The following is a 71212-nucleotide window of genomic DNA, read 5'->3' as shown; positions in this document are numbered from 1 at the left end:
CCATCTGAAACAACCATTCAACCTGAACTGTTGTAGTAGTCTAATATGCCAATTGTTATGGATGAATAACCATTTTTTCCCTTGATAAAATATGCATGTTATTAATCATGTATTGTTGTATTTTTTATAATGTATCAGTGTAATTTCAGGTTTGTGGGTCACTCAAGATAATACTCCGTAATCAATTTTGGCAAAAACCCCAATCAGACTCAAGGGAGTGTAAAATAATAATAATAATAATAATACTTCTATTCTTGATGCAAAAATTAATCTTTATATAGTGCTACTACATTTTTGCAACAAGTTCAACACAAAAATGGACTAAAAGTCTAGAACAATGTTTGACAGAACAAAGAAAAGGACATTCAAATTCTTAGTAAACAAAGGCTTACCACAAACTGAAACTTGAAATGTTTTTATTGTATCTTAATTATCTGTCTACCTTATTTGAGGCTTCTGCTAATAAAACCAGCCTCTCAGTTTGTTGCTGGAACTGGACAAGTCCCTGGAGACTTCACCGACAAGCTCTTCGTGCCTGTTCCGGCAGCACCGTAATCCCCAGATTGACAATCACCATTAGGTGAAGCACTAATCACCCTGCTATGATCATTTTGCAATATTTGACACGAAAATTGCAGATTATGAACATTGAACTAAGCAGAAGAATGCGTTTTATGTCCAGTATGGAGTGGATGTTTTGCAGTTAAATTTCAAAGGCATATGCACAAAGAATGCGCATCTCGTATCATGAAAACGGACTAGTAGAGTTGGACGCTGATAAAGATTTCAAAGAAAACGCGGGTTTTGAATAATGATCTATGCAGAAGTGTGCTTTATGTCGAGTATGGAATAGAGATGCGAAAGGAATGGAAGTTCTGTAGTTAATATAAAAGGCGTATGCACAAAGTAAGCGCGTCTCCTATCATGAAAACGGACTAGTAGACTTAGACACTAATACAGATTTCAAAGGAAAAATGTGAATTTAGAACATTGAGCTAAGCGGAAGAGTGCTTTTATGTTGAGTACGTAATGAAGATGGGAAAGGAATGGAAGTTCTGTACTTTACTCTATATTAGCGTTAAGTGACTGTGTAAACAATCACATAAGTTAGTTATGAGATGAAATAAAGAAATTCAAAGATTGGATTTGTGGAAATGATTTGGGGGGTTTTGTATATTTTGTTTTGTTGTTAAGTGAGCGTAATATGTGGGCTTGATCATTGATCACATGTAGTGCTTGATGAATGGTTGTGGTGTTGGTCTACTCGTAAAGAAAAGAAATGGTTGCATTATTATCTGATGCTCATGCTTTATAGGAGTGTGTGTTTGGTCAGCCAATGATATGTCACCACAATTATCCGCACAAAACGGACTAAAATGAATCCGATATGATTAGATGTGATCGTGCTCGGGATTTGGGCCATCCAAAGTGTGATGAAATTTGGATTGATATTGATGGTCAATCAAAATTAGTTAAGTCATGATTCATTGATAAGGGAATTCACTCAATAATAATTTCAATATTTTACAAAAAAGTAGAATTTTTAAAAAATTGTAGTACACCATTTTTAGAATAATCAACAAAGAGAATTAGTTTTAACCCAAATATTCCTAAATATTGTGTAATTTTTTAGAATTATAATTATTTTTTACTATAACATTAATCATAATGTATAGTGCAATAAAAAAAATTATTTCAAAATAAATGTTATTAAAATAGATAAATTATTTGTGGGACATTGTGAGACACAAAATTATGAGATAGAGGATCTCATGGGAGGGCCGACTATCGTCACACTTTTATTTTTATTGAAGTTATTTATAATTTAAATCATAATTGTTGGAAAGAAATCAATTAGTGGAGTAGCAATCAAGAAAGAATCTCGTGATTAAGGAATTAGCGTGTAATTAAGAAAATAATTGGAGGAGAATCCTTACCATGTTTAGCCATTGTTTAGCCTATAAAAGAGGCGTGTAACCTAGACTGTAATATACACTTTTGAATGAAATAGAAATCTCTTCCTTTTATCATGGCATCGGAGCAAAGGCTCAGAAACGAATTCATCATAGCCTGAAAAACACCAATATCTCGGCCAAAAGGCTTCAATCTGCCTGCATCACAAAATGTCAGATGACGAAGAAAAGCCAAACCTCGGCGATACGAGGTTAAAGATGAGTAAAAACGTTACTCTAGCAGTCAGACTCAACGGGACAAATTACCCACTTTGGAAGAAACTAATGAAGATTGCGATTGTCGGCAGACGGGCAAACCGACATATCACGGGTGTACCAAGACCACCGGAACCAGGGAGAAGGGCTACACCTAGTGGGAAGAATCCAACATGATTGTTTTTTCATGGATACTCGACAATATCAATACAAAAATTGTCATAGATTTTGCTCACCACCACACTGCACAGGCTCTATGGGAGAGCCTATCCGTCACGTTCGAAAACGTCTCGGATCCGTACCTGCTCTACGATCTAGAAGAGAAGGCTGGGAAAATGGTCCAAGGTGAACAAGAGCTCGAGACTTACTGGCGCCATCTACATGGGCTCTGGATCGAGATTGATCGATGCCACCAATGCCCAATCGACTGTTGCGATAAAGGCGTCGGTCAGTTCAGGACGTATATAGGAACGAAGCGCTTGTTCAAGTTCCTAACGGGATTGAATGATGGGATTCGACGAGATATTCTAAAAGAATCCCCACTGCCCTCAGCCGAGACCGCATACGGATGGGTGAAACAAGAAGCTACCCGACTGAAGATCAATGCGCCGGCAGCAAACTCAGATCACCCAACCGGCGCAACCAACGATGGCTCATCACCGGGCGGGATAGGGCTGGGATTCGCAGCCCGAAATCAAACACCACAACATCAAACCCAACCACCGCGAGCCGCCGCGCCACCACCAAACCGCCGAGGAGGGCTCAAACCTGACAAATCCAAATTATGGTGCTCCAACTGTCAAAAACCGAGACACACAAAGGAAAATTGCTTCCTCCTCGTAGGGTGACTGGTGGGATGAAGGCCAAAAGGCGAGAGCACGACTCGCAGTTGGAATCGGAGAAGGAGGTGGCCTATTCCATGAAACCGCCGGAAACCGAGAGGCGGTGAATGCCCGAGGGAGAGCGGGCGACGCCACCCAACAGCAGGGCGGTGGCGGCAGCGGCGGACCAGCGAATCGGAGAGGCCGCATTCGCCGAACGGAGGGGGAGTTCTATCGGAGGTAACGGCGGATTGGGGTGTGGCGACCCTAATCCCCAATTTAAAATGTTGAATTTGCTGCATTGCCCCCTCAGTTTTGCCAATGTTAAGTAAAAGACCTCATGATATGAATATTTATGAGCCAGTCCTTGTGTTATTGGTTCTATGCATAATAGTCCTAGTAAATTGCAAATAGGTCCCCAGCCTCATAAAATCCGAAAAACTGCCCCTATATTGCATGAAAAGTCCTTTTTAAGCCCAAATCGTTTTGCACCTCTAGAAAAAATTTCTATAGCATGTATGGCCCAAAGTAAAAATGACCCTAAGGAGAGTGGATGGATATTTGATTGTGAAGCCACAGATACAATGTCGTACGATAAAAATGATTTCTCTGCATTTACTGAGGCTTCAAAGAGTTTGATACAAACTGCAGATGGGGAATTGACTGTTGTTAGTGGGAGTGGGACCATTGAGATTTCTCCCACCTTAAAACTCACTAATTGCCTTTATGTGCCCAAATTATCTCATAAGCTCATGTCCATTAGCCATGTTACGAAAGAGTTAAATTGTACTCTATTGATGCATCCAAATTTTTGTGTATTACAGGATATCAGGACGAGGAGGATAATTGGGCGTGGCACTAAGCGTCAAGACCTCTACTATGTGGATGAGATTACTCAACAAGGTGGCACCGCGATGCTTGCTCACGGATCTGCTGATAGAGAAGCTTGGTTGTGGCACCGCAGAATGGGGCATCCATCTTCGGGTTATTTAAAACTTTTGTTTTCTAAGTTTTCTAAGTTTAAAGATATTACTTGTGAGTCATGTGTTTTGGCCAAAAACCATAGACAATCCTTTAAATCTAGTGATACTCGGGTTAAGGACATTTTTTCCTTAGTGCATGCTGATGTGTGGGGCCCTGCGCCCATTACTGGTGATCATGGTTTAAAGTATTTCTTTATTTTTGTGGATGATTGCACTAGATTAACATGGGTGTATTTTTGAGAAATAAATCTGAGATTTTTGAAAAATTTACTCTCTTTTTTACTATGATTCAGACTCAGTTTCAAACCTCTATTAAAATCCTTAGGTCTGATAATGGTAGGGATTTGTTAATAAGGAAAATAATTATAAAAATAATTATATCTTGTCCCCTCTTACCCTCTCCGGGTATGTCTCAGTCATCACTTGAGAGGGGTCGATACTCTATTGTCGGTCTACGATCAATACTGAAACTTCATAAATCAACCTCTCACTCTAAAGTTGCTACCTCCATCCCAACTCTTCTCTTTCTGTAGTGCGGTTTTTGAAGTTTCATTATGGTGTATGAACTAAACATATTTTTAAAAAGCCCATAAAAGGACTTTTCTTTTTTTTCTAAGTTTAAAGATATTACTTGTGAGTCATGTGTTTTGGCCAAAAACCATAGACAATCCTTTAAATCTAGTGATACTCGGGTTAAGGACATTTTTTCCTTAGTGCATGCTGATGTGTGGGGCCCTGCGCCCATTACTGGTGATCATGGTTTAAAGTATTTCTTTATTTTTGTGGATGATTGCACTAGATTAACATGGGTGTATTTTTGAGAAATAAATCTGAGATTTTCGAAAAATTTACTCTCTTTTTTACTATGATTCAGACTCAGTTTCAAACCTCTATTAAAATCCTTAGGTCTGATAATGGTAGGGATTTGTTAATAAGGAAAATAATTATAAAAATAATTATATCTTGTCCCCTCTTACCCTCTCCGGGTATGTCTCAGTCATCACTTGAGAGGGGTCGATACTCTATTGTCGGTCTACGATCAATACTGAAACTTCATAAATCAACCTCTCACTCTAAAGTTGCTACCTCCATCCCAACTCTTCTCTTTCTGTAGTGCGGTTTTTGAAGTTTCATTATGGTGTATGAACTAAACATATTTTTAAAAAGCCCATAAAAGGACTTTTCTTTTTTTCCTCTAAATATTACTCTTTCCGTACACGAAAAATAGACCACATTTGTCATTGTTGGTTGTCCACGAAAAATAGACCAAGTTTAAAAAAGAACCTCACATTTGCTACCTAATACAATTAAACACTACTAATAATATAGACCCCACGTTGCACTAACACTACTCTCTTACTTTACTAATTCTATATTAAAACCCGTGTCATTCACAATGTGGTCTATTTTTCGTGGACGGATGGAGTATTCGGTAATATATTAGGTGTAAGAAACGCAAACGTCACATTATAATGAACGATCTGCTTATTTTCCTTGTCGACAACTAAGGTTGCTTCCACAAATATGATTGTTGGTGATGTTTGTATTTAAAATCAATAAGAGGAAGAAGAGAACATATGGAAAAGACAAGAAAACTGTAATGGTTTATTTTCAGGTTGCATGTTGGAGTTGTTACATCAGACCCATGGTCCCATACATTGTATCTCACTTTGTTTCACGCTTAACATTTATTGCATGTCCCAAACATTCCAAAACACAAACATATTAGAATTAGACCTCTGCATTATTACTTCTTTACTATCTACACTTGAGAAAATATATGCATAATTCAATACTAAATCTCAATTTTTGAATCTTGTTACAAATTTAACCCTCCGGCAGCGATACTATCGTCGTCTCCTCCTCCGTTGAACAATAGCCAAACAACATCAGAATGTGAACTCAAGAGAGAATAAAAAAGAGTTCATTACATAAAGAAATTTGGAATAAGCAATGTATCATATCCTGCCTGCTTTTCAAGGGTGAAATTATGATGCAACAATAAAACATGATTCTAACTTCAAAAACTATCACAACATAATCCCCAATTTGATACACTGCTGAGGCTTTGAAAGACTGTTAGCTGCGAGTGAAACTAAGATTCTATAACAGTTTAACCTTCGAATCCGACAACCTAAACTAGTAGAAGAAGCTGTTAGATATAATCAAAGAATGAGGTTTCCCGGCTATATACACAACTGGTGTAATTTACGTTGCTACAATCAAATAAACGAAACTTTCGCAAGTAATAGACCCATGGCCATGTCCACTGCCATCCGAGCTTTCCATGATCACTTCTAAGTAATGCTGCCTAATATATGAACAAAGAGAGCACAGAGAAAATCCCACCAAAGCTGAATATTTAGAGATCATTTAGACGACCGGTGATTTTCTTCTATCAGCGTTAAGTTTTCACTTTTATGGGGTCAAAAAATACATTCGTTATATGAATATATACATGTCGGACTCGGGTTATCTTTCACATAATAAACCTGCAGGAACACCAAAGAGATCCATTCAGATTAGCCACACTTTTAACCAGAGGCTTCTAGGGCTATTATTATTTCTAGGCCATGCATGAAATGAGGAATTAATTATATGGAGACAAAAACACAATGAAAAGAAGCATTATAACATCTCATTCGGACCATCATTTTGTGTATAAAATAGTTACAGATCTTTAACATAATTCTAACAGATTGTGACTCCAGGTAAGCATCTGGCAGCCTAAATTTTAGTTTTTAGCAAACCAATGGACTAGCTAAACATTCACAGCAAGGCGATGAATTTATCAATCCTCTTTCTGATGAAAAACAGTAGGCATACTTATTATATTACCATTAAGAGCGGCATGATAGACTCGTTTCTCTGCTAATCCAATATCTGAAAGAATCAGATTGCCCTGCAAGATAAGAGTAACAGGAAATTCCTTTCAGATAAATGTAGTAAACAGAAATTCCATTCACAAAAACTGGGCCTCAATATTCAGTTTCTATAAGCTTCTGCCTATTAAGTACTAGTAACATATGATATAATGTAGTCAATTGCTAGACATCTTGTTATTTGGTCAGGTAATAGTGGAAGCCCGACTCGTCATTGCAAGACAAATGACAGATTGGACTCCAGAAAAAGGAATTTTATGTGATTCCACAAAAGCAACAAACTGATGCTAATTTTGACACTTAATAATTGTAGCTTGTTGTTAAGAAAATAGGTACCTCTCGAGCCATCAGCTGTCTCACATTTTCAGCATAAAATTTGGGATCTTCCTTTTCTTGTTCTGAGGAGTGATAAACTGGTAACTTCTTCACTTCAATGTAATTCACAAACTGGCATAGAAGAAGGATCACATGACGCACCTGTGAAAGATATAAACTTCATGAGCAAAGTAATGAGACTATTTGGACCACGGCTGCACACAAGCAAGAGTATTTCCTTGGTCATTAGTGATTTCTTCTATCGGTGTTAGGTTTTCACTTTTATGGGGTCAAAAGAAAAAATAAGTCCCATACAGATTGAGAGTATCAAAATAGTTTAAAATAACCAATTAAACCCAAATTAAGCAGAGAAAATTTCACCAACAAATTTAACTTTCTACCAGTGCAAATTCTAGAGCATATGTAGAGATGAAAATCTCTCCAAGAGAACTAAATAATGAACTCTAACAGAGCACGATAGAACAACTTACCCCAGATATTGAGTCCCATGCAGGACTAAATCTCTGGTAAGGATATCTTAAAATGATAGGAACTACTGGAGCCTTTGCCAAAAATGCACGTAGTCACCATTTGTGGTAGTGCCTTCTGTTAAAAGACAAAAGACTAGTTAGACAAACTAGAGCCTCTCTTGTACCTAGAACATCTAAGATAGTAAATCCATCCAATAAGGGGATAAGCAACTTTTACAAACTACTCTAAAATGGCAGGTTAAGAAGCAATTTTCAATGCTACCTTTTGATTCATTTGCCAGTATACCACAGAAGAAAATACTGCCATTGATATGCATTGTATTTTCATAAAATCATGCAGAACTGATTATTCAGAAAATGTATCTCTATTTCTCACTACAACCTCATTCTTTGAAGGCATGGATCAGAGTGACTAAATAAGTCAACAGATAATAGTCTGGAAAGGGTGCAAAAACCAGAAGATATAAATGTCATCACAAAGATGACCTGGGAAAAGCAGCATCTTTGGAGCAAAGTTATCTTGAAAAGCTTCTTGAACTCGTTCAGTGATAACACCTGCAAAACAACAAAGACACCTTGAGTATAAAATAATTGGATCCAATCTAGTACAGTCAGAAAGCATGCCCTGTGCACACCAGATTTTCGCATGTTCACATAAATACCTAGTTAACTTTCTGATTTGAAGTAACTATCTTCTTTAGGAATAAGATTAGGCTTTACTCTTAAGGGTTGAGTATAATGGTAATGAATTTCGTGTGGTTCACGTAGGTTTCTTTTTATTTTGTCAGTCACACTAAGGTGACAAACTAAAATAGCATTTCATCACAAAAATAGATTTATTATTCCTGTTTTCATCGTCCCAAGATTACTTCCTTTCGTTTATAATCTACAGCCAAATTATTCACTTGGTGCAGTGAAAGAAGATTTACCTGAAACCCTTTTGAAATCTGATGACTTTGATTCACGCTGCACATAGATACAACCGAGACACTTGCTGTAATGAGAAAATGATAAGGTAAATAGTTACACCGGTGGCATGCATCTTGGAATAATATACAGGTTCATATATGAGAAAAGAAAGTGGGTGAGCAAGATCTATGCTTGAACTTGAATAAATAAACTTATCCTTTTCCATTAAGATATCAAAGTAGAAAAAAAAAATGTACTGTACCTTTTACAAAGGGAGCATATTAGATTGCGAAAATAATGTAAAGTGGGATACAAAGGCAGTTACCAGTTCCTAGTGGGTTCGCAAAAAAGGATTATTCATGCAAAAATTCAAAAGACCCTAAATTCCTAAATCTTAAACCCCATAATAACGGAACTCCATAATTTGATGCGATCACATTTACAAATGTGAACTGAAATGTGATGTATAAACAGCACAGCACATGGAGCATGTAGGAATTTGATTTCACTTGTATTTTTCTAACAAATACATATTGGAGAAGCAAACAACAGGTTTTTTGTTACGTATTGAAATATAAGAACCCACCTTACAAGACCAATAAGAGGAAGTTTAGCCACAGATCTCTACAGCAGCATATCAACAAAAAAGATAATAGGCATGTCAGCATTGCATTGAGTTAATATGCATCTGAAAGACATATACATATTACTATAACAGGAAGTATTAACTCACCTTGGCAACAAAGCTTGGGAAAGTGGAAGACATATGATATAATATTCATTACTATCTGCAGACTGAAAACATTGAAAAAACTTATTAGGCAAATTAAGAATATCACTTAGCCAGACATATACTTTGAATCTTCAGGAAGCAAATCTTATCAAAAAAATAATTATGATGCAAGCAGCCCAATCAGTAAAAAATTTGATCTACTAATCAAATGATTATATGATAATTGTAATATCATCTTTATAAACTCATCATAAAGAAAAGACTGAGTATTGAAAATCTCAAACAAACAGCCTTTTAAGAGTGTATTACCAACTTAAGACACCTCATCACCACATCTGCCAGTGAAATGTTAAATCTTACTCCCCTGGCCCTAAAAAAATTGCCCATTTTGCAATTTAAGCCCATCTCCTAAAACACTGCCCATTCAATTTTTGGTAACTACCGTAATTATCAGTCAGACCACAAAGACAACTAGAGAAAAAACTTTCTCTTCCCTGGAACACTATCAGCATGCCCTGTAAGCAAGGCAGGAAATGATCTCTTTGTTTATTTTGAAGCAAACTGATTCCCATCTCAGATAATGTCTCGGCTTGTTTAGTACTTCTGGAATGCTGAAACATAATTTAGACATCCTCTTTAGCTTTTCTAGTACAGTATCAAATTTCATCCAATGCCATTCCACTCTTCTCATTCACCAATTCATTACACGCACAATGTTGTTTACACAATCACATAAAGCGTATGCAAACTGATTCCATATTATAAGCGTATGCGCAAAGAAAGTGTGTATTCTATGTTACATCAGAATAGTAGACTTAATCATGGAATACCAAAATCATGGTGTTTTCAATTATGATTAAGGTAACCTTTCTTGAAGAAGAAATGAAATCTCATTTCAAATGAGGTATGTGTAAAGAAAGTCACAAGAGCTAGAAATTTACCTCTCCTTGCACTTCTCCAGGAACCGGGCTAGAGATTTTCTGCGAAACTGAAGAACAGTGTCTGAAAACAACATACCAAGGAAGAAGATATTAATGTCTATGAGGATGTAAAAGTAAGAAAATACAAAAGCAGAAGCAAAAGAGAAGTACCTGGTGATAGAAAGCTTGCAGATTTCAGATGGCTTAGCAGCACTCATCTCAGTCCTAATACCAGCCCGGCCAGCAGACTGGGAGACGCTAATAGGGGTCGTTGGTACTGCGTAAGGCTGGCTTATGGTTAGCCTGTCGGGAGCTGAAGGTCTAGGCACGGCCATCTGAACCGGAGCTGCAGGAGGCATCGCCTTAGGAGTCACCAAAGGTGCATTTCCGGCTAATAGCAATATCATTTTGATGAACGGAGTTGCAGCAAATGGACTGACACACACTAAGCCTCAATATAAAGAAAACACGTATATAGTGTACCTTCTCGGGAGTAATGTTGTCGTAGGCACAGACTGAGCTGTTGAAGAAGATAGTTAGCTGAGCGGGCGCGATGGAGATCTTGGGTGAGCTCCTGCACGACAAGAGTTGATTTTAGCCTCATAGTTAAAACCATCACTTTTCTTGGGAGGTTTTGAATGACTAATTTTCACAGTATAAAGACCTAAAATCAGTTCTGCCCAACGACTGCGGTGTTAGAGGGATTGGCCATTGGGCCTCCGACTATGGGAGCAGCATAGGTGAGCCACAGCAGGTGAAGGGGTGGTGAGTGCACGACGGATGTTGTGTGCATCCATGCGGATTCGAGTATGTTGTCATCGTATAATGGACCCCGCCTTGCTTCTCGGCAGCATTGCTTTTCTGCACAACTAAAGAGACAGCCTAACACTAAAGAGGCACTCAAATCAATCTATTGCTATCAATCCATCTATTAAATTCTATTACAGCAAATCAATACACTTATCACATTCAACTAACCAATTTAAGAAGCAATACAGTTAAATAAATGTCTTTTAATTCTTGCAAAGCAACAAAAAGGATTCAAACCAATCAATCAAAACTTATCACAACAATCAACATACTAAGCAATACAGTTAAATAACTGTCCTCTAGTTCGTGAAAAGCAACAGAAGGGATCATCAAATCTATTACAACAAATAATTCAAAACTTACCATAACAAACTACCTGTCATCTCAATCTTACCACAACAAACTAACCAATTAAAGAAACAATACTGTACCTGTCATCTCAATCTTCAACATATAAAGCAACAAAAGGGATCCAAAAATGGGGCTACAAACAACCTGTGAGCCAGGAAACTGGCTGAGATTAGAGTTGAAAACGTTGGTATATAAGTTAACCAGACCAGATGATGCAAGTTAGTGGAAACCAGTCTTAGGTTGCTTGTCTTCTTGACCACCTTGACCAGCCCTTGTTTGAGAATGACCACTGCATTGGTAAGCTTCTCACAGGAGCTGATTAACAAAATCAAAAAATATACAATGAGATGAAAATATTAATCAATAATCAAGAATGAATCAATATGAGCAACAGATTTTCTTGCTCAGAGACACCTTTTTTAAGGACTTAATTACCTAATGATTAACAACCAATAAGTTAATTGGTAGAGTGTAGTTCTGAAAAAGCCGCAGAAAAAATCACAAACTGCAGTTCTCTTAATATCTTTAATCATAATCAAATACTAGCTAGGAATCTAAGATAAATTAAATCAAATTAAAGAGATGAAATAATAAAAATCAAAAGTAAATTTCATATGCCAAATTCTCAAAGTTACTGGGAGTACATAACGTTTCTTTTTTCAACTTTCATAAATTCTTATTACAACCATACTATCAAGAAACTTTAAAAAAAAGTTAAAGAAAATACCAGCTTCGTTTATTTCATCAGGAAACTCCTGCTTCACAATTTGGTCGATGGTAACAGACACTGATTACCTACAGATTAAAGCTTGTAATTAAGACAGGTCAAAAGGCCAAAAAGAATTATTACGAGCATATCAGTTGGACATCGAAGTAGAATCTCACTCAGTCACTCTGTAATTCTTCGTGTGCCAAACAGGACAAGGCATCTGCTTGAAATTCTTTCCATGATGGTAGAAGTTGGCATGTTCCTACAATGAACCATGAAGAATTAATGATATATAGAAGCAAATAATGTGCACAAACTACTTGAAAGAACCATACCTGAACAGGAATTGCTTATTCTTGCACCTTAGCGGCCAAAAGTAATGAATGCCAGTGATGACTATGATGTTATTAACATCATAATCATCATACAGTTTATAACAGAGTACTATAATACCGAATAATTAAAAATAAGCAACAGTGATAATAGTGTGTAATCAACATTCATTTTGCATCCAGAAATAATTAAAAAATAAGCCAACACCATTGAAAACAAGTCTATATTGCCAATAGAGAATTCCCATTATACAGGAAATGAGAAAAATGGCTCAGTCTTTTGCGGCCAATACAGAAGTCCCATTATACAAGAAAGGTATCGTGATTGATCAGCATTGAATTTGTGTAAAAATTGTATAGACACTAAAGCAAAAGTGAATCTATTAACAAAAATCCTCAAGATAGCACATTCTTCTCTCAGCTTTATCAGACCAACATATCCACCATCTCAATAGTGGTGGTGGTGGTGGAAGTAGTGGTGGCGTTGGAAGAAGGGGCAGTGGTGGCGTTGGAAGAAGGGGAAGCAGGGATGGCGTTGGAAGAAGGGGCGGTGGTGGACTCCGGGGCATTGGAAGCAGGGATGGCGGTGGAAACAGGGGCGGTGGTGGACTCCGGGGCGTTGGAAGCCGGGGCGGCGTTGGACTCCGGGGTGCCGTGGGTCAGAGGCTGCGTCGGAGTCGGGGGCCGCGTTGGAGTCAGGGACGGCGTCGGAGTTAGGGACGGCGTCGGAGTCAGGGACGGCGTCGGAGTTAGGGACGGCGTCGGAGTTAGGGACGGCGTCGGAGTCAGGGACGGCGTCGGAGTCAGGGACGGCGTCCCGGTGGCGTGGGAACCCATGGTAATATCATGCCATGCGTGACGAATCCCCTCCCAAAGATCGTGGGGGGCCGCTAAGATTGCGTCAATGGCATCGCTGATTCCATCGCTAAACACATTTGGATTGACGTGAAGAGCCAAGACCATTAGCCAAAAGACTAAAAGAAATGCAGAAATAGCCGTAAACCAGATCTTCATTTTGCGTTTCTTGCGGAATGTCCAGGCGAACTGGAAGCAAGCATAGCCTACCAAAACTGCGTTTATCGCGGCTATCTTCCAACTGTGCCTGGTGCTCACGCAGAAACTCCAAATCGCTGCTACGATAACCAGCGCGCAAAATGCGCTATCCTGTCGGAGATTGTCGTCACGCTCAAGAACGCCGACGAGGGCGCTGGCGGCGCTGGTAACCAGAAGTTCTCCACCTTAGCCACAGCCATTTTTTATCGAAAATTGAAAAATTGAATTACAGAATTCGATCTTGAAAAAATGAGTAACAGAATTCGAAGCTGAAGGAATGATATACTAATACAATTGAAATAACCGCTCACCAGCTCAGATTAACCGTCTGCGCGCGCCGGAGTTTTTAATTTTTGTTTTTTTTATTTTTAATTTTCTGAGTGAGAGTGAGAGTGAGAGTGAGAGTGGTATTGAGTCAAGTGGGTCGGGCCAACCCATCCAGCCCGACCCGGGCGTATGATTGTATCTGAACCCTTGAAAATAAGGGTTGGTTTGATAATTTTGTTTTTAATTTTCTGAGTGAGAGTGGTGAGAGTGGTATTGAGTCAAGTGGGTCGGGCCAACCCATCCAGCCCGACCCGAGCGTATGATTGTATCTGACCCCTTGAAAATAAGGGTTGGTTTGATAATTCTGAATATATATCAGAATTGCTTAAATCCTTAATGTTGTTTGGCATTTACCTAAGCTTCTCCAAGATGCAGTTTTTCAGACGCATTATAAGTGATAGAGTTCAAAGTATATACCAGAAATAGTTGCCGGTGGCATTCGATTAAATTGTGAAGCAAACTGAGACAGTATCAACTTTGTGTTATTTGACATTACCAAACTATTATTTTAAGCCAGAAAGCACAACCTGCATATTTGCAGTTTCAACACCACTATTGATTTACAACTTGCACCATATAAACTGCAAATGCTATCTTGAATTGATGGTTGGTTTGAAAAAATTATGCATCAGTACAGTGTATATAGAGAAAGTTGTTAAGAAATGTCACAACATCATTGTTGATGCAGGCGTTGCTCAAGGAGCTCGTTTTCTTTTCTAATGGCATCAAGATCTTCTTGTAACTTGCTCATGTTCATGCTCCTGCCATAGAGGATTGCAAGGTTGGCCTCATAATCAGCAGCTTCTCTACGCGTTCTTCGAAGCTTGTGATAGCTTAAAGAGTTCATCCTCCCTTATTTTGAGAAACAACACAGACATGTGTCCCTTTTCACTCACAGACATACTATGATTGATGATCATGATCACAAGCTTGCAATACTCGCATCAACTCTCAGCAGTTAGTATCAAAAAGAGATTGATTGTAGTTTGCCATAATTCATAAATAAATGATGAGCTTAATTATAAAAATTGTATTTCATTAAATCATGTTATGTATAGTGTTGAATCTGTTGATAAGATTAAGACAAGGTTGTCTAAAGCAATGCACATAAATGAGAAGCTAGCCATGAAGAGTCAAGCCAAGGGCTGACAGTTACTGCTGAACAATCTACGTCAATCAAACAGATGGAAGAATTGCTTACTTAAGCGATAGAAGTTATCATACAACCGAAGAAGATGGTACTTGTCACCAGGATCATGTTTATTTACACATACATCCATGCCAGTATGTAGATCAAAAAAATCTTTGTTGTTCTTTATAATTTTCACACATACATCCATGCCAGTATGTAGATCATGTGCCTGAATAGCTTTGCTGAATGCAGCTGATCCAAGATACTCGGTGACATGATAACGACCAGCAATGACTGAGTTCAAAACAACATGAAAATTCTTTTCCTCCTCAAAGCCGGACCTAAACACAAAAACAACAATTGAGGAACCATTTCTAATGGTAATACCACAGACAGTAGTAGTAAAGTAAAAAGAGTGGAGGTTATATAAAATTTACAGTCATTACAACCACAGTCCCATAGAAGTATCACAAACTTCTAATCCAAAAACAAGGAGTATTCACAGGATGCTATGAAAAAAAGATGGACAAGGTACATGCCTGTTTTTTCTGTGGAAAAATTTCAAATCGAAGGACTCAAATTCCTCCTCTTGTGCTTTGATTTGCTTCACTTGCTCTTGAACAGCAGCAGCTTTCTCATCTTCGAGGGCTTCCACTGGATCCTCTTCTGTTACGCCTGTTGTTTTCATATCTTGTTCTTTCTTTACAAGTTCCCTATCAATGTAGCCATAATTAGAAAGAGATGACGGACTTGAATTTGCTGATTCCCCAGAAATAGCATGTTCATCCCTTGAACTCTTAGTTGGTGAGGAGTCATTGCTTTTCGGCCTCCATGATGCAAGCATGTTGTCATTCTCCATGCCATGAACATAAGCTTCATCACCGAAAATGGTCTCATACTGGTTTGACCACAAAGCTTTGCCTGAGCTTTTTTGCACCACTTGTCCATCTCAAAGAGGAGGAAATGAGAAGTCTCCATCTAACTTTGCTATTGCATACGGATTCTTGTCATTACTCAGCATATGTTTCTCAGTATTATGAGTCTTTGATCTATTATGAACTTTTTTAGATCTCTCACCAGCATTCTTATCTGAGTCATGTTGTGTGTCTAGACCCTTGAACACCAACATCATGATACTGAAAGTATTCTGCATCACCTTCACTGCTGTCTCCAACCAAACTTTCTCGTACTTCACTGCCAATATCAGCAGCATCACTGTTGATTCTACACCAATAGATCTAACTGAACCGGTTTGCTTATCATCCATGCTGATATCTGGTTGCAGCCTTCCCAGTTCATTCGTAGCTTTTCCATCCCCTAACACAATGAGTTCATTTGTCTGAGACACAAACCCCTGCCAAACAGGTTATGAACGCATCAACTTGAGTTCCTCCTCGTCCATCAACTGCCCATCATATTACCTAATCATATCATTATCTCTGTCTCTCTGGTATATTTCAGTAGCTGACAGCCCATCATGGTCATCTGCAGGCACAATAGCATTAACAGTTTTCGACTGGATATACCTTTCCCCAGAGAAGTAAGAATCCTCCTCGCCAAATGACTGGTCATCTTCGTCATTTTTGTGCTGACTCCATTCTTGAGTGTCTGGAACACTCCCATGTCCAGTTCTGATTGTCACTTGGGTAGTCGATTTCATGAGCCAGAAACCAGGTCTCATCTTTAATGGGTTGTCTCATATAGCCAACATCATCGTCATCTATCTTCATATTCATCAGAGTCCCAATATTCATTAGGGTAGTCTATGGATTCACTCATTCCATCACCGATAGTTGCAAAACGAGAAACCAGGTCAGAAGTATCCACGGTGATACCCTGACTCACAGATAACCAATTGCCTCCTCCTAGCCTCTTTCCTAAGAATCATCATTATCCAAATAGAAATGCAATAAGTAAACAGATAGCAGTCAAAATAAATAAATTTCTTAGGGAAGGATAGAGAGAGAGAGAGAGAGAGTTGATATTATAAAAATTATGTCCCGCCAACAATGTAATTGTTGATGGGAAGGATAAAAAGAGAAATCATTGTAAAGAAATTGAGTGAATAAACAAATTGGAATCCGAAGGAGACTGCAGGAAAGATCATCCATATTTCACATAGTCTGTGTTCTTCTCTACACAGCTAAGAGTCAGAAATGTCAGATAGTTCGAGCTCTCCCCTCTACTCTAGAACCCAGATATAGGAAGGCGACCAAAGGAAGAAATAATGTAGAATGAGATTAAGAAAAACAAATTGTGCTCTCAAGTAAATTCCCAATTAAAACATATCAGCATATATAATCAATTTGAGAAATTCCATGACGTTCTTGTTTACACCCATATAAGCATGATAGTGACTTATGAGCATAGCTCGCAGGGTGGGAAAATATTCTACAAGTATTTGGGAAAACATGTTGCACTGATCTCTTGGCCAATAGGTACATCCAGAAATGACCCAATAAGAAAAGCATTGTCGGCATCCAAGATCTTCGATGCATCACGTTCATATTTCTCCTCCCAGGGAATATTGAAAGGCTCTTCTTCTGTCTTGAGTCTCACAGGTGGTAGCCGTGGTAACTCTTCCCTTTGGTTCGCGGGTGCAAAATTAAATTCTAATGGACCGAATTCATTGGGCTCAATCCATGATTCTTCCCAAAGAAAAGAGATCTACCCACCTCATCTACTTACTCCTTAATTGCTGCTCTAATGTTATTGAGTTCTGCTTTCCTTTTACCCTTTTGTTGATCAACAACAGCAATAGCTCTGTCATAACTTGTAGAAGTATCTCCACTGGATGATGGGAAAACAGTTTTCACATGACACTCTTTCCAGAGCTCTGATGAAGGTTGACCAGATACATCGCTTCTGGACCAGAGATTATCAACGGGTCATCCTTTGAGCCTGTGATGTTTGGCAGCCTTTGTTGATCCACTACCTTATTATCACTCTTCTTCTCAGAAGTCAAATCTGTGTTAATACCAGGCCAAGTAATTCTCTTTTCACCTGAAACACTGGCATCATCACCAGATTTGTGGTGAACTTGACCACTTTCAAGAGTCTCAGCTGAATTCATCTTTGCTTTTCCAGGAACCTGGAATCCCAATAAATTGTTCTCACCGGCACTGCCACCACCATTTTGGTATGGAGTGACTGGACCATTGCTTGTACCGTACTTCCATGAATATAAATCAAGCACAGTATCATCCAAACCATTGGAGAAGACAAAGTTCTTCTCACTTGCTGCAATATCATCACCAGCCTTGCTCTGCTTTTTTAGTAATGCCAGCATTTTTCTACTTGTTATCCACTCATTTCTTCCGGTTCCGCTATCTACCTCTTTCACAATTAGCTCCTTAGATGAGTCAACAGTACTCAAGGAAAATAAACCATTAAGACTTTCCACGCCATGTCTAGCAGTTTTTGTGTTTTTATATTCTTCTCCCGAAACAGACCCATTTACTTCTTTACCTAATCCACTCGACTCCTTGTCATCAAGCATAAGCTTTTGAAGAAGCCAATTCAAGTCAGGCCTATTACCCAATTCGCTCCGCAATGCAGCCTCTGCCTTTGTATATTTATTCTTTTTCAGAAACTCCAGTATAACATCTACAGAACCCGAATCAGCCATTTATAATACACACTTCAAGCACTCCAAACCAAGTACTCGAAACACCACTAGCCTAAACCTGAAAAAAATGAGAAAAACAAATATAGCATAAACCTGTTATTCAAACCGAACCTTCAGCTCCCTATTCTTAGAAAGAGACAAGCAAAAGAAAACCAACTATAGAGTTTTCATATTTTCACCATAACCTTACAGCCAAAAACCTACAAAAGCAAAACAAAAAAGGGGAAATTCAAACTAAACCCACACTTCTAAAAGCAGAGCTAAGAACAGATATAGTATAAAATTATCAAAGACGACATTTTTCACGATACCCTTACAACCAAAACTTCAAAAGCAAAACCAAAAAGGGAGAAATTCAATCCTAAAAGCAGATATAAGAATAGAATCGCAAATAAATATCAAAGATTGCATTTTTCATAGATCCCAATACGCAAATTCCATCAACATTCGCAATACCCGAGCTACAAGTACTTAATTTCTTAGGAATTAAACGAAAAAAACTGAACGATATTTCATAAATAACGAAACGCACGAGCACTTCCGCGAAATGGGAATGATTGTCCGAACGAATGAAAAGCAAAATGGGGGAGCATTCGAATTGAGATTGAAATGAGAGGCAAAAGAAGCTTACAGATCGACGAGATGCTATTCGTGAAGCCAACAACGGTGTTATTGAATCCATCGCCCAAACTTATTTAGAAATCTGAGTAAACAAAATTTGAAACTGTTTTTCAAATGCAATACTATCAAGAATATGTTACTCCTCCGATTATAAAAATCATAATTTGTTGTTTGGACCAGGTCGGAGTATAAAATACTGCTCCATCGGTCCCATTTAAGATTTTAGACACTCTCCTTTTTTTTAATTTATTCGAATAAGAGTCGTATTTTATTATTCTATCCTCCACGTTGCTATTCTAATTTAACTCACTCACATTTTACTGTTATAAAATTAATACTTCCTTGTCCCATATAATTTGTCCTACTTTTTCATTTCGGTTCATCCCGTATAATTTTTCTCATTTTATTTTTACGATTTTTGGTAGTGGACCTCATATTCCATGAACTCATTCTCACTCATATTTTGTTAGTATAAAACTAATATATAAAAGTAGGATTCACATTTCACTAACTTTTTCAACTCATTTTTCATTATATTTCTTAAAACTCGTACCCGGTCAAAGTGAGACAAATTATGTGGGACGGATGGATTATAAAAAAGTGGAACTCATATTCAACTAACTTTTTTAATCCATTATTCTTTACTACATTTTACTTTATCAACTTATTTACAATATTAGTACTCAGCAGTGACATTTTACAATTAAGTAACATAAGTACATAACACTAAATTTTCACTCATCACATCTCAGCCAACAATTTCTGAAAACACTTGCAATTATATCTTTTTTCAAGAACAAGAGACCAGTTTTTTGCATTGCAACCCTACAATTCTGTAGATAATGATTCGAGCATAATTAAAGAATTAAGCATCTTGTGTGAATATGAGTTTGCATTGGAATTTATATATTTTGATAATTAGTTGTTGAATTTATTTGAGAGTCGACTAAATTAATCCAACTCGACTCGATTCATCTAGCATCATCCTACCCATTTGATTCGATCCATCCCAGCTCTCTTGGATTTCCTTCTGCACCTCAGCTTCGCTCCTTCACAAGCCTGATTTCTCGCTGCTGGAGCAACTGCTTGAACTCAGCATTGATCCTTTCCAGCTTTGCTCATTTGCGCACCCTTTTCCTGTTAAACCAGCTGATACATCTTCCTATCCTTGGTCAAGTGTTCGGACTCCTCAAAAGCGTTTAGCCATAGCCACAACTTCCCAACACAAATTAAAGCATCTCATGTTTAATTGTGAACGACTCCTCAGGAATATATAGAGCTTGATTACTACTCGCAAATAGGTAAATAAATCCTGGTGTTCAATTTCATTATGCTGACGCTCAAGATGAACATTTGAAACATACTTTGTACAAGTATATTTTATTGATTCTTATACATAGACAAATACTAAGTTCTAAATAAAACATTAATTTACTGTCCTACCTTGACAAAACATCGTTAGTTGTTACCATACCATGAATGACTCTGCACCTTTTATTTTTGTTACAAATCATTTTCCGATATAAATCTGATTTAACTATTCGACAATGCCATAGTTTCATTATTTAGAGGATCATCCTATTCATCCAGCAACTGCGTATAAATCTGTTTTGTTGCTGTTTTTCTGCATCGGCTTTCAGGATCTCCTTCAGTTCACCAGTCTGCATGACAAACAAGAGTATTACAACAAAAAAGGATGTGGTGATCAACCCAAAACAAAAAGGTAGAAAACAAATACCTCGTGCATGCTAAGAATGATATCAGATCCCCCAACAAAATCCCCATTGATGTATATTTGTGGGAATGTCGGCCAGTGGCTGCAACAGGTAGATAGATACAAGAATAACCACTCTGTTTGAAACAAAACAAATTCTACACGATTTTTCATTTAAACACCGTAGCTGCTCAAACCAATGCCTAGTGACCTGCTCAAATAGGTATACATGTCTTGGTAGAATATGGACAGTAGCAAACACATAAACCTATATAATACTAGTACTAATGTTTAACACCTCAAAAGATTAGGGGTACATACAGAATCACTTCCCCTACAGAAGTGATTCCTATGTAGACCATTCTTATTAGTTTAAGGACCACATGAAGGTAAAGAATACAATACATTCTTACACTAATATCAAAATCTGAAAACAAGTATAGTAATTTACAAAACTTGACTTGACCTTACTTCCTATAAACTGGTCCATAAAATATTTAATAATAGTATTTTTTAGCCGAAATCCGGTGATATTATTAATAGCATAATGATAAATTTTAGGGATATTGTGTGCAAATAAAATTCTCGTCTTCCTCACTTTCCAATGTAAGTTTCCAAAGCAACAGATTTCTAAAGATAAAAGCCGCACTGATATAGGCTCAACTTGAGAGGTAGGTAAGTTAGAAAATTGATTAATAAATGTCTTCATAAAGGCTTTGTCCAAACTCCAATAGTGTCAATATCAATTGGAAGAACGAGAGATGTTTAAAAAGGCACAAAAAGGAAGTGCTGGTGGTTAGCAATGGTTATAACCCACTCGTAATCTCATATAAATCTTATTCAGGGCTTTAGGTTTCTTATATACAGAACAATTAATCATCAAAGACAATTACATGTTCGCAACCACTCAGTCATCACACGCTCCAAAACATTCAAGTATGTAAAGTCACCTGAAGGATTTCACAGCATTCTTTATCTCAAGGTCTTCTAATATATTTCTTGAAGCAATAGGAACATCTGCAAAAGCCATATGAAAGATAAACAAGTGTCAGTGTAACCAAAAATAGTACAATGGATCGCACTAATTAGAAACAAACGCTCTGTATAGAACATTTTGATGGGATCAAGATGTAACTTGCTTCATTTTTTTGAAACAAATGAACTAGGTATGGAGTTAAAGGTGGAAGGTGTTGGAATTGACAAGCTGCTCACGAGTGGCATGATAAACTGATTGAATGAATGCTATTGTTCACTAGTGTGTTTGGTGAATTGCTCGAGAGAAATATAAATGAGCTAGCTATGGAGGAATATAAAAAGAAAGATAGCAAACTGAAATTGATAAATGAAAGGGACAAATCCATGGCCAGGAAAGAAATGAGTCCTAATCTCACGGCACTTTCTGGACACAACTATTTGGTCCCTGGATACCTCTCTTCCTCAAGGAGGCATTTATAGAAAATTAAAAGACTCTTAATCCTACATGCAATTTAAAATACTAAAGAAAAGCATGAAAATAAACCCTATTAAAGATAAAAATGAAAACAAACCCTATGAAAGATAAGCATGAAGATAAAAATAAACATGGAAATAATAACAGACTCCTATGAAAAAGGGAACTCCTAAATATCATGCATCTATCTCAAATTTTCGATAATCAGAACTTCAGTATATCTAAGCAAAGTCTAATAAAACCTATCGATGGATAATACAGATACTAAATCAAGCTCCTTTTAGATACTTCACCAAATGAAGTAGCTACTTTCATCTATTGCCCAACCCACAAAATGGCTGGTCCAGAAAAATTGTTGTATAAAATGTTCAAGACAGGAACAAAGTAAGGATGCACAAAAATAATCTTCCTCGTTTCTTACTATATTCTCTCAAGACCCTCACTGCTAGTGCACTGAATCCACATCGAGGAGCTTCTGGCACACCTTTCATGTATATCATCACTGGGTTTTCTTTAATATCCTGCATATTCACCATAAAATAACTAACAGGTTGGGCTAATATCTTTATTGGGCCAAACAACTAATAGGAAAAACAAAATTTCAGAGCATTATGAAATTTTATAACACCAATTCTTCATATCATCAGTGATTCACAACCATGTTGCAGAAGCTTGGGAAAACTCAAGAGTCCTACCTGCTCAACAATGACCTTCAAGGAGATTTCAGAAGTCTCGACTTTAGTCGTGGGTCTGAAATCTTCATGTGTATCAGGATCACTGGGCACAGAAGTGGAAAAACAAAGTATGCCCTGATAAAAGGATCCAGATGCCTAAAGGGTGTAACACAAGTCAGATGAATATCAGAATCAGAATTCTGTGAACTATGATAACTATCACATTAAAAGCCCATTCACTAGTAGAAGCTCGATTTTATCAAACACTTCTGTTGGTAAGTATGCATTTAAGACAGGAAGGAAGACTATATAATGATATACTAATTCCTAGTTCCACACATATTTCCCAAGTAAATTAGCATTAATGTCATAGTTGATCAGATAATAGAACACAAACGTAAAACTAAATACGTACAAGTTAATATTTTATCATCACGAGCCTGCTAATAAAAAGCTTGGAAGAAATTCTGCAGATACACATTATGCTTGCCTCTCCAGCAGCACAAGCAGTACCCGATTTTGTTCTCAATCAGGCCCCTCTAGAAGTTAAAGAAATTTTTCAAGCAAGAAGTATGATAATATGTCTTTATAGTATGATTATGGCCCACTGTAACCTTATTCCGGAGGTCATCCTCTTCTCACATTTCAGGGATCAGAAGGCTTAAGGTGACTCAAATTAATGAACAGTATTGGTATAATTTTCTACTATTACTCTAATTTATATGATAGTGAGATATTAAGTTAACTAAAATAAACCAACAAGTTTCTCTCATGCAATAGGAATACTGAAGCTCATGCTTCCTATTTTAAGGAGTAGGAAACAAACAAACAAGCAAACAAGACCAATCTGTTCGGCAATGGATAGGTCCCCAGCAGCCCAATCAAAATAGAAAATGACGCAATGAAAATGTATAATAGTTTAGAGATCTTTAAGCAACATTAAACTAAATAAACTTAGAGTTGAACTAGCAGCTGGAACTGCAAAAATGCCTTTGTAGAAAATATTAGCTAAAGATCTTGCCATACTCCCAAAACTGCAAACCAAGGCAATTATAGAAAAGATTATTCCAGACTCCATGCAGTCTAAAAAATTAAGAGTAGACGTAAATATGTGAATGTCACACTTCATAGATGATTAAATCAATTTCACATTAACAGCATTAACACAGTTTGCTAACAATTTTTATGTCAAGCTGAGCTCAACGACATCAATAAGATACTCTTCTAAATACAAACCTAAATGTCAAAAATCAGAACTTGAAGATATCTAAGCATCCTGAGAGTGAGTACCCTCAGGGAAAAATAAAAGAAGTCTTGTGTAAGACAAAGGCCACTGCCACATATCTCATATATTTGCACAAAAAAGTTGGTTCTTTTATGTAGATTCGACTTCTCGGACCTCATAAAGGGATAATTCTCGTGATTCAGATAAGAAAAAAATTATTGTTAGATGCATTAATAAACACAAAGTTCTTCGATTTGATCTCAGGAAACAGAAATTAAACGGAACAAAATTGATAAAGTGTACGGTTCTTGAGCATGGAAATTACTCCATATTAGTAGTAGTATATCATACCAAGCATGCAGTATTCCAAAATTACATAAAAAAAAAAACGAATAGAGAAAAGAAATTTAACATCCATATAGCGAATTGCATAATCGAATAAAGTATAATGGGAAAACAAAGCCCATTAGAAATAGAGAATACCTAATTATGGGTGGAATTAGGGTTTAGAAAGTTGAGGTGTAAAACTAATAATGAGGAGAAGAGCGACAGGTGACGGCGTTGCCGGTCAGCAAGCAGGTGGAGGCGGCGGTGGTTCGGCTCAACTAAAATGGTACTCCTACAATACTTTGATTTTTGTATTTTGAGTAATAAATTTTGGTAACGTGTTTTTTATATATTCTGAATTAACATAAACGAACTATTAGGAAAAATACTTTTGAGAATTAGTACTCTGGTTTTATGATTCTTGAGAAATATTTTCCTACCAAATACATTTTTAAAAATGTATTAAAATGTGTTAGGATTCTGAAATTATAATTTTATTCTTAAACTTATCTAAGTAATAAATTAAAAAAGCATAGTACTCCTTCGGTTCTTAATAAATTAGATAACTTTTTAAAACCATAAAGGTTACTCCCTCCGCCCGTGAATAGAAGTTCCGTTTTTCCATTTTAGTCCGTCCGCGAATATGAATCTCAGTTCATAATTATCATAAATGGTAAAAAAACATCACATTCCACCAACTTATTCTACTTACATATTCCACTAACTTTCTTCCATCCACTTTTTCAACATTTATTAAAACTCGTGGCCGAAATGAATGAGACTCATATTCTCGGACGGAGGGAGTATAATACAAAATTAGTAAAGTAAGAAAAAGATCTAAAAAAAAGTTAAGTAGAAAATGGAACTCTTTCTCAATAGAAAGAAAAAAGTTTCCTTAAATAGAAATAGACTTTTTTTAAAGGACATCCCAAAATGGAAATATGATCTATTTTTAAGGAATTGAAAGAGTATAAGATACTCCCTCCGTCCCATAAAAGTTGAGTCGTATTTCTTTTTAGTCCGTCCCAACAAAGTTGAGTCATTTCCTTTTTTAACAAAAGACAAAACATCTAATCACTATTACTTTATTCCATCATTTACTTTATTCTCTCTTATCTTTCCTACTTTTTCATCTCTCCTATTTATTTAATACAAATACTTAACCTCTGTGCCCAAAAGTTTTGTTTCAACTTTTATGGGACGGAGGGAGTACAAAATAAAGCATTATATTAAAATACTAAATCAAGGAAAAAATCGTGATATTTTAATTTGTATATAATATAAAATTTTAAAGAATCAGATTACTTTTCTCATTTTCTTATGATTAAACAAATTTAATTATTAATAATTAGATTATTTTCGATGTATCGTGAAACCAATAATATGTTACTATCTCAGTCTCTGAAAATTTGTCCCATTTTTCTATTTCCGTCTGTCCTCCAAAATTTGTCCTATTTCACTTTTACCATTTTTGTAGTGGACCTCATCTTCCACTAACTCATTCTTATTCACATTTTATTATAAAAAAAACTAATATATAAAAGTAGGACCCACAATCTACTAGTTTTTTCAACTCACTTTCCATTACATTTCTTAAAACTCGTGTCAGGTCAAAGTGGGACAAATTTTGGAAGACGTCCCAACAAAGTTGAGTCATTTCCTTTTTTAACAAAAGACAAAACATCTAATCACTATTACTTTATTCCATCATTTACTTTATTCTCTCTTATCTTTCCTACTTTTTCATCTCTCCTATTTATTTAATACAAATACTTAACCTCTGTGCCCAAAAGTTTTGTTTCAACTTTTATGGGACGGAGGGAGTACAAAATAAAGCATTATATTAAAATACTAAATCAAGGAAAAAATCGTGATATTTTAATTTGTATATAATATAAAATTTTAAAGAATCAGATTACTTTTCTCATTTTCTTATGATTAAACAAATTTAATTATTAATAATTAGATTATTTTCGATGTATCGTGAAACCAATAATATGTTACTATCTCAGTCTCTGAAAATTTGTCCCATTTTTCTATTTCCGTCTGTCCTCCAAAATTTGTCCTATTTCACTTTTACCATTTTTGTAGTGGACCTCATCTTCCACTAACTCATTCTTATTCACATTTTATTATAAAAAAAACTAATATATAAAAGTAGGACCCACAATCTACTAGTTTTTTCAACTCACTTTCCATTACATTTCTTAAAACCCGTGTCAGGTCAAAGTGGGACAAATTTTGGAAGACGGAGGTAGTATATACCAAATTTTCATATCACATAGTTGTAGTATAATGGTATGAAACAAGATTTCGATAAAGGAATATTTCAATAGTTTCAAAAACACAAGAGGCTTCATATTCCTGCACCAGAACACAATTTTGAAATACCGGGAGCCTCTTAAGTTGTGCATTGGCAACAGAATTTAGGATAATGTTGACTTGCTCATTCTATTCAAAAGAGAAGGTGCGTTTTAGTTTCTTGAGTTATACTATGAGTTTCAAGAAAAAACATTTATTTTGTTGGTTCCTCAAATGTAAAGCCAATTATACCATGTGATAACAGTATTTTTCAGGTATGCGATGATATTATTCATGAAAACACATAGTGGTCTGTAAATCTGAAAGAGCCAAACTATATGAAATGGAGAAAAGCTTATTTATTAGGCACCACAGCTCTCCTCTGCCATGAAGCAAGACTCTCTAATCTTCAGACAGAAGGGTGTCGATCTTTTTCTCCAGATGAGCCTCATGATCTTCTAGACGACCCTTTATGGAACCATTTTCCCATCGGATGAGTGTAGGAACTCCCGTGAGCTTGAACCTAGGGTCGACCCTCAACGGGTGCTGAGGATTCCTCCAAGAAGGCCTATCTCCAACATAGGCCTTCAACAATGCCACATTACCTGGAGCCTCTTCCAGCTTCTTGTATATCACCGGTTCAGCTCTAACACAGTCTGAAGTAGAAAACCAGTTAAATTATCACCCAAGAGAACAAAACAGCTGACAGGAAATGAAACAGAAACAAGGAATTGCAATAAAAACTAGGTTGACAGAATTTCAGAGAAACACAAGCAACAACAGTTTAAATAGATCGCGATGAGAAACAAGCTTATAGTTGCCTGGTAGTAATGCATCAGAGCGTGGAATAATGTTAATGTTCGCTCGGACTACAATGAGGCTACAAATCAGGAACCAGAGAACTATGCAAAGAATATACTTACTTGATAAACAACATTTTATTTGTTAAATAGGAGTACAATTGATGCACACACACGCCCAATATATTGGAACAAAGCATTCAGACCACCCAATGTACAAAGAGAGGACAGTAAAGAGTTATCATATCCATGCCTAAATTTGTTCCTTCAAGTACAGAGATGTCATAATCACTGAACAGAAATTTCACTGTCAATTTCTTCCTCTAACTTGGCATGTACAGTACAGAGTGACAAAAGAATACATTTGGCGAATTGAGAAGAATTGTAAAGATACTAATACAGAATAATTTTAGAAAGCGAATTGAAGCTGTCAAAGCATCATCGGTAAACACCGTTGAGCGATTAAAAACGAATCTTCAATGATTGAATTGTGAAAAATGGAGTGCAATAATCTAAATTAAACCAGCCAATCTCTTTCAATTGTGTACCTGGGCACCAACTAAGATTGGTGGATGGTTCTTTATCAGCATAGAAAAGGATAAAGTTCGCCTTGTTATTCGCGGCTTCATTGGTAAATTGCTGAAACACGCCATCAAATGTAGCCACAGTTGCTTCCAGCACCTTCATCGGCATTTTTTTTCTTTCCAGAATTTAGGGTTTTTGCTATCTTGTTTATAATTCAAAAATGAACAAATTTGGGTTTATATGGGTCTGAAATATATATAGTCAAAAACGCTCTTTTTCGGCTGTACTAATTAATTAATCACATTAAGTAAAAGTTAATTACGATTTAATTGCGGGTATTTTAGTGTCGTGATTGGTATGTTGATATGCTTAATTGTTGAGTTTTTGTGCTCAAAATGGTTATTTCACTATATGTTTTGGAGTTCACGTGTTTATTGAGTGTTTTGGGCAAAAATAGGCAGAAATGGGCGAAACACGGGTCTCACCCGACCGGGTGAGGTTTTGTGCATAAATGCCACCCGGCCGGGTGGCATTTAGAAGCCGTAAAGTGGACAGAGAGTTCAAGAGAAGACCCACCCGGCCGGGATTTTCCGGTGCATTTATACCTGCCGACAGTCCAGAGAGTACCGAAGATTTCCCACCCGGCCAGATGAATTTCATGTACAACAATTCCACCCGGCCGGGTACGTAATTCTGGCGTTTTTCTTATTGGAAACACGATTTTTGGAAGAGTGGAATAAGAAAGAAGATCTAGGGCAACTTTACTCATTCTCTACCGCCGTAAAACACACACTCCATCTCTCTCAAGCACTCTTGGAAGAAGATTGAAGATTCAAGCTTCAATTCCAACGCCAATTGTACTCCGTATCATGTTTTCCATTGTTTTCCTTAGTTTAGACTTGTTTTCTTCCATGAATATGAGTAGCTAAACTTCTTTTATCTAGAATTCTTGGTGAAGATGCATTGATTCATAGTTTTAATCCAATTGACTTCGTTTTTATCTAGCTCTTGTAATTGTTTAGTTTATTCCTGTGCTTTTTCCTGTCAATTGCTTGATCACCAATTGGTAGTGTTAGGGTTTCTTAGAGTAATCGGGAGGTGAAATAATTAATCTTGAAAGAGGAATAATCCACACCTTTATTCAATAAAACTCGGGAGAGTTGAGATTCTGAGTTGGGTCATTAATCTAATCTATATGTTGGGAGTTAATTCTAAGAATTAGAAGAGGACTTCAATTGTTACACTTAATCTGCGGATTTCTCACCTTGGGAAAGTGTTAAATTCATATTCGTGATTGATTCAACAATTTCTGGAGACTTTAAATGGTAATTTAATTTCAATTGGGTTAAGCTATGAGTTGTGCATCGGATCCTTGAATTCTGCATATTTCTTCATCTCTGTCTGCAACTTGCTTCTTTGTTCTCTTGTTTAAGTGTTTTATTACAATCTCTTAATTTATATAGTTTCAGTAGCTGTTAGTTTCAAAACCAAAATTGATCGTCTGGATAGTAATCGAAATTGGTTTGTGGTACTTAGGTTTACACTTAATTGTCTCTGTGAGATACGATATACTCTTCCTTGCTATTTGCTACAATAATCCTGTACACTTGCAGGTATTATTTGGGTAAAATAAAGTTGAGTCAAGTTTTTGGCACCCACTGTCCACTGGTGCACTATTGTATAACAACTTTTGAAAACATAATTGAAAGCAAATAACAACTAGATGAAATTAAAACACGGAGATAAACGATAGAGATAAGGGAATTCCAGGGATGTGCGTTCACAGTTATGGTTATACAAATTCCAAACTACAATACCCTAGCACAATTATTACTTTGATAAGACGAGTCGCCTAGTTTATGCTCATGCGATACAAACGTTGATTACAAGATTAGGGTTGTCAATCCTAACACGTAACTCCAAAAAGCTCCTAAAACCCTTGAAAAGTCCTCACTCTCAATTAACAGTGCCGTTTTAAGGGAAGCTAACTGTAGTGTCTACTAAGTGGACCTAACTCGCTAGAACTCTCTCACAGTTATGAAGCAAGCTATATTAAACCATGCACGATTGTGTCACTCAATCATGAAGCATCAAGATTAACTTAGGGAAGAAACAACGTAAAAACAAAACGGATATTAAATAGAAAAAGGAATTGTATAACCAAAGTCGTTACTAACACATCCCTAGAATCCTATGAGTTCAGTTACACATAATGGAATAAGCTAAACACATAGATTGAAGGGAAAACAATTTGAACATAAAACTAAAGCAAATAAAACTCGTAGGTTGAATCCTTTTCGTTCTTGATGTTCTTGAAATCCTTCTCCAACTTCTTGCACAATTGAAGTACTCTAGCTTTTGATCTATGTGAATTATTTTGCAAGTAGAAGCTCTCTAATTTGATGAAGCTTGAGGTCTTATTTAAAGGGGAAAGTCAATCCTCATTGTAGAAGGAAAGATCTTCAAAATATGGTAAATCTTGGAGCAGATCTAGGGCAATTCGAATTCGCCGCCTTTCTCCGGTGGGCAGCCGCACGTTGGCCGGCGGTCGCCGCGTTGGAGTCCAGAGTCTCTGTTCCTTCGGCGGCGGACCGCCGCATGACTTCCGACGGTCGTCGGGCGAGACTCTCTTCCAAGTGTAATTTTCCGAGGCGGACCGCTGCACTACTCTGACCGCCGGGCGCCGGCGGTCGCCGTCTGACTTCAGATTTCCAGAATTTAGGTTTTGGCTCCCTTTTTCGACTCAATTATGCACATTTCTCACAAAACACGTCAAAATACCAAAATAGATAAAATATGCAAATAATGGACGTGTAGAGTGATTTTGACATAAAAAGCGGACCAAATAATGGCCTTAAAACAGTACAAAATCCGAGCGTATCATCCACCTCAAGGAGACATCGACAGTAAGTATGATCGAAAATTATTTTGTTGGAAGTATGATCGAAAATTATTAAATCAAATACCATGTGTATGCATCTGTAATAGTTACAATCTCGTTAATTTTAGTTGTTCAAGACGACGACGACCCAGAGGGTAGCTACTCCCCGAACATCGATACCTCTGATGATTATGTGCCATCTGAGACGGAAACTGAATCAAGTAACGGTGAAGACTACGAGGACGACAGAGGTGCACTCGACATCGACGGCCATCCCACATTCGTGATTTCGCTCAACAGGACAAACCTCAATCGCACTATTGAGATCCCATATGAATTTTGGAAACGTCATACCTCAATGGCAACACTAAAGGCCCTCATATATCTTGTGAGTTGTGGCAGAAGGAGGGACATGGATAATGTCACTCAAACACAGCGCGAGTGCGAGGAAGCTACAGGTGAAGCACGGGTGGTCTCGTTTCAAAAGTGATCATAATCTGATAGAAGGAGTGCGATGTCATTTCAAGCTTTTTGATGCATTTGTCGTTACGTTTCATGTGTGGTTTGAACGTGCCTAAGAATGTCGGAAGTATGTAGGTAGTTGTGGATAAAGTAGTTTCATGAAGTAGTATGAAGTAGTATGGGTTTAGGGACTAAGTAATAGTTTTATGGATGCTTGTCGGTGTGTGTATTGCCATTTGATCATTGCAAATTTTCAATTTCCTAATGCTTTATCATTAGGTATATGGTATTTCCAAAATATATATGGTATTTTTTTTATGTTGTGTACTTCAAAAAAGTTTTAGTTATTTTTTGATAATGCTAATTGATCACGGAATAAATCAAAGATGATAACTCATTATTATGTGAACATAAATTAAAGACAACGAATTTCATATATTACTGTAAAAAAAATGCACAAACTAAGCCAAACACAACACAAAAGTGATTCGGCAATTTACCTGCTAATCAGTAATTAGGGAAAATAAATACGAAGTAACAATTCACCTGCTAATCATTAATTAAGGAAAATAAATACGAAGTAACAATTCATAATGCATAATGTATCCTACAATCACATTTAATCCTTGATTACAAACCAAATGTTGTTCGAAAAAGAAATTCTACACACATAAATTAAAAGGATTTGACGCCTAAACTCAAGCGCAACGTTCACCCGTTCATTCGTTGACTTGCATCAGCTAAATCATCCCTCTTCTTATTCCACAATGTTGATGGTGAGACCACATTGATCGTAGGCACTACCGGCTCATCGCTATCACTCCCATAGCCATCATGGGATGCATTCATATACTTTTCCCATCTTTTGTTCTTTTTTCTTCTCAATCTCGGCCCTTCAATTTCAAAATCTGATGGCTCCAAATCATGCCACATGTATTTAAATAAAATATTCAAAAAATGAGAAAAGGGTAATGTTGCAAGTTCTTTTTTGGAGCGGTTTATTATCTTCCTTAATTCTCTCCATTATTATTAACTTCCTTGATTTTCTCCATTAAGTTTAGTAAATATATTTTCAGATTTATTTTTCTTAATTACCTAAAATCACGCCACTAGCACATTGAACAGTCAATCTATAATTTACTTAAATTAATATATAAAGATTTACAATATCTTAGTTTGATTTCTCGTAAAAGTATTGACCATAAAAATCGCACACTTAGTTATTTATTACCATAAAAATATTCTATTTTTATTCTTTGTTTTTGGTTCCATATAATCCTCGATGTACGAAAGTGGCTATAATGTACCAATAGTATCTAATAATGTGCACGTATCAGTGAATAATGTACACATTGAAGAAAATAATGTTGAAAGAAAATTGAATTCATGCCCTTTGGGTTTAGCAATCCATGGGCTAAGTTGTAGTACCCACTCACAAACGGAACCATCACAAAGGGCAGAGAGTTTGAATAATTCCTCTTGGGTTTAGCAACCCATGGGGCTAGGCTATAACACCACAACATGAATTAATTTTCATTTTTTAATGCGTTTAAGATTTGGTACAGTAAATAATGTACTAATAGTATCTAATAATGTGCACGGATCAGTGAATAATGTACAGTTTGAATAGAATAATGTTGAAAGGAAATTGAATTCATGCCCTTTGGGTTTAGCAATCCATGAGGCTAGGTTGTAGTACTCACTCACAAACGGAACCATAACAAAGGGCATAGAGTTTAAATCATTCCCCTTGGGTTTAGCAACCCATGAGGCTAGGTTATAGCACCACAAAATGAATTAAACATCATTTTTAATGCGTTTAAGATTTGGTACAGTAAATAATGTACTAATAGTATCTAATAATGTGCACGGATCAGTGAATAATGTACAGATCGTCCATTACTACAAGACGCAAATCGTCCATTATTGAGTAAATAAAATCCATTACACTGAAATATTTGTACATTATGTTTATCAGTTAAAACTACTCATAAAATCACAACAAAAACGTCTTATAAACATATACATTACAGGACACAAATCGTCCATTACTGAGTAAATAAAATCCATTACACTGAAATATTTTCACATTATGTTTATAAGTTAAAACTACTCATAAAATCAGAACAAATACGTCTCAGAAACATATACATTACAGGACACAAATCGTCCATTACTGAGTAAATAAAATGCATTACACGAAAATATTTGTACATTAAGTTTAGTATAAAACTCTAAATCGTCGACTTTGTGGTGTTTTCATTGCTAAAATCGGCTCAGAGACTGGTCTCTTACCAAAAATCGAAACTTTGGAACAATGCCTTGTTGTCGATTGAAAATCTTCCACCGATTAAATTGGTGTTGCGTCGACCGAAGGTGTTAAGCGGGCAGAAATCGACTCTTCCATTGGAGTTTCTCTGATTTTGAAGCAGCTAGGGTTTCTAACCTCACTTTCTTCGTCTGTTCATCACAAATTTATCAGAATAAGCCATAAATTCAGTGAAAATCGAATTCAAAATTGCGAAAACCGACGGTTACGCACAAATTTATCAGAATAAACCATAAATTCACTGAAAAATCGAATTCAAAATTGAATCAATTGATCTCCAACCGTGACTAGAAGCAACTCACTAATCCTTATTACTCACTAATCAATAATGGACAATTCCAACTTAATAAGCAATCACTACTAATGATCACATACAGCTGTAATGTTGAAATCCAACCAAATAATGTAGAAAATGAACTGAATAATGTAACAAAAATGTAGACCACTTCTAGCACCATTAAAACAGAGATGGAATAGAGTTGTAATGCAAAAAATAAGGAACAAAATGCTCAAAAAACGTTAAATAATGTATGAAACTTCACTATAAGCAACCTACTATTTCTTAAAACTCAATAATCAGCAATGTATGATTCCAACCAAATAAGCACTACTACTAAACACATACATCAGTAATGTTGAAATCCAAACAAATAATGCAGAAAATGTACTAAATAATGTTACAAAAATGGACATCACTTCAAGTAACAACTAAACATCGATGGAATAGAGTTGTAATGCAAAAAAAATAAGCATAAAAATGCACAACAAACGTTAAATAATACATCAAACTAAGGAAAAACACACTATCAGTTTCGTAAAATGGCGCTGCATTCTCACCTTCGGTCTGCGTGGGCTGGCTTTTGAAGGGGCGGCCTCTTTTCGACATCGCAAAACTAACACACACAACAACAACAGAAACCACTTTAGATACTACACCAGAACCACACCTAATTCGTCTACAGAACCAACAAAAATAAAACCTATACCCAAACTCGTATATTTAAAGCAAAATCGACAAATTCAGGACGAATTCAACCCAAAAATCTAATATCAAACCAAATACAACTCAGAAACCAACAATAAACTTCCAAAAATTGATAACGCATCATCTAATGCTCACAATTTCACATTTTTTCAAAGAAATCAAACTAAAAATCGGAACTTTATAAGCGTACCGTATATGAAAATTGGAGATGAATAGTCGACCGACGGCGCGCTCGAACTGAAATCTGAACTTTGAGACTCGGAATCGTCGACCCACGTCACTTTTCAGAGTGAGAATCGATGTTGTGGTAGGTTCCAAGCTTTTTGAGCGGCGGCGGCTAGGGTTGGAAGGGGTTTGAAAAAGGAGAGAAGTTGTTTGATCGTGGTTTGATGGGATAGAATGAGAGAGAGAGTAAGAAGTTGGAAGGTCTATGAACATCCCGCTTAATTATCGGACCTTCCATTTTGAAACGTGTTCCAGACATTATATGTTTACTATTATAACCTTGTAATGCACAGAATGGTACCAATAATGTAACACGGGATTATTTCAGAATTCTAATCTTGACCGTCCACTACTATAATCTAATGGATGTGATTAAGAAGGAAATAGTATCTAAAGGGGTAAAAGGAACTTAATGCTCTCCTATATATATATATATATAGGGTTTTCATCTATCAAAAGAAGCCTCTAAGTATAGAAATACAGACCATGTACCCACCGTTAGATTTGGAGATGATCTGGATATGAATGGCCACGATCTGGATTGGTCAACGTTTTCTGTGGGTCATAATAGGAGCGATCTGTGTCATGTAAGGGTAATTTAGGGATTGAAAATATAATGAACCGCCCTTCCGTTTTTTAAGAGCGGATTAATTGGGATCATTACTCCACACGCTATTAAGTTGATTCTTCGGTTCTCACACCATTCAATTCCCCTCTCTCACCAAAAATACATCACTAAATCAACAAACCCTACAGACTAGAATCAAAATCACCCAAACCCTACTAAACTCAAACTATATTTTCGGCGACGAAGGAATCGTCTGGGCATCAAAATCGACTTTAAACCCATACTTGACAAGCACGATTTGTAGAGCGTCTTCTTCAACCATGGTGGACACAAGATCTTCTGGAACCGCGACACATGATGGAAAAGGTTTGTAAGTTTTTTTTTTTACAATTTGACTGAAACTCAACTCAAATCTGACCCAGAATTCAATTCTAGAAAGGTATGTCGACTACATTATTTAGGTTATTATTTGAAGGAATGAAATTTTAGTTCTTTTTTGAGCACTCTGTTTTTTGTTCGTGTGTTTTCTCATAATCTGTTTTGTTTGTGTAAATGTTAAACACTAAATTAGTGATGCTTCATATACAGCATCACAAAAAAAAATCTCCGCAAAAAGTGAAAAAGGGGTAGCAACTGCAAGATATGTTACTAATTCTGGAAAAGGTCGGACAAAATAAATCATGACTTGATTTGATTGTGATTGTATCTCAACTACACAATTGTTGTTTATTGAAGAGTATTAACCTCGTCTTGATGCAGCGAATTTGGAGGCAAAAGTGGGCAAAGATAATTGATGGTAACGTTATGTCATACTAATACGATTCTGAAATCGACGAGGAGGGTGATCCTACTTCAACAATGGTCGACACTCGAGCTTCTGGATCGGCGAGGCCTGACGGAAAAGGTTAGTATGATTTCGTACAACGATTGACTTAAAATTGACAAAATCTGGCAAAATTTTCACTTTAATTGGTTGGATGTCACGAAGTGTATCAGAGAACGACGTGAAGAAGAAGATACCGCCGATCCCAAAAGCACCGAAAGGATGTTTAGATTACCACTATTTTAATGAAACGATGTTTAGAGCTTGTAATTCTCTTTTATAAATCATGTTTATATGTCGGCTGGATGTCATTGTTACTATATATTATTTCATCTGTAAGATGAGATAAACTTCCATTACAATGATCTTGGAATGCTTTCCTCTTGTTTCTTGTTGGCGATAGCCCATGTGATGAGCAATACTCGATACATTGGGTCATAGTAAATTAATATTTGTGTCATAGCATTGTTAAGTTAATTTGTGTCATAATATACCAACATTCGAGGCATGGCATAAAACTACTGAGTACCAGAATGTCTCATACAATTTGATCGAAATGTTCGTATCAAACAAACTGAATATTAGTGTGACCGAAGAATATTCTCATGTTTTGAACATATTAAAAAAACCAAATACACGATTGTTCTCATGTTTTAAACATATTTAAAAAATCAAATATTAGTACGGGAGAAGAATACACAAACAATAACCAAAAACATCATCTATGTTTTTGGGTCATACTAAACAAATATTTGAGTCATGGAAACATATGGGTAAATTGAGTCATAATAATCGAATATTCGAGACATGACATAAAACTACTGAGTACAAGAATACTTACAATGCCCAAAACATCATCTACTTTTGGGTCATATTAGATGAATATTTGGGTCATGAAAACTTATGGGTAAATTGAGTCATAATAATCCCATACTCGAGTCATGACAAAAAACTACTGAGTACCAGAATGCATAATACAAATCTGAACGAACCGAGTAATTTCAAACAACGTGACATTGCAAATAAAATGGACTAAAAAAAAAAAAACTTAAACTGTCGTTACTTCAAAAACAAAATACATGGTATCAAACTTCATAATTTTTTTAAATAGTTTCTTCTTTTGGGCTGTAGACGTTACTACGCCGTCGACGAAAATCTGTTGTCTTGCTTCACGAACTATAGATGTCAGCTCATGAATTTGATCAATATCGACACATACAGCCTGGTACAAACCCAAAATCTCCCCCAACAAAATTGTTTGTGCCTTCTTCTTCTTCTTCTTCTTCTTCTTCTTCTTCTTCTTCTTCTTCTTCTTCTTCTCAGCAACATAAACATGCGTTGCTACATCTTGGCATTGGACAACATGAACAACCTTAACTAGAGGAGATTTCAAACTCAATGGCGTTGTCCAATGTTGGGAAGCTATGACCAACAAATGGTTTAAGCTCTACAGGGCATTATGGTGTATTAAAATCTGTAATAATTCATAATTAGAACACTCCTAAAAACTAACGATGAAGTAAAGACAAGTTTCCATCTACTGGATTTAGAATGATAATAGGTCATAATAAAGACAAATCGCGGCATACAACGCGTACAAACTATCTTCCATGAAAATCAGTCATACTAAACAAAAATCGAAGCATAACAGAAAAATCGATCAGATAATATAGGTGAAAAGATTCATAAAACAGAAGACAGTGACAGTCAAAAATACAAAAATATGAATCAGAGCATAACAAACAAATGAAAATAAAAAAACATAACCATAACATGTATTCTCAAGAACGGAGTATGATTGATTATCTACGTGCGAAGTAGAATGTGTGTCGGATGCCATATTTGTAGGTTACGATTATGACCGCCGGCTGAAATGAAAAATGATATGAGAAACGATGGTATAGAGTATTAACTTGCAGTATATATGGGATCTGCCAACGACGATGGTATAGAATTGAAAATGGAACAGATTTATCTGGAACACGACACAACGACGAAATCTGGACACTAATTGCACAAGAATAATAAATCTCATTGGAATTAAGATTAATGGAAGATGAATGGAAGATCGTCTGATGAATATGGAAGATATGAAAGAGTAGAAGTTATGGAATGATAATTCATCACTCACGCATATGATTTGTTAGTGAGAGGCAAAATTATAGGAATTGCATAAAAGACGTTTAGATGATATGACATAAATAACCTTAGAGGATTATTAGAGATTAAAATAATAATATTTAAGAGATTAATATAGCCATTGGATCGTATAATCTTAAGATGATCTGAACTAATCCTATGGACCAGATTCGGCCTTGATTTCTTTATTTAAACCAATTCTTGTTTTGATCAAAATCCTATATATATATATATATATGTATATATTTATTTAACTTAAAAAACCTAACCCTAATACACATTACGTGAAAATTGTAAGGACTCTACCTCCAATTTCATTCACCGCCAAATCTGAAGCTTCACGCCTTCTCTTCTCCTCCTCCACGCCTTATCTTCTCTTCTCCTCTCCTCCTCCAAGCCTTCACGCTTCCACAGCGTCGCCTCCTTTTCTCCATCTCGTGATTCCCAACGCCACCATGCCTTCACGCTTCCACGACCGCGCCGCCTCTTCTCCATTGTTCTCACTTCTCTCAAAATGGAACAACTTCTCCACGCCTCCAGTTGCTCCACACCTTTTATGTGTGTATGTTTGTTGATGACTTAATATCACGAATGTTCTTGTATATGAATCACAAAAACCTCTCTCATGTTTATTTGAGTGTTCAAGATTTTCCATAAAAAATTTGTTGATTTCTTCAATCTAGATCTTTTAATATTTCTGTCTCTTCGATTCATTTTGTAATATTTTTCAATTTAGATCATTTTAATTATTTTTATATTTTTTTGTGTAAATTAATAGTTTAGGACTCTTTTTTGTCTTTGTGTATACATTTGCAGGCTTTGTTTTTTTTAATATTTTATATATTTTCAGTTTTTTTTATTTTATTTTATATAATTTCAGTTTTTCGATTTAATTCGGTTTTCATAGTTCGATTTTTGGTTTTTCGGATTTCGATTTTCGGTTAGTTTGGTTCGGTTCGGTTTTCATTTTAGGAAAAATTCGGTTTTTCGGTTCGGTTCGATTTTGACCAAAAGCCGAACCTAAAACCGAATGCACACCCCTAGGTAGTAGCAATCTATGAAATGAAAGTTCGACAATCAGGATAACAATGCACAAGTCTACAAGGTCAAACATATTAACTAAGTCATTTATCTAACTGAATTACCTTTTGGAACTTTCAAACCGAGAGGTCTGCTTATAGCATCACGTAATATCCTCGAATCACCAGTTGAACCCTCCCATCCCGGAAATACATACACGAATCGAAGCTATCGATCACATACCGCATGGGTGTTTGTCGTTATCCGTCCCTTCCTATTTCGGTTGGTGTGTCAGCAATCGGCACCCTCACGTTGATATAAGTCACATCCAAAGCTCCGAGGCAACCCTAAGTCATTGTTATTAGAATAGAGTAGGATTCGAATAAAAATTATAAACTAACATAAACAACTCGTGCAAAGGAACAAACCTTAAACCACTTCCATCCTGGGTCAGTGCATTCATCATCTGAGTCAGGTTTCACTAAAAACAACTCATGCAAAGTAAGGACACCACGGAGAACAATATGTATGTATTTAGACACAGTTTGGGAAGAACGCATGAAATCGTATCCAACTATATGGGTCTTTTTGTGGTGGGATAAAAACATAGCAACTTGTTCTTCAACGGTAACAAATTTTTGGTCTATCAATCCAACTCGGTCACGCAAAAGTCGACATAATCTACCAAATGTGTTTCTGTCCATCCGTAAATTGTCTACACATGATCGATCAGTCACACGAACCAGCCTGTCTAATTGTTTCACATAGGCTGGAATTGACTCGATCAATTCTTCTCTTGTATATCTACCACCATGTTTCCTTTTACGGGGATTAGGTCCAATCATAGTAAGTAGCATGCTTACCAAGAGGAAATTGATTCGATGATTTCTTAGTATTTCTTCAAGCATAATCAAAACCGTGGTCGGGTCCTCACACTTCCGGAGATCCTATATGGATTAAATCAAGGTAAATTTTACTAAAACAAAATCTGGCAGTATTGCAGCTACAAAGAAGAACAACCACAGAAGCACAAAAGCAAATATACATCATTCCAAAAGTCGTTTAATGTAAATTCCAAAAGATTGGCAGAGGAAAGTTATTCAGTACTCTCAATTATTCAATGTATGCTTTGTCTTAAAATCTAGATCAATTCAGCTTGCCCAATATCTGTTAGGTTTGGTATACTGAAAAGCATGTTTCGAGCAAGTTTCGCGCGAATAGAATCTTGCTTGTATACGTAAAACTCTACAATCCACTTTTAACCCGATTCAGTATTATTCGAGCAGTCTCGCACGAATAGAATCACTATTATTATTACATTGTGTTTGCTTGTGCATTTATAAGATGTTTTATAAACATTTAAATGTATAAGAAGCAAACCAAGTCTAAGTCTTTTGCTTAATAGACCGGTTGTGGGCGGCGTCCACTTTAAGGTAACACGGTCATATCTATGCAATGCTTTGCAAAAGAAAAGAAGAATTTCACAACCTAGATAGGCTTAGACTACCTATCGTGAAAGGTTGCAATGTCAGTCCGCATATTTCTAAGCCTTACTGAAATAAGATGACATTGGTGTGGTATAGCACTGAACGGATCTAACAGCAAGACGTGTCTTTATGCTATCTACTGAAAGACTAGGTCTTGATAAAATACTATTTCTTAATCTACATATGTTAGCATTGAGCATACGGTATTGATTACACACTACTTTGACTTATCAAATGGTGCGGGTTTTTCGCAACCCAATAATCCTAATATATTGGGTAGTGGTGATTAATATCTAGCGGTGCTAGGATTGCTATTATGTTGAATCGTGCGCGAGGTGAGTCTCGTTTGATAATGTCCTCAAGAGAAGCTCAAACAAGGTTTTATTATTCGGAAAACTGGCCAGTTGGAGTTTTATTACTCTATGAATAATAAATAAATGTTTCTTGCTAAGTCCACTCTTGGAATTAATAAGATATTAATTAATTAAGTCCATAGCAGACATTAATTAATTGATGGACATTTATATCTTAAGCGCGGGAAATAAATAATACAAAGTGGAAACCCAGATTACTTGTAATTTCGGATTTGGATGGGGAGAGTTCAATATTACTTCTGTAGTGGTTGCTCGTAATATTCCAATATAAGCTTGTATTAAATTGTGGGTTCAATTTAATTAGTAAAAAGCTAATTGGGGGAGCCCATATCCAAAACCTTCCATAGATCCATGTCTGGGCCCAAAAAGAACTTAATATAAATAGGAGAATAAAGGAGACAGAAATCATAATTTTTAATAGCAAAAATTTCGTCTCCCTCTACCTAGAGGAGTTCGAATTTCTCTCATAATTGGAGAAGGATTTCTTCTGTCTTCTTTATTCGAGTCCTAGTATTTTGATAAGATCAGCCCACCCTGATATCGAGATACAGTTCGGGAACCAGAGAGAAGATTTGTGGTCTAGTACTCAAGATCATCATCGTGGAGAAGGCGCAAGCAATCGTCGATTCTTTGGAGAATCAAATCGGTAACTCTAAACCGTAGTTTTCATGTTTAAGATTTACTTTCTATGAGCATAAATTATTTGCGTTCTAGCATGCAATTACATGTTTAACATGTGAATTGATTAATCGCATAATCGGTCAAATAGATCAATATCTGATTTATTTGTTTTGTACAAGTCTTCCGCTGTGCAAGGGGCACTAAACCCCAGCAATATCAACTCCACCAATGAAATAAAAGTTAAACCAAAATTTTCAACATTCGGTACGTTATAACAGAGCATACCAACATACATCTCATGGAACACAAATCAACAGCAGATCAATTGGTTGGAATTGTGAAAGCTAAATTCAAATAACTTACACCCACAACATGCATTCAATCACAACAATCAGATGTAGCAAGCAATATTCGATGTATCATGTACATAATAAATTTAGATCGGTCACAAATTGAAGATGGAAATTTTTTCGGAGTTCAAAAAAACTCTACCTTATGCATTTGATTGTGCTCAGCCATGAGTCGTAGGCGTTACCCGATGCAGGTGCAATTGGATTCAACCTCCAAATAACAGCGAACGCGACCGGATCTTCACTTCGCTGCACAATTAAACGTCGACACTTGCCGCCCTACAAGATCTTCAAAGGATGAACACGGTATGAACCGATATTATCGACCTAGGCACAGATGCGAAATCCCGAAATATGACCGCCAATTTTGAAATCATTTATTTTTTGCGAAATGGATGCTTGAGAATTGAATTGGAGTAGATGTAGGGGTGGGTAGGTACGGTATACCTTACCGAAACCATCATACCGTATACCTTACCGAAAATTCGGTATGAGAAAAAATCATACCTTTACCTTACCAAAATTTTCGGTATACCGAACTTCGGTATACCTTATTTTCGGTATGACAAATTTCAATATCGGTACCATATCTTATTTTCAATATGTCATACCTAAATTCGGTGTACCGTACTTTTGCGGTATACCAGTGTTTTACGGTAAATCGGACTACGGTACGGCATACCAAAATCTCATTATTTTGTAAATAATTCCAAATACTAAAACAATGATAATAATATTTCAAAATACGTAGAAAACATGAAATTTAATGAAACTCAAACATATTCAAATAATGTTAAGAAAAACCGCCACAATTAAACTCCACGCAATCACACAACGTTCAACTATATTTGTTTGAAACTAATTTAACTAAAATATTAGTATATTTGTTTGAAACTAATTGATTGAACGATATCAAGTTTTCCGAATTGAGTTTATTTGATTTTATATTTAATTACATGATTAGCCGACAACTATAATGAGGCAAGATTTGATTTCTACATGTAAATATTTATTTGTTTGGTAAAAGTATGAATTTACTTGACATAATTTGACATATATTGATATCGGTATATACCGAAAATCACGGTATATACCTAAAATTACGGTATGTACCGTATTTTCGGTATACCCCGGTATATAAAAATTCATACCGTTACCGTGCCGAAATAAAACGGTAAGGTATCATACCTTACCGAAAATTCGGTATTTTAGGTATTTTTTCGATACGATAAGGGCGGTATTTCGGTATTTTTACCCAGCCCTAAGTAGATGTAGTTGATGGTAGTTGAATTAATGGTGGGGGTATTTTAGTCATTTGAAGGAGAGAGGTCATATCTTCTTTTTGAAGATATAGCTCAATCGCAGTGTTGAACGGCGCCAGAGTTAGCAGCTATTTTGAAATAACAAGCACCAACACATTCGAGTTGTGGGATTCAATATCGGGTCGTGTGGAAGACTAACATGACAATTAAACACTAACAATAGGGGGGATAATGGGCTCTATCTACCCCTAACATGCCATTCAAACATGCCCTCAATGCTCTCAAGTGGGATTTGCAATAGAAAAAAAAGAGAGAGAAAAAAAACAAAATGGGATTACCGTTGGTGTGGGGTCCGGGCTCCCGCCATGATAACTGACGTTCCTCTTATTTTCCCGTCCACAAAAAAACACTCGTTTTTCACCAATCGGCATCCACTCCCAATTTTTTTCTTCAATGGCGTTGCTCTCATCTTTCCTTTCACCCAACCCCATCTCCCTTCACCTATTCACTCCTAAACCCTCTGCAAAAATTCCCAGGCTATTTTTACCTTCACTTGCTTCATTAACCACTCCTCCTCCTTCTTCTTCCAACCCTTCGGCATCAGCTTCTCAAGAGTCGACGTCGGCTGCAACAACTCAAACTTTTTCAAAACAGCCAGAATTGCCCTACAACTATGCCTTCGCAGGAGACCCCGTCGTACGATTTTTACAGTCTACGGAATCTACGATTGAAAGAGTGAGTCAAATTCCTCAATAATTTACGAAGCGCTCTATTAATCGATTGAATTCTGTGTTGGTACCTTTCTTGTGTTTTGGAAGACAGTTTTGCATTACTTATGCTATGCTTGAATTCATATTGCCTATATCAAGTCCATCTTAACCCTAGCCAGTGTCAAAATAGAAATTGAAGTTGTGTTTGAATCATTACTGTTTTTCAGGAGTTTATGGTTCTGGTAAAAATATGAAATACAGAAATAAATGTTTGGTGTGATCAGCTCTGCATTCTGCCTATGCAGGTGATATTTGACTTCCGTTTTCTTGCACTTCTAGCGATTGGAGGATCATTGGCAGGCTCTCTGCTCTGCTTTCTTAATGTAATGATTCTTTCATCAATTACTTGCTCCCCTCCCCTAATTTATTAGGTAGAAAATACAAGGATTATAGCTCAAAACTCAAAAGTTTTGTACTCTGTATTCAGTTTGCTATGTGCATTTTAGTCTAATCTATTTGGGAAATTATCTTGTTGGTAGCTAAGAACTTTCCCTCGTATGTATTTAGTGGTTTATAAGAACAATATCTTTCTAATTTCTACCGTGGTTGATAATATGAAACGGAAGCTAGCTATACTTAATGCAGAATGATTGTCGCGGTGAATTGTACCCAGTTGCAATATACTACTAGTATTGAACAGCAAAGCAAATCACATTCTGAAATGATTGTGACACGGTTAATGTTGATCCTGAGCTTCTCTTGCTTTCCTTAACTTGGATTTGGTCTCTGGTTGAAGAAGTCTTATTATTTCTCTAACATTTAGTCACCTACTACAGCCTTGCCTAGGAAAGGAAAGTTCTGCTATGTTCAATAATCATTAAGGGTATCATAGAAGATTCATTTATACTTACAATTTACTTTTCTAGGTCATTCTTTGTCCTCATGAAATACCAAAATGGCCTATATATTGGGGACAGGTGGAGTAGATGACTTGACTTACATGTGATACAAATTCTTTTGCATAAGTTGGAATATTACCTGAAACAAAAACTGTTATCATAGCATCCAGTGAAGACTTTTTAGTTTATTTCTTGATTGACATGAATTTTGCTTTTTTGTTCAATGTCAGTTAGCAACTTAACAAGATATGCATGAGATGAGTCTAAATTTTTGTAGGGGTGTGTCTACATATTTGATGCATACAAAGTATACTGGACAAGCTGTGTCAAAGGAATCCATACTGGAAAAATGGTTCTGAGATTGGTTGAAGCTATTGGTGAGTTTCTTGAAGTTCTCAGTATTGCAAATCTATAATTCTCAACTATATAATTATTTCAAAATGTTTCATTTCCATCTCGAGGCATCGATTCTAACTCATATCATAAATTCTATGTATCCATTAAAAACTTCCTATTTTGGATCTTTATCCTATTTACTGCAGTTTTTTCTTATGATCAAATATTGTCCTTCTCTTGCCTCAATCCAGCACACTGGGGTATCCACTCTTGTATTGTGACTTCACACAAAATTTTGCTTCCTTGTTTACATATGAGTCTAAGTGATACAATCATCTGCGCGTAACAAAAGCACGAGGATGAGTGTTGAGTTTACAAGCTCCATCTCTCATATGAGTTTTAAACCCTGCCTTTTTCTGATATATTCTTTAGTTTCTGTTTAATCCAGATGTATATCTTGCTGGGACTGTGATGCTAATATTTGCAATGGGCTTGTACGGACTATTCATTTCAAACGTGCCTCCGGATGTACCTCCTAGCGTGGATCGCGCACTAATAGGGTCTTCCTTATTTGGGATGTTTGCTTTGAAGGTAGCATCCTAGTTCCCTTTATGGGTTTGGATTTCGGTGGTTATAATTAAGAATGGTGTGGGATGCAGGAGAGGCCGCAGTGGATGAAGATCAGTTCGCTGGACGAGCTGAAGACGAAAGTAGGGCATGTGATAGTGATGATCCTTTTGGTGAAAATGTTCGAAAGGAGCAAGATGGTAACCATAGCAACAGGGCTGGACTTGTTGAGCTACTCTGTTTGTATATTTTTGTCGTCGGCATCCTTGTACATTCTTCACAATCTGCACAAAAACGACACGCATTAGTACCCCAACCAGAACAAGACCAATGCTTGTATCAATGTATAATTCACCATAATGGGAGGATATGTGTATATGATACTGGGTTTTTGTCTTTCATAGTTTGGGTAAAATTTTTTTGTCTTAGTTGAAATATTGTATGACTACAAAAATGTACTGTAATAAAAAAGAGTAGTATAATACATGCGTTTGCCGGGAGTCGAACCCGGGTCTATTGCTTGGAAGGCAATTATCCTAACCGTTGGACTACAAACGCTTGATGCTGTAGATCAGAAATTTATAGGTATTGATTTATGATTTCATATACGGCATTGGCAATTCTGTTGCGTATCGAGAATCTTGATTAACATCGTTTAATTTTCTGATAAATCAACCATTCCAAAATTTACATATGATAAATTATAGTATGAGTAGTAGACCCGGTTTTAGTCCCGGCAAACGCCAGAGCGGATCACCTACACCGAAACACCGATTCATTTCCTACTCCACACTAGCAATAAAATAAAATAATCTTATAAACATGAGAAATTTTAATAAGTGATGGTGGGTCCATTTTATTTTGTTGTGAGTGTGGAGTAGGAAATAGACGATGTTTTGAGAAATTTTCATAAGTGATGGTGGGTCCATTTTATTTTGTTGTGAGTATGGAATAGAAAATGAACGATGTTTTGAATAGGTGATCCACTCCGGGCAAACGCATGTTTTTCATTTTAAACGCATGATAAATGAGACTCCATCCAATTTTAGAAGCTCAAAGCAAAAAAAATAGCATAATAATTATATTTAGTGTCACCTAATTTTGATTTATTTAAATAAAATTTAATGTCTTGCTATTTTGGGTACTTAAAATTTTCACTTTCATTGAATTTTAACGAACATAAAAAGTATAACTATGAAAATTACTAAAAGGAAACAAATGAGAAATATACTCCCTCACCAGCCTGCGTCTCCCTTGGTCACTTAGGAGTGAACATTCGGTTTTCTCGACCAAACTAAATTGAACTGAAAAATTGAATTTTAATAGTGTTTAATCAATAAATAAAGTTTATGCGAGGTCAATCGATTGAATTATCTTGTTTTATATTAGTCATAATTGCTTATCAATATTATTAATAGCGTTTAATCGATTAATAAACTAATAGAATTAAATAGGAGTACAGAAGTTTATTATATTGTCTAAATTTTTTTTGTATTCCATAATTTGATGTACGACGCATAAACTTATTGATATTGACCTTGCGAATACGCACATCAAAATTTGATGAACTTGTGCGAATTTGAATCAACATGGTGAACACTTGAAGATTAAATTAGTCGAAGTCATTTATTTCTATAAAGCCACAAATCTATATATGTTACACATTTTCAATAATAAGGTGGTGCGTTAATATATTAAACTCACTTAATTAATCATGAACGTCTGTAGGCAAATTAATTGATATACTAAGATCGAAAATAAATGTATCAAAATACTCGAAAAATATACTAGCAGGACGTTTATACATCTCCCATATGTCAAGTGATTGATATGTGAAGGCCTTATGGCATATCCAATCCCCATCCAAAACCATATTGTTTTTATATTGACTGTGCAAGAAAGAAAGCTAAGCAGAATATATATGTAAGTACATATATTATGGATTCAACCATGGCTGGAATCATCAGATGCAGACTTGACTGTAGTAGACAGTGCCAACCAGCTTCCTACCTCAGAGCAGCTCGTTGCCGTCTCTGTATAACCACCACCACTCTCCAACGCCGGTCTATTTGCAGAAACCTTGTACTACAGAGAAAAAAAAGAGATAACATTTCAAGATCAAGAATTTCTTGCATAGCTCAAAAGTAACATGACTGCTTACATGACTTAGATTGACTGAAGCAGGAGAGTTGGAGATTGTGACTTTGACTGCACGTTTTTCAGCCAATGGTTTGACTATGGATGGTGATGGTGGTGGTGGCTGATAGTGGTAGGGAAGCTGAGGTGGCACGGTGGAGGAGGAAACTGATGGAGGGGTGGGAACCTCAACTTGGACCTTCACAAAACTGCTGCTGTTGTTGTTGTTTGGCCACAGGAAAGTGCCCTGTGGCTTGCAGATTCTGAAACCACTCTTCAGCCTTTCTATCTTTGCTGCTTTTTCCTCTAACTGTAATTTTTTCCCCTCACCACCTGCACTTAATGCATCTTGTACTTGCTCTTCTTTGCTCTCCAATGCTGTTTTCTCTCTCATCCCCATTATCATTAATGAAGATCCTGTTTTTTCTGTTTCTTTCACATTTGGAGCTAGCTTCTCAAATTTTCCCTGTTTCAAGATTTCCATACATAACAAATGGCATGATTAACTACTATATGAAGATGAAGAACAGGTGTATCTCTATATCTAACAATAAGTCTTGTTTTCATTTATGGCTATAAGCCTATAAATTGTACTGCAACTGACAATAACTTACTGTCTTCAAATCTAGATGATGTCTCAAGGAATTAATTAGCCCTTCATTTAATACATACCTCAATGTCTTTCACAAAATCAGAGATGGTCATCAATTGTTCCTTGTACTTTTCCTAAAAAATCAAAACACCATAGAATGTTTAGTTCAAGATACACAACTTGATGATCAACTTACTGAAGCTGAACGGTATACATTAACTATACCTCTGAAAGATGCACGGAGCTAAAATCTTGTTTTAAGGATTCAAAAGAAGCAGTAAGCTGATCCAGCTTTTGACTTATGTCATACTTGTTTGATTCTTCAGTGAATGATTGATTTTCTTGTTGCTTTTTCTTGCAACAAATTTCACCAATCTCCCTGCAATCATGTTAAATATAGTTAAGTGATTTAAAACAAAATTGCATTACTCTTTTACTACTCCATACTTTACTTAGGTAAGATAAATATATCCTCACCTTCTCAACTTATCAACTTCCTCCTCCAACTGCATCTTTGTTGCCATCAGTTCCAAACTTCTGTACAAGAAACCAAATATTATTAAAGGTGAGTACTAAGATTAAGTGCATCATCAAACAATAATGTAACATTTTCCACCTTTTAATTTTTGAAACATCACCCCTAAGCAGCTTCAACTCTCTAGCACATACAGGGTCCTGAGTTGGGGAATCACCAAGTTTCCAACCAGGTGGTGGCACCCAATAAGGGTCCGTCACCCCTGCATCCTTCCTGATGTTAACAAGATTAGCGCATTCCAACCAATACTCCATTGCTCCGTCAGGATTATGCCGCCTCCTGAACCTCTCCTGCCCTCCTGGAGCAAGCTTTCCAGCCATATGCTTCAGGAGATGGTCAAGCAGTCCTGTATCACCTATCCTCTTTCTTGCTTCTGCTCTCAGTTGAGGCCTCAGGATCGGTTTCTCAGCTGTTGCTCCCTTTGATTTCATCACCTCCAAAAGATTTTGCTCCGCGAGCTTGTACCTTCACATTTTCTTGCTTTGATCAATAAAACTAGCAACTTAATGATGTGAAAAAGCCAAATGACTTAAATAGAATATGCCCCCTAATTCATATCTACCTTTGAGTAGACCAACGATCTTTTGGATCTCTATGAATGAGTGATCCCCTTGATTTCTTACTACCCTTAATTTTCTTGACCTGATTCTTCTTCTGCATCTGATTTTGCTTTTGCTTTCTGATCTCAAGCTTTGGTTTCTTCGTTTTCCTTATGCTCAAATTCCTAAAAGAGTACCTCTTTCTATTCACGTTCTCATTAATCTCCTCAACCTTGATCTTCTCCTCCTCTTCTTCCTCTTCCTCTTCTTCCTCTTCCTCCTCCTCTTCTTCCTCCTCTTCTTCCTCTTCCTCCTCTTCTTCTTCATCCTCTGCATTTTCCTGATCATCACAATTTTCCATGTCTTCCCCTCGCTCTCCACGGTCACCATCTTCATGTCTCTGGCCATCCTCCCTAAATTCCTCATCATCACCAGTAGCTAATAATCCCATCTGAGATTCCTCAACTCCAGTGACAAAACTCGAAGATGAGTTCTGAGCAACATAAACATCATTATTATCATCACTCTCCTTATGCCTACCCAAATACTTAACTTGCCTTCTTATCCCCCATGTCACCATCCCACTCCCCCTAAGAGCCTCAGATAGACAGCTACTTCCTTTCCTTTGTGCAATCAGCCAGAAAGCAATCCAACTCTTCTGCTCCATGAAGACCTCAGCCGGAACTATCCGAACAAGCACTCTCGCCGCCAGCGCTGACCCCATCACAAACTTCTCATCCAAAGAAGGATGAGACTCTCTCAAGCTGTAGTTGAAGAATGCTTTTAGCGACTCCATGCTTGGATACCTCACTGCCACATTCACCTCCGTCTTCTCGCACACCTTAAGTTCCAAAACATTACTCATTAACATTAAATAACATATAAGTAACAATAAATATATGGAGTACTAATTAGTTGCTTTTTGGTGAATATAATTTATTGGTGAAATCATATTTCTTGCCATAGCAACTCGGATGGAGCGGAGGTGAGCTGGGGTTCGTGGGGGTAACTGAGAGTGATCAATCTCGTAAAGATAACCCTCCTTCATATAGTTTTCTATCGGGGATTTATTTCCACCACCCCCAATCAAGAACTGGCTATCTGCACATATAAAGATTTATGTTTGTTAATCCTCAACGATTATTTTAGCTGAAAAGGTAAGTAAAGGTAAAATAGAAACACGTATATACTGAAAGCTACCTTCAAGCAGAAGAGTACAGCGCGGCTCTGCCGCAACAACGCTGCCTTGCACAGCATCTTTTTGGTCCACTTCCTGCATCGTAATTAATGTTCAGTCCTTTTGTAATTTTGGCAGTGAACTCCCTATTTTGATTAAACATAGCATCAATAAAGAGTGTTTCTACTAAAGTTAACCATACACATGTTTTTGCAGCCCATGCAAGACAGACTCAATCACTCAAGATTTCAATTAAAAAACTGGGTCTCTTTAAAATTGGGATTTAAATTCATTTTGCAAAGTTCAAATCCACGTGTATTTGATTAAAAAAATGGTTATCTATATTACACTCATGTGTTAAGCAAGCATAATAATGAAAGAAAAAGATTTGGCATTTTTTATTTTGGGTATGTATCTTAGTAATAGTGACAATACACACGCCATGCACACGGTTATTCCAAGCAAAACAAAATGTATGATTCTCAGAGCCTTGAGCTGAAAAGATTACTATTTTTGGCAGCGCGTGAGATATAATGTGGGACACAAATAACAGACAGAAAGCTATATATAGAGAGAAAAGGGAACCATGCAGGGCTGATGGGCTTTCTTTGAGCGTTTCCTGTAGTAGGTCTCTATCACCATCGTCTGTCAACATTCAGCACAAAAACACGTTGATCAAGAAATTAAAATCTGATGAAAATATAATGTAATCTTAAGTTGTTGGTGCAGAAGAATAATCAAGAGAGTGATACAAATTAAAACTGGGGTTAGCGATTTAGGTTTTTTGGAAAATGAGGAAACATGGTTGGGAACAAAATTTCCATTAGTAGTAACTCATTAGTGGTGCGGTTAAGCTCAGAAAGGTGCAAATGCTCTTATAGAAATCGCAGCAGACAATACGGGGAAAATTAATTATTTTCCCTATGAAAATTGAACGGTACAACACTCCATGCAGCACGTATACATACAGCAGAGAGAGAAAGAAAACAATAAAGCTGCGAAGTCTGGAAAATCTGAAACAGAAGATATGTTTTTTTCTACTCACGATATTGAATCAACCAACATGTTTTTCAAATGATGACTGGCTAGTTATTTTTTGATTCTCAAGAAGGTGATTTTTTCGAATGAAGATGAACATTTAAAAAAAAAACTCAAAAGTTGAAAAGAAAAAAGAAAGAGACCAAAATTAAACGGAGAAAAGCGATGTTTATCACAAAAGACCGATTGACGCTGAATTCCAGAAGCCGATTTTGGACGCGGAGAAGAAATTTTTAAGATCAAACTGTAAATGCAGAAAACCCTAGTTTCTCTACGCAAACATGTAGATACAAATGCCTAAGCTCATAGGTGTTTTCTTCTAGTGAAAAGCACAACATAAAATATTCAGAGCGCAAAAACTAAACCTGTAATGTGAAAAGTAGCGGAAAATTTATTGAACAAGTGCAAATTCAAGCATTTGCGATTGGAGAGAGAAGTGAAAAAATATGGAAATCGGAAGGAGATCGAAGTGGTGAAGCTGTGAAGAAATGAGTGAGAGATGATTTAGGAATTCGGAAATATGTTTGAGAAGTGTGGAAATGGTTGAGCTCGGAATCTGCTTAAATGGCACTCTCATCACTGCCGCAGCAAAAGAGAGAGAGATAAAAGTTGGTCCCAGCACCATCTGAAATGACTTATATGCCCCTGCTGTGTCTACTGCTGTTCCCACCAAATTTGCGCTTTAAACCGTAATGCAGTTTCCAAATAATTATAAGATTAACTGTATTTATTGTTGAATAGCTAAATTAATTTAAGTTCTTTTAAATCATTTTAGTTAATTATCATTTCCTCCTTTCATTATATGGAGTTGGTTAGGGTGAGAGGTTGTTGATGTATAGTGCTGAATTTTAGAGGAAGAGCTAGGATTGTAGAAATAGGCAAACAATAATGTTTTGTGTTTACCAAAAAATTTGAATAAACGAAATAATGTTTTGGGGGGTTAATACTATTTATTTTATAGTTGTTGCTCGTATTTCTTGTGGCTTGAGGAGAGAAAATCAAATGATATAGCTAGAACATTGGGCTTAACGTGACAACCTTTCTTATCTTTATGATTTTGAGTTTGAGAACGCTCTTAAATGTGTGCATATGATGAAGCATTTTCATTTGTAAAATTTCAAAATTTGGTCTAGGATCATTCGTTAACTTACCTTTTTCATCCGTTAACTTATGCACATTCCGCGAATCATATATATCAAAGAAAAATTTGTTAAAAGTTAATGATGAATGCACGCAACTATAAAGAAATTTGGTGAGTTGAAAACATGTTGTTTCATAAATATGAATTTTGACAATGATTTGAAAGGTAGCATTGACATTGAGTGGTGGAATCATTGAGATACTACCATCGAAAATTAATCTTGCCCTCTTACATAATTTTGTCTCTTCGGAATTAATTGTGCTGCCCATACGAACTCAAAATTTATTAGGATGATATTAACTTGCCCTCTTCACTGCTTAATTTAAAATGATCTTCATTTCCAACGTCATTTTATAGATGGTTACTTTTAATAACATTACCTTCTAACTTGCAGCACAATGATCCTCTTAGAATGCATTTTATGTATAGTGTATACATATATTCCTTACCGATGATTTGCTACTTAAATACTAAATTATTGATGGAACCAATATAAATCAAACCTTGAATATACATCGAAAAATGGGCAGAATTTTTATTGATAACCATCATTTTTAATTCCAAACTATTTCGGATTTTTAAAAATATCCTAAATTGTTGGTAATTTTAATCAAAACATCAAACTAATAGTAACCGCTTTCTAAGCAAGAGTCGGGTACGACTGCAAACGCATGTTTTTCTTTTTGATCGCATAATAAATAGGGTAATGCTATGTGACCACGTTATGGCTGGCCATAAAATGACATTTTAGTAAATTTAGATGGTATGACTATTAATGTTTCAAATAAATCATTTATTGCTCAAGCAATTTACATTATTACCCTTCTATTTAATTCTAGTTGTTTTTTTTGTTGTTTCATTTCTCTAATCCAAATTTTACACTTTCATACGTATTTCTTTTATTAGATTCATTCATTCTTTAATTTTCTGTTTTCAAGAATTTATTTTTACACTGTTTTTTAATTTAAGATTAAGTTTTTGTCCTTTTAAAAATGTTTTCCTATTATACCAAGTTGGAATCACTATCAACTAAGTTGTGACACGAAACGATTAATTATACTAAAAATATAGTGTATTATAATATAATTTCATATATCAATATACTAATAATTGTTTTATAGTTGTGTTTATATAATTTTCTTTTTTTGTTTTTTATACTCCATTAAACACATTATATCAGGTTACGATTTGAATTTTATTTTTAAAATAATAAAATCTTAAAATAGAATAATTTTTTTTTTAAAATCACATGAAATTTCCGGTTCCCCTTGAGTCTCTACTCTCTTACAAAAACTAATCCTTCCCATATTATTGCATTAGTATATTAATTTATCAGCCTATAATATACTAAATGAAACATTATACATAATAGTTTATTATATTAATATACTTTCCAATTATAAATTGTGATATAATCTAATAATAATAGTAATTAATATTATTGTATTAATATAGATTAGAATATGTTAGAATTTTTTCAATTTAAATGAAATTGAAAACTATATTTAACTACCACACCATTCTTTATTCAAAATAATGTAAAACGCATAATATCAACATGAAATTTCTTTTTAAGAAACTTTTTACCGTATTTTGAATTACTACTTTGTTCTTGGCATACTTGGATGAGGGTAGTTGTTACTTGCCTTTAGTGCATTTTTTTTATCATGAAGTTATTGTAATTGTATAGTTTTCAATAAATTGCAATTGCAAATGAATATTATACTAGATTCAATTGATAAAAAGTTCAGTAATTTAATTTAAATAGAAGAGATTATGCTAAATTTAATTTCCATTTAAAATAATAATTAAGAAATTTAAATAAAAACATTAAATGAAATGAAATATAAAGTTTTGTACTACTCCTTATGAAATAAATTGATTTAGGAACTAATTTGATACACTCTGTAGTTTAACGATAATTTATAATATTAACCCATGATTATTAATATAAATAAGTACGTATACAAACATTTCGAGTATTTTAAGTAAATATGAAACATAAAAGTATTATCGCTATGCGCTAGTATTATATATATAAGAAAGAATTAAATTAATTATCATTAACCTTAATAAATGTTGATTTTTGTTTATATAAATTTCATGCAATAAAAAATGAACCAATTGAATAAATGATAGTCTCTTCATATTTATATTTCATAACTAAGGGTACAGTTGTGCAAATAAAATTGATACTTTTTAGAAGTATTGTTTTCAACGAAAAGGCATTAAATATAATATCTTTTATTAATATTATATTTTTATGGCTGGCCATAATGTGGCCATTTAACACTACTCTAATAAATAAGGCTCCGTCCAATCTCAGAAGCTCAAAGTAAAAAAAATAATAATCATATATTACTTACTATACGAGACGATACATTATTTTAGTGTCAAACCAATTTCAATTTATTTAAATAAAAATTAATCTCTTGTTATTTTGGATATGTAAAATTTTCAATTTCATTGCTAGGTTAGAGCATTCGATTTTGGTTCAATTTTTCGACGAAACCGAATTGAACCGAAAAAATTAATTTTTTATGAAAACTATTGTAACACAATGGCTATGCAAAGACTTAATATACTACTCTAAATTGTGATTTGTATATTTTAATACTGATAATATTTAATTAAAAAAATATAAATGTATGGACATAATAATAATTGAAATGTGAAAATATAAATAAATATAACAAAAAAGTACACCTAAATAGCTATAATATGAATTTGAGGTAATATAAGAATGCTAAAGCCAATCATACATTTTAAGGTCAGAAACAAATTTTAATTTTTTAAATTTATGCCATAAAAATAAGAGTTGTGATCAATGTCAAACTAATTTACAAGACAAACTAAGAGTCCATAGTTAGAACGATTGGACCTTGTTTTTGACGGATGTGATAAGATGATGTTATGATGAACTATATTTACTAAACAATGAACTGGTAGTGATGTCAAGCGATAGTGATGAACTGTATTTACTAAATAATGAACCAAATAAGCATTAATGATAGAAATAATTTTGCCCCTTTATTGAATTGCATAAATGATAAGAAGAAGTTAACTATGTTAAACCTCAAGTGATAGTGATGAATTGTTTTTACTAAATAATGAAGTAGTTAACCCACGATTTCGCTCCCAGATTTTACGGATGAATTTGTTTGATAATGTGTTTGATACGACCCTCACCAATAGAGGTCCGCTCGACGACGAAGAAGCAGAGCTGCATGAGCCCATGCAGCTAGAAGAGTCCAAAGAAGGAGAGAAGAGGGAGACGAAGGCACGAGGCCGACTCAAGAACCGATGGTCCAAGAAAGATCGACCAAAGATGGCAGCTTCTCGGCCCGCCAAGTATCGGGACTTCGTCAGCTATTAGAGATAGACATGCGTGGAATCCTTTTATTTTTCTTTTTGAGTTATTTCCTTATTTTTCATTAATCCTTTTCTTTTAAGATTGAGTCTAAGTCTTTTGGGTCTCTATAAATACCATTGAACCCTCATAGATGGAGTAATTGAGAATTAAAGTAATAAACACTTTTTCTCATCTTCAAGCTCTCGGTTCTTTTTTGTTTCTTAATTGTGTTACAACGTGTCTCGCGGTAGGAACATTGTTCCTATCAGTGTTACAACTTAATTGCCACATGATTGAAGTAAATTGATCTTCTGATGATCATCACATCCTATCCATCAAAACCTAGATCCAATGACTATAATTTGATCACTAATTTTACACTGAGATGGTTTGCCTATAAGGATCCATAGATTACATATACATTTATATTATTCTTTCTTTCCAGGTAGGATTACGATGAAAAATACAATTTCATTTTTCGGACAGGATTACAATGAAAATACAAACTCATTTATTAATGGATATTGAATCATAAGAATTTGATCAAAATCAATCATGTTATACCGTCTAATTGTAATTATGGTCCATCATATGTGTGTTGTCAAGTATTGCATTCGTTTGTAGCAGAGACATTTTGTTTCGAATAATCATTTAATTTTATAAAAATGATAGTACTAATACTCCCTTTATCCGCGAATAGGAGTCCTGTTTTTTTTATTGTGATCCGTCCGCGAATAGGAGTCTCGTTCATAATTATCATAAATAGTATAAAGGCCTGACATCCACCAATTCATTTCACTCACATTTCATTTAAAACTAATATATACAAGTGAGATCCATATTTCACTAATTTTCTTCCACACACTTTTCTTAACCTTTCTTAAAACCCGTACCGAAAAGAAATGAGACTCCTATTCGCAGACGAAGGGATTAGTTACAGTGGAGAAAGAATGAAATAAGAGAAATAATAATGTGGATGTTGCAAGCCACTAAAACTAAACAATCACACTTTATCCCTTTTTTTCATACCTCTTACTCTACCAATTTGTAAAGCCGTGTTTATTCCAAAAGTACATATATTTTTCAAAGACGGATATTGTATTATATACTCTGGCTGAATTTCTTTTTTCGTCCTTTCCATATATATAGTTCATATCCATTAATTGACACTTTTTATCCTTCTCTTTTTACTTTATCATGTATGGGTTCAACCATTCAGTATACTATTTCAATTATTTTTCTTATTTTTCTCTGCTTTATCAATGTATTAAAATTGTGTTATCCCAAACAACATATTTTTTATGATATAAAGAGAAAAAAATTAAATTTTGCAAAAAATCTAAACAGCACCAACTAAAATATGTAATTAAATTTTAAATTTCAATTTGATTCTGACCAATCGAAAATTGGCTCCCCTACTCTCATCATGGAGTATAATTTTTGGCGATTAATAAACAAAATATTCTTCCACCACACTCCATGCCTTTAAATTGGAGTATCCAATCACACACGTGGTGAAATAAATATGGGGGACTCCGTGGCACGTGCTTCCTTGTTGGCGCCAATTCTCCCACTTTTGCTTACAGTATAGTCCGCGGGGCTTCAAATTGGAGAATTTCCTCTTTCCTCTAAAAGCCCTAGTTCTTATACTTTGATTTCGAGAGGAATTCGTCGTAATCACGCCAATGGTGGACGAGCCAACGCCCAAGAGGCCCAAAATTTCCAGGTTTACTGTTTGCGCTATTTTCTAGGGTTTTTTTTTTCTTCAAATAATTAATGCAACTTCTCAATCAGAGAATTGCATTTTCTGAACACTTGATTCAAGTGTGCTGTAAGTTTCTTCGTTTTGGTCTTCCTGTTAGAAAGGCTTAGGAAACTTTTGGCCCCTTTTGTTCTGTGATGACTATGCATTGTTTTAGGGAATGCGTCAAGTTCTGATATTTATGGGGGTGTTTCAATCTTGGGTCATTTATCTGCTCGTAGTTTATACTTTATGATGAGGGTTATTCATCTGCAATTTTCTAACACTTTGCTTTTCTATGCTTCGTTGTCAGGGGGGATGATGACTATGTCCCTGGAAATATTATTAAAATTGAGATTTGCAACTTCATGACCTTCAGCAAACTGACCTGCAAGCCTGGTTCACGCTTAAATTTGGTTATTGGGCCAAATGGCTCTGGAAAGAGTTCTCTCGTATGTGCCATTGCACTTGGACTTGGAGGTGAACCATCGGTAAGTAATAAATTCCATTTGTGCAATTGGTGTTCTCTACGCATCTGAAGCATTATCAGATGAAAATATTTCATTTCTTCCACTTCAAATATGCAGATTCTTGGAAGGGCTAAGAAAATTGGAGCTTACGTGAAACGTGGAGAGGAATCTGGATATATTGAGATTAGTTTGAGAGGAAAGAGGAAGGAAGAACAAATTACCATTATGAGGAAAATTGATATCCATAACAAATCTGAGTGGCTGTTGAATGGTAATGTGCCTTATCTTGTAATGATAAATCAGAGTGATACGGTTGTTACGTGAAGCTTTTCCCTTAGTATGATATTTTATATAATAATGTCAAAGCAAACCTTGATGCTTCTAAGAAGCCAGATTTTGCCTCAGCTTGTGATTGCACATTGCATCTTCCCTTTATAACTTACTTTGTCATCCCTTCCAGATTAATGCGTCTGTTTACGCCAAATATTTCTGAAAACTTGGAAGCTGTATTCAGGCTGGTTATCTGAAGTGCAAAGGAATATTTGATATCCAACTTAAAACAATTTTCTTATCCCTAAAGCTTCTCCTGTTTTTAGCCATTTTATAATAGTTTGGGAGAATACACTGTGGGGAACATATTTTAATGGTTGCAGGAGAGATCTTGGAGCATGCTTGGATGAAAATATGATTGAACGATCTATTCAGAAGTAACAATTTAATATCTTTTTGGGGGGATGAACTTTTGTTTCTTGTCAGTGTCACTTAAAGAAACTTTCAAGTTTAAGTGTCTTTGTCATAGAATGTTCTTATGCAACAGCTTGTACATATGTCTTATTTGTTAAGATGATATAATTTAACTAATCATTCATAAGTATGAAGTAGCCCGCAGTTGCATTCTTTTGTTCAAGATTTAATCTTCACACGTGTATATATGAAGAGAAATAAACATGTAGGCCAACCTCAGAGATGATTTTCAGCTTACTTTATTAAAAGAAGCATTATAGCACTAGCCTAAATGCTGTAAATGTCCTCACCTCTGAATGAGTATTATCTAATCATGTCACTCTATCGGCATCAGAGCCCACAACAATGGAGTAGTTTTTTCCCTCTTTCTCTTAATGTTTCTGTTTGCAGTTTCAATACATATGAGATGGTATCTTGATAAGATCTGCCGCATTTATTTTGTATATTTTAGGTAAAGTGGTTGGGAGAAAGGTGATTAGCGAAGTAATTGCAGGATTCAATATCCAAGTTGATAATTTGACTCAAGTAAGTTATTAGTCGGTCTACTGCTTGTGTGTGATCACTCTCCTATTATTAGAAAAAAACTGTTCAAGTTTCTAGATTAATGATGCAAAGAATGTATAAGGTCTCATGCAATTGATACATTTTAAATCTAACCCTCACCACTGTGTTTCCTCTCCATCTTTATGTTGGCAGTAGGTCCAATTCTGAAAACTTTTCTTAATTTCTAATTATTGTTAATGTTTGCCTTTAATTTTGTTGACTGGTCCCATTCTCTGGAATGAATAGTTTCTACCACAAGACAGAGTTTGTGAGTTCGCCAAGCTGACCCCAGTACAACTCCTTGTGGAGACTGAAAAAGCTGTTGGCGATCCTAGATTACCTGTTCAGCATAATAATCTCATCGAGAAGAGTAAAGAGTTGAAGAAATGTGAACGAGTAAGTCGTTGTTTTCTAGTTCCTACACTAACAGTATGTCATCTCGACATAAAAGCATTTGTACTAATTATTGTCATCTATAATAGGCTGTTGAGAGCAATAGAGGGTCTTTGAATCAACTGACGGCTATGAATGCTGAATTAGAAAGAGATGTCGAACGTGTTCGCCAAAGAGAAGATCTCTTAGCGAAGGTTTATTCATATTGTCTTATCCCATCATTAACAGACTATTTGATGACGAGTTGATCATCATTATTATGTTTGTAGGCTGATTCTATGAAGAAAAAGTTACCATGGTTGAAGTATGATATGAAGAAGGTAAAATATCAAGAAGCCAAAAAACAGGAAGATGATGCGAATCTGAAGCTAAAAGAAGCTGCTAAGGACCTGAATGATCTTAAAGTACCTATTGAGTAAGTTATACGAATTGATACTTTTTTGGCAGTTTGCTGTGATTCTTGAGTGAACCTTTTTCTTTGTTTCATAATCTTGTTTTTTTTTAATATTGGGTAAATAAATTTACCTATTGATGGGACCAAAGTTGCAAGTCTCATCTAAATTTGAGTGTCACATTGATTGTTAGTGATATATATAAATTCCATTGGCAAAGGGTGATATGGAATGATACTATGCATGTCAGAAGCACCGAAAGCATAGCACACCAATTGCATGATAAAACAACGAAGACGCTGTGAACATGATTAGAAATCTGTGTTGCTGCTGAACAGAATACTTAAGACTAAGAGAATATACAATAGGAAAAGATAAAAGGAAAACGATAGTAACAATATAATAAAAAAATAGATAAATATTCCTCCTAAAACTAAAAGGCCATCCTCTGAAAAGTTCGCAACAATAAGTGGAAGTAAACTTTATTTCTGGACCCTTCACAAGTAGGGAAATAACCCTATTTATAATAAGAGACTCCAACTTGAATAAAACTGTAAAAGATAAATACCGGACCCTAATAAAAAAAGGACTCTTAAACCAAATCAAATCAAACTCTAAGAGATAAAGTTATCTCTAACAAACTAATAACAGAAGTCCTTATGATAATAACTAAACAAAAAATAATAACTAATAAAATCTGAAGATTGCAGTTAGATATCAAAGGGTGGTTTCAACAAATGCTATTGAAATTGACAATCTTGTTTTGAAGCTTCATTTGAATCCCCCAAGTGTGTTTGATCATTTTTTAAAATTAATAAGTCAATTCTAACTAATTAATTCAAATGCAAGTTCACTAGATCAGTTTGCTTCTTTCTCTGTGTCCTTTTTCTTCTCTATCTTAGCCGTGCTTGTAAATTTGGTCTCACATTAATGATTTTACAGGTCAGTAACATAGCTTGTTGTGGCCAATCTCTAGCAAATATATCTTACTTAGTTTACAACTTTAGTTTTAGGTTCCAATTTATAGTGCCAACTGCCAAACACAATTTGCTTTTTCCTGTTATTGCTTATGTTATTTTTTTTTCAGGAAACAAAGAGAGGAGAAAGGAAAGCAGGATGCTAAATTTAAAAAGATGAATGGTTTGCTAGATAGTAATATGAAGAAGCGTATGCATCTTATGGAAAATTATGACCGCTTGGTATGTTACCAATTGTATCACATGCCTGCATTTTGTTTAATCAGTGATACTTCTGCAATTCTTCGACTAAAATTTTGTGCAAATTCTAGGGAGCTCTGATCCAAGGGAAATTTCGTGAAGTGGATGATTTGAAGCATCATGAAAAATCTCGCCAACAAAGACTCTCTAAAGCTAAAGAAGATCTCGCCACTGCAGAGACTGAATATGCAAATCTCGTTCCGTATGAACCCCCGAAGGATAGGATGGTCAGACAACTCTTTTTCCACTGATGATAGATCTTTGATAAACAGATAGTTACATTAATCCTATCACTTGGATTGTTTTCCTTAAGTATTTAATTTGAAATGCTTATTGCGATTTCCTTATTGCATAATTTTCATTTGCCACATCCAGAAACAATTAAGCGCACAAATCGTGGAGCTTGAAGAGGCTGCTAAAGAGATCAGATATGAGAAAAGGGAAAATGAGAAGCAGATAAACAATCATAGAACGATGCTGACGCAGTGTATGAACAGGTCAATGTCAGCATTGCTGTTGCATGTTCATTTATGTAACACATTGTTGTAATATCCTTCTATCTTACCCCCTGTACGACCAAAAGGTTGAAAGAAATGGAGAACGTAAACAATAAGTGTTTGCAAGCATTAAAGAATTCTGGTGCTGAGAAGATATTTGGGGCTTACCAATGGGTTCAGGACCATCGTGCCGAGTTCAAAAGGGAAGTGTATGGTCCTGTATTGCTTGAGGTGTGTGATCTATATAGAAACAATAATGTGTAATGTATAAGTTGTGTGAACTATATTAGTTTTGATCTGTTTGGAATGCACCTTCAGGTCAATGTAACCAATCGGCTGCATGCAGGCTACCTAGAGGGTCATGTTGCCCATTACATATGGAAGGTACTTTGTGGTACATTTTATGTATCTTTGTTTCAGAAATTCAATATTTCGTGATTAAACTAAGCCTGATAATTAATTGTTTTGACATTTGAATATCAATATCTTTACATATGCTCTTAGAGCAAAACTGAAAGAATCAAAGGTAACTCTTGCCAGTTATGTTGAAAACTGAAAAGATTGCTAGAAAATTGAAGGAGGCTAGTTTCGTTCTTTAAAATAATAGTAACATGTTATTTAGAAGTCCAATCTGGTTGTGTTGCAGCAATGTCTTCCTTTTTTTGGTCTCTCAATCAAAGCATTTCAGGAAAGATGATGAGGCATGGCTGATGAACACAAATATAAGTTCATTTAAGTGTCATGTGATACAGTTCTATCTAGTTTCTAGTTTCATGGACAAACACTGTTAGTTTTGTATGTTCTTTTTATTTCCTTCTCATTCTTTTTTCTCATATTAATAACTTGTAGTCCTGCATAGTGCTAGTGCTTTGGTTGCTTTGCATCATGACTTACAAAATGGATTGCCCCATCTTTTCTGTTGCTTATAAATCTATTTCATTTCTCTAATTGGTTCCTTCCTCTAGGCTTTTATTACTCAGGACTCCGAGGACCGTGATTTACTGGTTAGAAACCTAAGGTCCTTTGATGTTCCTGTAATTAATTACGTCATGACTGGGAACCACCAGAGTGGCTCCTTCCAGGCAACCGATGAGGTATTGCTATGGATTGATATTAATTTAGAATTATGGATGTGTTCATAATCAGCTGCTCTATCATTGTACTCTACTGTGCAGATGCGTAAACTTGGCATATCTTCCAGGCTTGATCAGGTGTTTGAAGCTCCTCATGCTGTCAAAGAAGTTTTGATCAGCCAATTTTATTTGGATCAATCAGTATGCTTACTAATTTACCTTTTGCATTGTCAATTTTAACTATAATCTCTAGCGATGCTGGAGACTGAAATTAGGATGTTAAATAAAAATCATTCCTGAAAGCGAACTTCTTTAACCTGATTTTTCGTGTGGATTTTTTTGCTCAGTATATTGGGTCAAAAGAGACCGATGAGAGAGCTGATATGGTAAATGAATTGGGAATCGCAGACCTGTGGACCCCAGAAAATCATTATCGTTGGTGCAGGTCCCGCTACGGGGGTCATGTATCTACAAATGTTGAAACCGTAGAACAGTCTCGCCTACTTTTATGCAGTATGTTTCCAGAAGTATTTTAAGTCATATTTGTTCTTAGGAGCATGATTTGTGGTGAAAAATAATACTCCCTCCGTCCCTGAAAATTTGTCACTTATTTCCTTTTTCATCCGTCCCTAAAAATTTGTCACCTTTCACTTTTATCATTTTTGGTAGTGGGTCCTACTTTCCACTAACTCATTCCTACTCACATTTTATTTTAAAACTAATATATAAAAGTAGGACCCACATGCCACTGACTTTTTCAACCCACTTTCTATTACATTTCTTAAAATCCGTGCCGGGTCAAATGGTGACGAATTTTGGGGGACGGAGGGAGTGTAACAGCTCTCAGATCTGAGATATTTAAAATATTTTGATTTCAGAAAAATCTTCATCTCAGCCAAAAGGTCAAAGTTGCTTCTACATTCTACTGAGGGTTTGTTAATGTTATGTTTCTCAATTTTACATTTTTAGATTTGGATGTGAAGGAAATTGAGGTTGTAAGATCGAAGCAAATCGAGCTGGAAGATAAAATTTCTACTATAGATGTTACTTTAAAATCTCTTCAAGCTACCTTAAGACAGAAAGAAGATGAAGCTGCGGAGCTTCAACATGAAAGGGTAAGTGAATACATGTGGAATGCGCTGTCTTCTTAAGTCTGTGAACAAGTTAACAAGGCCATCCAGTTGTATTCAATTGTTGGAATTGAAATTATTGAATACAGAATTAAGAATTACACATCAAGCCTGTTGAATATGACCTTGATACTTCATCTCTGTAATATTACAACTGGTAGGCTACAACTCTACTGGTTAGAACCAAACAAGAATTCCATATATGATAGCACATGCATATATTGGTATTTGGTATCACTCATATTCACTAGTCCATATATATATAGATTCAGAAGTGAGTTTTTTTCCTGTATAGGACTATGACACATATGTTTATTTACCAATATTTTACCAGTGTCATTAATATACAAGTTTGGTGCACATAATCTGTCCAACTTAGATAACATCAAGTCGGTTCTTGTGAAAATTCAAAATATGATATCGTTTATTTCAAAATGAAACTGAAGTCTTAAGCATCGTCATTATTTAACTGTTCTATCATAAATATACCTGGCTGGAAGTCCTCTGAGATTTTACAGTTGCAGATATCTCATTGAGTGTACTATTAATTTATATGTGTGTAGGTGCTATTATGCCTAACCACCACCATCACAGCCTCTGAAACAACCTTTAGTTAGTCGCCATGTTCCTAAGGTTGAAATCTTCACCTGTGATCTTGATTTCTTTAATCAACTTCAGAGCTTATAATCATTTAAAGGTCAATCTATTTAGAAGCTCATTTGTAAAATTTCACACACCGTAAGTAGTTTCAAGCTCCGGTTTCCAAGTAGTTACTATACAAGTTAAACTTGTATGACTCTGATTTATTAAAGCCGGTACAGAGCATTACCTGTCAACATTGTCTGATGCTGTGCATTCAGTTTAACCAAGTAGATTAGATTTGGAGATACGATTTAGTGTAAGGAGATTAATCCTTTCCTTGCTACACAAGGGGTCCTTGTATGTTCTAAGAAAATAGCAGTATCAATCTTCTATACTGGATAAGTCTTCCTGAGAACATTAATGCCAGAATAAATGTATTGATTCATGATTCACATCAATTGATGCAAAAGTTCATCTACAGTCGCATCACATGGACACTATTTAGTGTCAAAACTTAGCTTTAGGAAGCCAATAGTTTTCTGATTGGTAGTATAAGGAAACACCAAGAAACATGCATCTTTTAGATTCAGCTGTCTCGTCAGCTTTAAAAATGGCATTATGGATTGTCAGTGGTGCAAGTTTTGAGTAGTCTATCAATGAAGGGTGGGAAATAGCTAATGTCCCCAGGTGTTGATACTCTAGCTTTCTTTCAGAGCAGGTAGAAGAACATCTTCACACTAGCAGGTGATAAAAGATGTTAAGGATTCGTTTTGCTTAAGTTTACAAGTCAAATTGCACATACTGTGCCTATACCAAGAGTTTGATAAATTGAGAGGCTAATAATTTCATCTATGTGCAGTTTTATGCTACTCATTATAATAATTTCCTCCCCTTTCTTTACCTCCTGTTTATCCTGGGTGTTCTCGTCATCTACCTTGTGTTTGCCAAAACTACTTGTTTTCAAGAACCTGTGGATAAGAGTGTTGAGGTTTTTTTTCAGCGTTCTTTTGTTCTCCACTGGAAAACCCTTAAATCTTGAGGATGATTCATAACTTTTGTGGGATTCTGTTTACTTCACCAAGTATTCGTGAAATGAATATTTTAACAGCACAAAGTATTTGTGAAGCAGGAGTGCTAAAAGGAGTTATTTGGGGGAGAAAACTTATTTATAGATAATTAGATATTGGAATATCGTGTTTACGGAGAATAACCGATAGATGATCAAACTCATTTACTGCCTGTTATAGGTTTCATGTTAGACCTGGCTATGGTAATGTATCTAATCAACTTAGAAAGGATAAGCTTAAGCAAAAATATATGGATGTTCTCCACGTTACTGAGGAGTATGGAGATTAAGTAGTAGGCCATAAAACTTTTTGGTAATTGATAAAGCTTAAACCATAAGTAAACAGTTAGTCAGGCATAATTAATATTGTAATGCGACGAAATGAGATAAGAGAATGGATTTGAACGAGAAAGAGAAGTATAAGTGTATAAGAAGAACAAAAAGAAAGTATCAACTTTCTTCACATGTATAGTGCTATCATTTATTATTGCTCTCTCTTTACATTTCCACAAACATGTCATGATCAGGAGAAGATTGTTAACATCATTCAAAAGGAGAAGAGGAAATGGAGGGACATGGAACATTTTGTCAGTAAGTAGCATTCTGGTGTTTCTGCAGCCGGTGATCTTGTTGTCGAACATATATTTCACATAATTTCTGTAATTTAGATCAAAAAAGAATAAAGTTGAAGTCAATAGAAAGTGAGGATGATCCAGATGCTGCCATAGATAAGCTCACTGAGCAGGTTAAAGATTTGAAGGTTCAGCGCTTCCAATGTATATTTGAACTTAAGGTGAAACAAACTTTGTCTTGATCTATTCAATTGTCTGTCAGGAGGAATGGTGAATTTGGATTTATCTTACTCAAATGTGGTTGTTGTTTGCCTTGCTGCTTTTTGTTGGCAGAATTTACTTATAGATGCTGTTGCTTATCGGAGAAGTGTCGCTGAAAATAACATGAGTTCCATTGAACTTGACGCTAAGGTATGTTTTTCTTTTTCATGTGGATTATAATGAATGTGTTCTTAATATGTCATAGATTTTATTATTGGAAAGGCAATTCTGAGGTTATTATAGGAGCTTATAGTAGTAGAAACTTAAGGTAGTATTTGATCAAAAAGGGATACTAGTATTTAGTGGGTTATTTTTCATTAAAGTTGACATTTTTTTGGATCATGCTTTCCTTGTGGGCTTTAATTCTAATTCTCTTAGTACATTTTCTTATCTATGCGTCACTTAGTGAGCTCTATTTTCTATTTCCCCCAAATGTAAATTTGAGTTCATGTGACAACTTTTTCTATATATATAAATATTATTTGTTTCATTTTGAAATAGCCCCCTAAAGAATCTTTTTATGAAAATCTCAACTAGGATTTTCTGTCGCTACTTTATGCTGAAGTGAGTTTATTTAAATAATATTTTTGCAATTAGTTTGTCAGTGAGATCATGTTCTACCAGTGAAAATATTTCTCATTTTATTATTTCACCACATAGGCTACTTCTATAGAAACTCACCTTTTTCTTTGATGAACTTGTATTGCTTGGTATTCTCACTGTATTTCCTTTTAGATTAATGAACTTGTTTCATTTTGTTTCTACGAAACTTGTTTTTCGTTGCGTACTCAGTGTAAATCTGTTTTTATTTTGGGTATATTGTAGATTAAGGACATGGAGTCCAATGCAAAGCAACAAGAGAAGTTAGCCTTGCAAGCATCGTTATTCCTTGACCACTGTACGTATAACTTTCAGTGCAATGTCGAAAATGCTTTGTGCTCTGACCTCTTAGTCATGATGCTCTGACCTCTTAGTCATGATGCAACAGTTACATTTTCTGTTTAGTATTTCCCTCTACTGTCTTAGAAAGCATGCTATAGTTTCTAACTTTCTATATTACAATTTTCTTTTCCAAACTGTACATTCTTTCTTTGGAAACTAAATAAGATAAAATTCTACCGTCACTAGGTATTTTATCTTGGGACATATTCACCTTTTGCTTGCTTCACTGAAAGATATTATGGCAAACTTTCCTGTAAAATAGATTTTTTCAAAGTGCCTATGCTTCCGGTCAATTAAATTGCTCTTGTTCCCCCCTCTGCTAACTGCTAAGAAAAGCAACCAAATGCTTTTAGTTAATGTTTGTGTTTGTCCGATGTGTTCTTTTGATATTAAGTGAGTAATGTGGTAAGAGAAACAAAAGTTGGATGTGTTTGAAAATAAATGTCAACTTGTGAATTTAAGACACCAGATATCATGCTCCTTACCAGTTATTTTGCAAAGTTGACTTGATAGCTCTCAACTGCAAATAGTAGAAACTCAACTTATTACATGGGATTGCAGCTTCAGTGGCTGCAAGGACTGTTAATTGAGCATTTTCTTTTGTATGAAGGAACAATCTCTCTCAGAGTTGGTGGTAGCATAATTTTCAACTTATACAGAATACAGATATATGTTATCATGTACTATGTTATTTATATAGTTGAAATTGCATGCCTTCGTATTGATCCTTTTAAAGGGGTTATGTGTTGTTCGGTGCCTTTGATTGTAAAGTAAAATCTGTACGCATAACTGAATGTTTAATTCTTTCTTATCATTCCCTTATGCTTTACGATTAGGTAAAAGTGCCTCAGATAATTGCCGAAAGGAGTTGCAGGATGCCAAGAGATATGCAGAATCAGTTGCTATTATTACGCCTGAGCTTCAGCAGGCCTTCCTGGAGGTTTGTACTCTGGCTGAATCAGTGCAGTACTTATTACATAGTGCATGCATAGTAAGCTTCCTGACATTTTCATGTACCTTTTCCTATCAATAGGCCCTCTGGGAATTGGACATTCTTTAAGTAGAAAACACATCAAGTATCCAAAACTTTCAGTTCTTTGTCAAACTTATAGCTTTAAGACTGATTATCCTGAGAACATCCCTCTGGCCCCCATCCCACCAAAAAAGAAAAAAAGAACTGACACGGGAAATGAGGCAAAAAAAGGGGGATATATGGCATGCATATAAAGCACATGTTATCTACATGGTCTATTGCTTATAAAGCACAATGGTCCCTGATATATACTCCTATAACTTTCCTGGATTCTATTTACATGTATTTTGTTTTCTGGCAGTTACCTGCCTGCCCACAGCTTTCCTTCTTTCTATATCTGCACTATATTTTTTAACTAATGCTACCTGCTAGTGTGTTTGGTACATTGTTTTTCATTTCTGTGTTTTTAGCTGACTATAATGTTCTGGGGAATAATAGTTTACAGCAGAGAACTTATTACCTTTCACCACCTTGGGACATAGCACATGTAGAAAGTTAGATGTAGGAACTCATTAAATTACTAAATTAGAAAATGTTTTCAGGGGGAGTGAATTTGTTTGCTTCATGTAACTTCCTATTTCATTCTGAGCATTAGCATTTTCTTTATGCCAGTTGAAATTTTAATGTCCAAATGTCTAATTGTTAGTGAATTGATAGCCAAATATTGTTGATGCTGCATAACAGCTATAGCCTTGCTTTTGCTCTTGCATTGGTTGCTTCTTGATGGAGTTTGTCAGTACTCATAATGGGTGACTGCTTTCAGATGCCTACTACTGTTGAAGAACTGGAAGCTGCCATCCAGGATACGATAACTCAAGCAAATGGCATTCTGTTCCTTAACCATAATATTCTGGAGGAATATGAAAACCGTCAAAGAAAAGTGTGTATATTCCAGTTTAAAATCAAATTATGACCGTAAGCTCCTTTTATAATATTTTTTAACTGAAAATGGTAAATATGCAGATTGAAGCACTTACTAACAAGCAAGAGGCTGATGAAAAGGAATTAAAAAGCCTGTTAGATGAAATCGATGCTCTGAAGGTTAAGCTTGGATCAACATCAAAGCTTTTGGCAGTTACCCGTTGCTTTGTTTTTATAATCTGCATTTTAGTAGCAGCTCCAATTTTCAAATATCCTGCTCAATGTGAAAGCATCCACTCCAAAGAAAAAAGAACCTAAAAAGAAAAGGAATAGAAAAATTAAATATTGTTATTTTTTAAGTGTTGGAAGAGAAGGGAAGAGATGAAGAACATGATTTTGTCTTTATAACCATCTGCAGTGTGCTTGTGTCACTGTGTTACTACTCCTAATGCCCTAATTATGATTTATCTGCAGGGAAGTTGGCTCCCAACATTGAAAAGCCTCGTGGCTCGGATTAATGAAACATTTAGTTGTAATTTCCAAGAAATGGCTGTTGCAGGCGAAGTATCATTAGGTAAATTTCATCACTTTATCATTTCATTTTGAGGTCTTTTATGGTTATGTATTATTAATTGCTTAATTTTTCAGATGAACATGGCACAGATTTTGATCAATATGGAATATTGATAAAAGTGAAATTCAGGTAATTGAGTTTACCTTCCATTTTGTTTCCATTCCTGTACAAATCGTGGCTTCGAAAATTGTTCTGTCAGGAAGCAAGCTGTTTTTTTCTGTCTTGATGCTTTTCATTTGTTTTAAGAAAAGAAGACTCTAGAATTTATTGTGAGTCGTCAGTTGTTTTAATCTAATAAGAAGTCAGAGATTTATTTCCCTTTAGAAGTTTCTACTTGGGTATAATCTTAGTTATTTTTTAATCTCTTAAGAT

At 35.6% G+C, this 71212-nt stretch overlaps 6 protein-coding genes, 1 long non-coding RNA gene, 1 other non-coding gene and 1 pseudogene across 9 annotated transcripts in view; 3 read left to right on the top strand and 6 right to left on the bottom strand.

The window, feature by feature from the left end:
• Nucleotides 1–12634: 12634 nt before the first annotated feature.
• LOC125185618 (putative uncharacterized protein DDB_G0290521) lies at nt 12635–14112 on the bottom strand. 2 transcript variants are annotated; one of them, XM_048082175.1, is made up of 2 exons: nt 13789–14112; nt 12635–13662 (listed from the first exon to the last, which is right to left on the bottom strand). In XM_048082175.1, the coding sequence occupies exon 2, from the start codon at nt 13436–13438 to the stop codon at nt 12851–12853; it is 588 nt and encodes a 195-aa protein (XP_047938132.1). In that variant the 5' UTR covers nt 13439–13662; nt 13789–14112; the 3' UTR covers nt 12635–12850. The 2 variants fall into 2 exon arrangements, with proteins under 2 accessions (XP_047938132.1, XP_047938133.1); XM_048082176.1 differs by having other exon boundaries at nt 12635–13640.
• Nucleotides 14113–14930: 818 nt separating this feature from the next.
• Nucleotides 14931–19332, bottom strand: LOC125223220 (annotated as a pseudogene).
• Nucleotides 19333–20516: 1184 nt separating this feature from the next.
• LOC125220455 (monothiol glutaredoxin-S15, mitochondrial-like) lies at nt 20517–24101 on the bottom strand. Its single transcript, XM_048122624.1, has 6 exons — nt 24066–24101; nt 23045–23179; nt 22771–22870; nt 21850–21916; nt 20924–21002; nt 20517–20846 (listed from the first exon to the last, which is right to left on the bottom strand). Exons 1-6 carry the CDS (start codon nt 24099–24101, stop codon nt 20751–20753), a joined length of 513 nt encoding a protein of 170 aa, XP_047978581.1. The 3' UTR covers nt 20517–20750.
• Nucleotides 24102–27113: 3012 nt separating this feature from the next.
• Nucleotides 27114–28416, bottom strand: LOC125223282 (thioredoxin-like protein Clot). Its single transcript, XM_048126360.1, has 2 exons — nt 28225–28416; nt 27114–27532 (listed from the first exon to the last, which is right to left on the bottom strand). Exons 1-2 carry the CDS (start codon nt 28367–28369, stop codon nt 27279–27281), a joined length of 399 nt encoding a protein of 132 aa, XP_047982317.1. The 5' UTR covers nt 28370–28416; the 3' UTR covers nt 27114–27278.
• Nucleotides 28417–35796: 7380 nt separating this feature from the next.
• LOC125218777 lies at nt 35797–36769 on the top strand. Its single transcript, XR_007176026.1, has 3 exons — nt 35797–36017; nt 36411–36555; nt 36640–36769. It is a non-coding gene; the product is annotated as an uncharacterized LOC125218777 (long non-coding RNA).
• A 7363-nt stretch (nt 36770–44132) lies between these two features.
• Nucleotides 44133–46667, top strand: LOC125219880. Its single transcript, XM_048121973.1, has 5 exons — nt 44133–44462; nt 44743–44820; nt 45614–45713; nt 46121–46263; nt 46332–46667. Exons 1-5 carry the CDS (start codon nt 44181–44183, stop codon nt 46545–46547), a joined length of 819 nt encoding a protein of 272 aa, XP_047977930.1. The 5' UTR covers nt 44133–44180; the 3' UTR covers nt 46548–46667.
• Nucleotides 46668–46725: 58 nt separating this feature from the next.
• Nucleotides 46726–46797, bottom strand: TRNAG-UCC. Its single transcript has one exon. It is a non-coding gene; the product is annotated as a tRNA-Gly (tRNA).
• Nucleotides 46798–48023: 1226 nt separating this feature from the next.
• LOC125220454 (protein DYAD-like) lies at nt 48024–51320 on the bottom strand. Its single transcript, XM_048122623.1, is given in 9 exon segments — nt 48024–48324; nt 48401–48708; nt 49044–49101; nt 49175–49346; nt 49445–49504; nt 49584–49967; nt 50065–50882; nt 51003–51142; nt 51242–51320. Coding segments are annotated over 9 exon segments (2160 nt in total). The 3' UTR covers nt 48024–48183.
• A 7002-nt stretch (nt 51321–58322) lies between these two features.
• Nucleotides 58323–71212, top strand: part of LOC125224064 (structural maintenance of chromosomes protein 5) — a 14116-nt gene continuing 1226 nt past the window's right edge. Inside the window, exons 1-25 of the mRNA XM_048127410.1 lie at nt 58323–58475; nt 58804–58981; nt 59078–59231; nt 60156–60229; nt 60494–60643; nt 60730–60834; nt 60910–61055; nt 62120–62231; nt 62321–62476; nt 62625–62746; nt 62833–62977; nt 63065–63130; nt 63712–63840; nt 63922–64020; nt 64167–64332; nt 64789–64934; nt 67125–67188; nt 67266–67390; nt 67503–67580; nt 68256–68328; nt 69209–69312; nt 70169–70285; nt 70369–70446; nt 70741–70840; nt 70915–70969. Coding sequence (XP_047983367.1) covers nt 58435–58475; nt 58804–58981; nt 59078–59231; nt 60156–60229; nt 60494–60643; nt 60730–60834; nt 60910–61055; nt 62120–62231; nt 62321–62476; nt 62625–62746; nt 62833–62977; nt 63065–63130; nt 63712–63840; nt 63922–64020; nt 64167–64332; nt 64789–64934; nt 67125–67188; nt 67266–67390; nt 67503–67580; nt 68256–68328; nt 69209–69312; nt 70169–70285; nt 70369–70446; nt 70741–70840; nt 70915–70969 — 2783 coding nt within the window. The 5' untranslated portion in view covers nt 58323–58434. The remainder of the gene's footprint in view (nt 58476–58803; nt 58982–59077; nt 59232–60155; nt 60230–60493; nt 60644–60729; nt 60835–60909; nt 61056–62119; nt 62232–62320; nt 62477–62624; nt 62747–62832; nt 62978–63064; nt 63131–63711; nt 63841–63921; nt 64021–64166; nt 64333–64788; nt 64935–67124; nt 67189–67265; nt 67391–67502; nt 67581–68255; nt 68329–69208; nt 69313–70168; nt 70286–70368; nt 70447–70740; nt 70841–70914; nt 70970–71212) is intronic.

Source organism: Salvia hispanica, chromosome 4 (assembly GCF_023119035.1).
Source record: "Salvia hispanica cultivar TCC Black 2014 chromosome 4, UniMelb_Shisp_WGS_1.0, whole genome shotgun sequence".
Lineage (NCBI taxonomy): Eukaryota > Viridiplantae > Streptophyta > Magnoliopsida > Lamiales > Lamiaceae > Salvia > Salvia hispanica.
The sequence above is the reverse complement of the archived record's forward strand: the minus strand, read 5'-3'. Positions and strand labels throughout refer to the sequence as shown.

Coding starts and splice junctions, on each gene's coding strand:
- LOC125185618 (XM_048082175.1), bottom strand. CDS start 13,438: ATGAAGATCTGGTTTACGGCTATTTCTGCATTTCTTTTAGTCTTTTGG.
- LOC125220455 (XM_048122624.1), bottom strand. CDS start 24,101: ATGGAGTCTGGAATAATCTTTTCTATAATTGCCTTG. Junction 21,003..21,849: donor AATGCTGTGAAATCCTTCAG/GTGACTTTACAT, acceptor TACCTGTTGCAG/CCACTGGCCGACATTCCCAC. Junction 20,847..20,923: donor TCATTCTTAGCATGCACGAG/GTATTTGTTTTC, acceptor TTTGTCATGCAG/ACTGGTGAACTGAAGGAGAT.
- LOC125223282 (XM_048126360.1), bottom strand. CDS start 28,369: ATGCCGATGAAGGTGCTGGAAGCAACTGTGGCTACATTTGATGGCGTG. Junction 27,533..28,224: donor CAATCTTAGTTGGTGCCCAG/GTACACAATTGA, acceptor TTTCTACTTCAG/ACTGTGTTAGAGCTGAACCG.
- LOC125219880 (XM_048121973.1), top strand. CDS start 44,181: ATGGCGTTGCTCTCATCTTTCCTTTCACCCAACCCCATCTCCCTTCAC. Junction 44,463..44,742: donor CGGAATCTACGATTGAAAGA/GTGAGTCAAATT, acceptor CTGCCTATGCAG/GTGATATTTGACTTCCGTTT. Junction 46,264..46,331: donor TTGGGATGTTTGCTTTGAAG/GTAGCATCCTAG, acceptor TGTGGGATGCAG/GAGAGGCCGCAGTGGATGAA.